The sequence below is a fragment of the Mustela putorius genome, unplaced genomic scaffold (assembly GCF_011764305.1).
Source record: "Mustela putorius furo isolate JIRA1106 unplaced genomic scaffold, ASM1176430v1.1 tig00000585_pilon_pilon_pilon, whole genome shotgun sequence".
NCBI classification, from domain to species: domain Eukaryota; kingdom Metazoa; phylum Chordata; class Mammalia; order Carnivora; family Mustelidae; genus Mustela; species Mustela putorius.
Genome location: NW_025421424.1, coordinates 5,440,956 through 5,511,674, shown reverse-complemented (window position 1 = coordinate 5,511,674; position 70,719 = coordinate 5,440,956). Strand labels below are relative to the sequence as shown.

Genomic DNA, 70,719 nt, shown 5'->3' with positions numbered 1-70,719 from the left:
TATTCTCTGACCCCTTCCCCCATCCTCATGGTGAGGATTTCAACATCTTTAAACCTTTCTCTCTCCCTCCCCTTCCATGCCCCAAACACTGTCTCTTCTTCTTGTCATCATGTCTCTTCTGTCCCTGACTCTCCTGCCTCCCTGTTATAAAGATCTTTATGATTACATTTGGCCAACCTGGATAATCCAGGATAATCTCCTCATCTCAAAATCTTTTACTTAATCACATCTGCAGAATTAATTTTGCTGTGTATATGGCTGTTTGCATGATATATCTTTTGGGTTTACTTTTGATGTTCAAATATAGAGTAGTGTGTGCTATTTCCTCTTATCCTTCTCTCCAGATGAACTGTTCCAGTGACCATTAACCATTCTTGGATGACATGGTATTAGATTTTTTTTTGTCATCCTGGGCTTCCCACTCTGTGTGCCTTAAAGATATTGGGATAATAATCACTGTAAATCAGTAGTAAATACTTATCCATGCTTACTCTGTGCCAATGGCTACACCACCCTCTTTACAGAATTGTTTCATTGACCCTTACAACAAAACTACGAGACTGATATTATTATCGGCACTGGGTGTAATTGAAAGGCTGAGGTGTAGAGAGGTTCAAGAACTTGCCAGGGTCTTGTAGGCAGCAAGGGACAGAGCCAGAATATGAACCCAAGTAGTCTGATTCAAGAGCTTCCTTTCTTACTCATCTCTTAGAAATATTATACCTATTTCACTAACGTCGAGCAAAATCTGACTTAATGATTGAACTGATAGAAACAGCATATACAGTATGATACTATCGTGCTAAATTATTTCTCTCCCTTTACTTGTCTATAGCTTCTTCTGATTGTCCATGTTTATAAAGAGACAACTAGAATGCTGCTCCCCAAGTGCTGACCATGGTTATTTTCAGGTGATAGAATTTGTAAGATCTTTGTTGGTTTACATTTTTTGTTACTGGCTTTTGTTTTCTTCTCTGAACTTTATATGCTCCTTGAGTTTTGATGATGAGCATGTGTTATTGTTTTTGTCTTTCTCAATGGCTCTATTGAGAGATCATTTATATACAGTGTTCACTCATTTCAAGCATAGACCTTGGGGCATTTTAGGATATTGACAGAACTGGACAACCATCACAACAATCTAACTTTAGGACATTTCCTTCATCCTGAAAAGAAACTCTGAACCCATTTCTAGTCATTCCCCATTTCTACCTTCAGCCCTATGCAAGCACTAATCTACTCTGTTTCTTTATATTTTCATATTATGAATGATTTGTATAAATTAAAATCATATAATATATGGTATATGGCATCTAGTTTCTTTCACTGAACGTGATGTTCTTCAGCCTTATCCATGTTGTACCATGTACTGGTACTTTGGTCCCTTTTATTGACAAGTCGTATTCCAGAGTATGAACATATGGCATAGTCTTTACCCCTGCATCAGGTTTTTTTAAATTAATTTTTTCAGCATCATCGAGGTAAAACCAATACATAAAATAGTATGCAATTAAAGTGTAACGACGTGATGATTTGACACACATATACTCTATAAATGATTATCACAATCAAGTTAATTAGTACATCTGTCAACTCACATACTTACCCTTTCTCACCCTTACTCACCACCTGATGGCCACTGGGCCATTTCCATCTTTTGAATATTGCAGATAATATCTTTATATATATCTGTAAGCCAATTTTTGGGTGGACATATATTTTCATTTCTCTTGGATAAATACTGGGAGTAGAATTGCTGGGTCCTATGATGTTTATGTTATGTCATTTTTATGTTATGTTATGCTCTGTTTATGTTATGTTTAACATTTTAAGGAGCTGCCAAACTCTTTTCCTAGAGTAATTGTACCACTTTACATTTCCACCAGCAATTTATGAGTGTTCCCATTTGTCCGCATTCTTGCCAACACTTGTTACTGTCATCATCTTTTTTATAGCTATTCCAGTAGGCGTGGAGTGGTATTTCATTATGGTTTTGATTTGCATCTCCCAATAACTAAGGATATCTAACACCTTCTCAGTGAGTGCTCATATTGGTCATTTATATATATTTTTGGCAACCTGTGTCATTTTTATAATAAATGAAGGTATCTTTTAGAAAATTTCAATATCTAGCATTGGATATAATCATCCATTTGACATCTGACCAGCACAGACTACAGTAAGTACAGTTGTCTGTAACTTGTACTCTATACTTGTACTAACGCAGGCAAAATGTTGGGCTAACTTTTTCCGCAGACGCATTACGCAGTAGCCTCAAATTAAGCCTCTGGTCCATGGCAATGTCCCAGATCCTGTTCTCATTGATTATTATAGAGCTCAGTTTTTCCCATTCTCTCTTTGGGCAATTGATTTTATTGAGCCTAAATGCTGGAGCTACCGTTTATCCATGTTGAATTTTAACTTGTCAGTTGAGACGCAATATTGCCGCCTATACAAATAATACTTTATCTTAAGTCTGTCACCTCGCTTCACCTCCCTGGCAACCCTATCTTGATGTCAAAATACCCAAGAAGGTAGTTGTTTTTTTTTTTTCTAACCGTTATGATTTTTGTTTTTTTGGAATCAAAATGAATTCAGACATTTATATAGGCAATATGGAGCCTCAATTACAATGTGTGAAATTTGTTTTAAAAAAAAGTAAGCCCCTCAAAAGTAAAGTAATATGGCACCTGGGGTGCTCACATGGTTAAGTGTCTGCCTTCATCTCGGGTCATGATCTCCAAGTCTTGAGATTGAGTCCCACATTGGGCTCCCAGATCCTTGGGGAGTCTGCTTCTCCCTCTCCTTCTACCTCTCTCCCTGCCTGTGCTCTTTCTCTCTCTTTCTCAAATGAATAAATGAAATCTTTAAATATATATATTTCAGTATATATTTAATAATATATAATAAAAAGTTAAATTAATGGAGGAGACCTACAAAACTCCATATTTTTATTTTTCATAATCAATACAGGGACATATCTCTAGTATGCATTCAACTCTGCTTCATAGTAACAGCTACTTTTAATGAATTTAATGTTTTAAAAATGAGATGGATGAGGGGCATCTGGTTGGCTCAGTGGGTTAAGCCTCTGCCTTCAACTCGGGTCATTATCTCAGGGTCCTGGGATTGAGCCCTGAGTCAGGCTCCCTGCTCAGTGGAGAGCCTGTTTCTCTCTCTCCCTCTGCACCTCCCCCTTGCTTGTGCTCTCTCTGTCTCTGTCTCTCTTTCAAATAAATAAAATCTTTTAAAAAATGAGATGGATGAGGGGCACCTGGGTGACTCAGTGGGTTAAGCCGCTGCCTTCGGCTCAGGTCATGATCCCAGGGTCCTGGGATCGAGTCCCGCATCGGGCTCTCTGCTGAGCGGAGAGCCTGCTTTCCTCTCTCTCTCTCTCTCTCTGCCTGCCTCTCTGCCTACTTGTGATCTCTCTCTGTCAAATAAATAAATAAAATCTTTAAAAAAAAAATGAGATGGATGAGAAGGGAAAGTATATACAATGTCATGGAAACACAAACATTTCATATGTAGGGTATTCTATTATGTTTTGAGTCTTTCTAATTATACTCTCAGTGGGAATATTTTCTGGAGATGTTGGAAGTGATGTACTGTCATTTTATGTGCTAATTACTGTACCCAGAACCCCTTCACATCCCACCTCTTCCTTGAAAAATCTTTTGGGTCTTTTCAAACCATGAGGATCTTTCCCCAGCTCCGAAGTTTCTCAGCAGAACAGAATTTCTCATTCTTCTCAGTCCACGGTATGTCCTTCTTAGTTTGCACAGGGTTCCTCCTTGCTCTCTTTTCTCCCTATCACCCTCATGCTCACAGCCTTCCCCCACCCCCGCCCCACTTCCATCCCTTCTCCAATACCCTCTCTGGTGTGTCTAATGTATATTCTTCCAGTCCATCCTGTACATTCATTCAGAGAAATGTGCATCCATTAAAAAGCGTTTATAGGTCTATGGTTTAAAATTACATAAATAATATTGTGCTATAAATTGTTTAATCTTTAATCCCCCATCTTTACGTTTCTGAGAGATATCCATATGCTACATGTTAATCTAGTTTCCATACTTCTACCTGCTGCATACTGTTCTATCAAACACACACAGCAACTGTACATATCCATATATTTCAGGACAAGCCCTCAAGTTGCTGCCAAAACATTTCTGTGAACTTCCATGTAAATTTCCTGTACTTAAACTCTTCTCCGTGCTGGTCAGAGGAACCATCCGTAGAAGGACAGGTGCAGTTTCTTCTTACAGTTTCTCTAAGGTATGTAGATCTCTAAGGGAGATCATTGAGTCATAGGGTCATGAATATATAATTTCAATAGAAATGGCCTGATTGTCCCCTAGGAGAGCTGTAGTCACTTACCTTCCCCCACCAGTTGTGCAACTTTTTGTTCCAACTCATCCTCACCAGCACTTGGTATTGTCAGACTTTACAGTTTTTGTCAATCTGTTGTGAAATACAATCTCAGTGGGGTTGCCTTGGGGTCTTCTCTCACTGCTGATTGGGCTGAACTTGGTCTCCTGACATGATTATCAGCCACTCGGGATTCCCCTTCTATTGAAATGCCTGTGCATAGCCATTGTCCTTTTCTTTCTGTTGCTGTTACCGTCATATTATTGCTGGCTTGCACAATTTCCCTATACATTCCGGCTCATAACATCCTGAAGTTTTAGGTTTTGCAAATACCTTCTAGACTGTCAGCAGACACCTGTCACTATCAACTTTGTGATGTCCTTATCGACACCAAGACTTCCATTGTTTATTATTGTCAATCATCAATTTATCTCGGCATTTTAAGCTGATGAGGTTTCTACCTAATAGTTTCTCTATCACCCAAAGGCAAATAAATATTCCCCAAAGTTTTCTTCGATTAGCTTTATAGTTTTACTTGATCATTTTGAAATTACTGCATTTAGAGGTACTTTGAAGCATCAAGATAGGGATTCAATTTTATTTTTCTCCATTTAAGTAAGACCATCTCCTTCAAAATTTTGTGAATAATCTATCCTTATACTATTCATGATGCTCATGAGTCTGCCCTTATCATCTACTTGCTTCTCACAGCTGCATAGCTTTATTTCATTCTTTCCATTAGCCTATTTGCTGGTTCTGAATGTCAGCCTTCCACTTGTCATTGCTACGTCTTTCTCAAATGACTTAATTTCAAGTAGAATGGTCCCATCCCTTGGTTCTTCTTTTTCAAAGTTGCTCGGTTCCCCAAAAGCCATTGTTTTCCCATATAAAATTTGAAATCAGTTCATCAGAAGCCTAGAAATTCTTGCTGTGATTTTGATTGGACTTGTAATGAACTATATAGCGATCTGGGGAGCAGAATCCCATATAGTACCGAGAGTTATCTGTATTCAAATGCAAACGCTGCACATATGGAAAAGCACAGTTGAAACAAATAGGACTCCCTCTTTTCATTTTGTGATTGTTCACCTTTGTCCCAGGCTAGAAGCTCCACAGGTGCAGGGACACTGTCTGTCTCGTTCATGGGCTGAGCTTGGTACCAGGCACAGAATGAACACCCATAAATGCTTTTCGAATGAATGAAGGGAAGCCAGAGCCATCAGAAACACACATGCCATTAGAAACTCACAACACACATACACATCCACCAGCCTCTGGCAGAAGTCCAGTCCCTGGATGAAACTGACTGTAAAGTGCTTTGATGGTGCAAAGGACTGCCCAGTTCGCGGCCATCTCAAGGAGAGATTTGAATTGATCTGCCTGGAGTTCCAACAGTTAGAAGGATGAATCCACACTGCCCCTGACCTGACTTAACCTCTCAGTTTCAGTGAATCCACACATTCCTGAGTTTATCTTTCTGATGAACGGAGGAACCGGAGATATAGAGCCTATGGCAATGGTCTTGAATGAATGAGTAATGTAACAAGTTACAAAGTTCTTACAGGAAGGTTGAAAGATAGCGCCTCCTTATTCTCTTCGGCTTTCCCAGCCTCTCCATTCATTGTATCTAGTGGGTAGACTTGAGGGGGTAAATTTATATAAAGTAATAACCAGTTGTTCTGTTTTTCTGGGGCTCCTATTCCTCCCACTTTATTTGATGGGAGGGCAGGAACGGAGAGTTTAGGGCTGGAAAGGTGGCAGATTTCTAATGAAATCACAATTCTTTCTTTTTTCCCCCTTTTTTCTTAGGGAAAATGGTAACACTAAAACCATAAGGCAAACCAGTAGGGGGTGTTAAAGATAAAATTACCACTCAGAAGTCAATGGAAATGCAGTTATAGACAATTATTGTATGTTCTCTGTGTCCCTTGTAAGCGAATTGACCTTTAAAAATAAAATTGCTTTTGATTGTTTTTTAAATCTCATTTTCTGTGCTCCTGAGATGGTTTCCAACTGTTAAATCTGTCTATTTTTAAGATCTCCAAATGTACAGTTATAACTAATAGTGATCAAAATTTCTTGGATTATTAACTTTCCCTTATATTTAAAAAATACTCCTCTTGCATATCTGACCATGAATAAGCAAATCACATTTTGCCAGAAAATGGAATATTATGCAGCTATTAAATAGTATTTTAAAGCATCTTAAGATAGCTGGGAATGTTTATTATATAATCTTATATTAAAAAACAAGATACAGACCCACATCTGGACAATGTTCTTTTTTGTATTTTTTAATGTTTAAAGTAATGATTATGGGATATAGGCTGGTTTTATTTTCTTCCTTCCATAACCATTCTCTGTAATTTCCAAATTTTCTTCTGATAAATCCCTCTCTTACAAGCAGGACAAAAAATGATAAAAGTACTCAGATGTCTTTTTTGATACAATTTAATTTGATAGGAAATAGACACCATTTTTCTATTTTAATAGTGGATTACCAAGACATCGTGAAGTGCCCTGTCAGAGATCACATAATTCATGACTAAGAACTGGAATCTGAAAGAGAAACCAACCTCGTGGATTCGGTCCTGGCCCGACTTCCAGAAACCTGGTGAGAGATGCAGAGGGCTGGTCTCTTCTCTGAGCCTCTTGGTGGCTAGCTTTCAAGAGGCAGCCTTCCTCCGTGTACTGACTGAAACTGGAGGAGACCTGAGGAGGGAGCGAGACTTCCCTCCCTGGTCAGCTCTCTGACCAAAGGAAAGGAAGAATCCTTTCTTCCTTTCTTCTGCCAAGGGAAAGGAAGAATCCTGAAACATATCTCTGGATTATTATGATTTCCAAATAACTGGCTCTATCTGATTGAAATCACTTCAGATACAAACGCTGTTGTCAGCAAAGAACAACAGCTCCATGTTCCTAAATTACCAGAAGCCTAACTTCAGATACATTGTGCTCTTCTCTCCTTGAACACTGAAGAACAGAGACTGCGTCTATTCTTTTCCAAAGGCTCCCAGCCAAATTCCCGAAACAGAGACATGACACTTGTCGTGTAATCTTTCTAAATACTCATTAACTCATTAACCATTGGCCTTAGAACATTGTACCTTGAGGGCACTGATTCAGATTCAGCCCTGGTGGACAGCGTATGCAATGTTCAACATCTTATTACCATGTGGGATGACTCATCCTTCAATGTGGGAGCTCTAAATATCCATTGGGAAAGTCAATAAATCTTGTGACTTACTTTCAAGTGGCTCTTTTAATTTTTGGAAGTGCAAATGGTAACTATTTCTTTCTTTTGGTCATGGCTCTTGATAAACAAAAAAATTGATTTCCTGGGCTCACCTATACAGATTTTGCTTCAGCTGATCCCCCGTGGAGCCCAGGCATTGTTTTTTTGTTTGTTTTTTTAATAGCCTTTGATAATTCTAATGCTCAGCCAGGGTTGAGAACTATTAATTTGAACTCTGAATTTTTGACTCTACAACATATTTAGTATCTCTGATTTATTGAATGGCAAGTCTTTGGTCAAGAATGCAACATCCAATTATAACACAGATCCCATGGGTAAGATCAGATTTAGGATTTCCCATGTGGTTCCCAGAAACGGACTGCAGCAACAATCAAGTACTGTTGGACACATTGTTTGTCTATTACCCTCAAAAGAAACACCTAGGAGAAACCCATGTCCTTAAATCTATAGCTCAAACCAGGGAGAATGACTTATTTGCAATATTGTGTCTTCCAAACCACGAATATTCTTTGTTCATGAATTTATTTAGGCCCTTGTCTCAGTTAGGGTCCAATGGGGAGTCAGAAACCAGACCAGTCATTTGAACAAGGAAATTTTAATAGAAAAATTGTGTTACCCAGTACAACCAGGAAAAAGGTGGACATCTATTTAAGAGGGTCAAAGATGGCTCTAAGGGGTACAGAAAGAACAAAAAGTAGGGACTCCCTCTGGATCGTGGGGGATGGTGGGAGAGTGAATAAGTGAAGATACTTGGAAATGTAAAAGGACCCCCTTCCCCACCACCAAGGCTGAGGTCCAGCCCTCCCTGGAGGAGGTGAGGTGGCACGGCCACCATGGGAAGCCGCCATCCACCAGGGATGGAGAAATTGGGGGGGGGGGGGTGAGCTGACCTGCAGCAGTGCCAAGCAGGGTGTGGAGGAAGAAGTTACCTGAGGGCACGGGCTGAGCGGCTAACCTAGCAGGATGGGACTTCTGTGATCGTGGGTAGAAGTGGTGGAAATGGCTATCAGTCACTCATTCCCAAGCTCCAAGGGAACATTTTCAATATTTCACCAGATCTGTTTTCTTCATGTTTTTAGAGCCTGTAGACCACACGAAGGGGAAATGGTGATGCAGCTCTCTGACAAAAATCCAACTCTTTGTTATCAGTGGGATACGACTTACGTTAAGAAGAGCAGCCTTTAAAAACAAAAACGCAGTTACCCAAGAAATCTCTGATCCTATGTTGAAAGGGAAGAATCCCGCTGCTCCAGCCAGCAGCCCTCACCCCCAAAGCCCTGGGGCTCCCAGGTCCATCCAGCCTCCCAGCAACTGGGTCTAGAATAGTGCTTCTCCACTAACCCCCTCCTCTCCCCCAGTGTGGGGACCCGATCTTCGGACCATCATGCGTGAATCCAGATGCGGGAAGACAGAGTCTATTCTGATTCGTTTTCAGAGGAGCTGGGGGCAGAGGCTGTTCAGAGACATAGCAATAGAGAGAGAAACGAAGTGGGTAAAGGGATAAGGAGAGCGGAGACATTGTCCATCTGGCAAGAGAGGGGAGAGTAAAAAGACAATAATGCTTCAGGGGCTGTAAATGATTTATGATTCTAGATCGATATCAATGGAGCCCTCTCCAAAACTAGTTTTGAAGAGGAAATTGGTGAACTTGACTCCTTCGGGACAGGATATTGTGGATAAAATAATCTTAGGGCACTTTTTCAAACGTAGGCAAATGCCACCTTATTGGATTAAGAAAAGAGATCTGAGGCCAAAGGCGCATAAGTGAGCCTGTAGGGAGTTGGAACGGGCTTCTGGAGGCTGTCTGGGCACCCCAAACCACCCACTCTGCCTCCAGTATCTGCTGAACCTTACCCCAGCTCCATACTCGGGCCCTGGCCCCTAGCTACTGTCCTCCATATTCTCTTCAGAACTGTCCTCTTCCAGCAGCTGGCAGAGGGAAAAGTCTGAGAACATTGGAGCCAAGATGGCTGTGAGGCGTTGCTGGGTAACATCAGCCAGTAGCTTGAGGAGACCCCAAACAGGTGTGACATAGGGCCCACGGTTCTGTCCCCGGAGAGAGAAATAGAGGGGGCTCTTCCTGAGCTAAGAACCCTGCATGTGATTTTAATTTAATGTTACCTTGATGCCGTTTTGCAAAGAGCTGGAGAAGCATCCTTACATTCTCTGAAATTCCAAACAGTAGTGTAAATGTGTGTGTTTGTCTACATGTACGCACATGTGTCTATCTCTTTGAGTGTCTGTGTGCCTGTGTGTGTTCAGATACAGCTCCCTGGAAATAAGGATGAATTCTTGAGAGGGACTTTTAAGAGCAACCTATCTGAGTACCCAGGGCATCGTGAAAAACTCTATTTTAAAAGAGCTGTCCCTTTAAATTACATGTTTTGGATAACCCTCTTTTTTTTGGTCAGTTTTTTGTTTGTTTGTTTGGAAGAAAAGCATTTCTGTCCTTCGAGCTGACATTTTTTCTAGTGGTCCTTAGGCTAAGGAAACAGCACAGTCCAGTGGCACGTCAAGAGGCTGGGTCTTGTTCCTTCTGCATCTTGTCCTTGCCAGCCCTGCCCCTTGACACCAGCTCTGTCTATGCATATAAAAAATGGAAGATGCCCTGGGCCCTGGCTGGGAGGTGCGTGTGCAATGCTCCAGATTCCTTTTCTCTTGGTGGGTGTTGGAGGTTGGGGAACAGGACTGCAACTTGATGGTGCCCCCTGGCCCCCGCCACTTTGGGGAACAGGAGTGGCTAGCAAAAGAGAAAGCTGCAGAGAAGGGTAGGGTGTGGCATCTGGCCCATAGACAGACCCTGGGCATTCCTCCCAAACCGCACACCCCTCTCTCCACTGTGTGAGGAGCTGGAAGCAGCCTCCTGAATCCTCTAGGAGAACAAGGTGATTTCAGTCCCACATATTTCTATGACACGGATGTCCAAACAGGAAACCAAAGGGAACTGGTTTTTCAAATCTCGTTTTTTTAAGGCACCAGGTGGCTGGGGATGGACAAAGCCAGCATTACCGTGGTCAGTCCAAATATCTGCAGTCTAAGAAATCCACCAGGCACTGAGGCAACGCGCTGGAAAACAACACGCGATTTTTAGGAAGCGACGTGGCCGCACCGCGCATGGACTGTGTTTAATAAGTCCACACGGGACTTTAGCTGACACATCCATACCTGCCAGGAGTTGCTGATGTGAACCAGGTGGCCTGCTGCAAGCAGGATTCAATTACCCAGATGGCAACTGTTTCTTAATTCAAAACTTTAACATGGCCTTTCTTTTTTTTCTTGTTATGAAAAATGAGAGGGGAAGAAAATATCCAAGCACTCTGGCTGATGAGATTAGAGGTATGGTAGGGCGGTGGATCCCGGGCCTCTGCCAGCTCCCTGCAGCTCTGGTCTGGAGCATAGTGCCTAGTGGCCCCGGCTGCTTTATTCCAGGAGCAGGAGTGATGGTTCTGAAGCCCTGACTTCTTCCCAGGTCTGCTCTTAGGAGGCTATGAGCATGCTCCCTCACTCGTTCCTGATTGCATTAGCAGATGGTATCTTTCTTTTTGTGTTTTGTTCTGTTTTGTTTTGTTTTGTTTTAAGTGAAAAGGAAAAATCAGAAAAGGAAATTGCATTTGGAGACAATGCCTTCTTTTTTCTAAGGAGGCTGTGCTGTATCATAGGTCTCAGCAGTTCAGACCAGCTACTGGGGCTTCTTATTCTGACCCTGCAAATGGCCTTGCTGGGCTGGTGCCACGGTGCGTTAGTGGGCTCATTTGCCTGGTCCCCACCTGCAGATGGGGGATTAGCAGTTCAGATAGGTGGAGAGCTGACCGATCCCCACTCACCCCACTCCTACACTCAGCACTCTGCTTACCGCCACGGCCACGGGCTGGCTGTGTGTCCGCAGGCAGGCCTGCCCTTGGGGAAAGGAGGTTGGTGGAGGAAGAGAAAAGCCAGCATCGAGTAGGTTCTGTGTTCCCTCCCTTCTCCTCTAGACGTTCTTGTGGATGCCTTCCTCCTTCTTGAGATCTTGTTTCTCCCAGACTGAGGACAAAGTTGAAATCAGGAGAATTCCTTAGGCGTTTTGAACAGGTACTCTGTGGCAGACAATGTTTTAATTATTCAAGTGTGTCATGTCACTTGATGGTCCTGGCAGCCTGGTAATCTAGTTACAGATAGAAAGGTTCAAAAGTTTCATGTGAAGAAGGGAAATGCTGTTGCTTGAAAGAGGTATCTGATGGGGGTCCTGTTGGTTGATCAACTCTCTGTCATCATTGCTCCGTCCCTTCTCACCTCCTGCCCCAGCTCCCCCCACCTCTACTGCCACGTCCACTCCAGATGCTAAATGTCAGATGGACAGTGTTGTCCCCCCAAATACAAATAGCTGAGATTTGTTTATACGTGAACATCGTTTCCTTGAACTATCTGGACAATTGAAGCTAAAGTTTTCACTAATTTGGCCTTTTACACTGTTCTCTTTCTTCTCTCTGGTCCCAGTCTTTTCCTGTGGAATTGGGAGCCAGTGGCTTAACTTTTCTTAGTCTGGGGAATTGCCTCAAGAACTGATCTGTGATAGAAAGGGAAGCCAACTGAGTCCTTGGCCTACGTGGAATTCAGGTTTACAAAAACTATTAGGAAAGCGGAGTGAGATGCCCACACCCTCCCAGCTAATTGAGCTGTCTTCCAGGGTCAGCTGGTCATGTGCTGACAGATTGTTAAAATCAGGTTGAAATCCCAGTTTTTCATATCCAGCAATTTTAAAGACTCTGTTTGGGGGAAGTCATGGCCAATGGGAAGGATAATAGGAATGAAGCATGCACGGGTGTGCGTAGAAAAGGAAGAAAATAAAATTAGTGTGCTATCTGAAAGATATATGGGGAGACATAGATGTCTTGGGAAGCTGAATTCAATAATACAGTCCGAAGAGCTTTGATAAATGGACTGATTGTGAAGGCTTACCCCAGTGCTTGGAGACGGTCAGAGAAATCTTTGCAAAGCACAAAGCAGATCGTGCCACTTCCCTGCTCCAAACCTGGCAGCGTCTCCCCAGGGCCAACAGGATAAAGTCCGGGCCCTCAGACTGGCATCCAGGTGCTCCACAATCTGGGCTCTGCTCCCCTCTCCAGGCTGCTCTCCTGCTGTGCTCTCCCTCACTACCCATGCTCTAGCCGTGTGAAACAACTGCCCTCCAACACACGAAGTTCATGTCCCAAAGGGTTTGCCTTCGCTGGCAAAGCCACCAGGCACAGTGCTAGGCTCAAAGGAGATGCCCAAGAAGTGCAGTTCTGGGGTTTCTTAGGGGCATCTCCGTGAGATGGGAGGAAAGAGAAGAAACCTTCCTTATCTGTGGGCTTATCAGTGGAAGTCCACATGGGGAGGTCACCCATCAGCCAAAATGGCAGCCTCTAGAGGAAAACCTAAGCTGTTAAAAATGAATTGAGCTGGTTACTATTTTTGTACCTGACCTACTTTTTGGTTACTTTCTACTGCTGTAGAAAAGCTCTGGGAGTTTTTGTAAATGAACCAAACGCCTTTTCCATGGTTTTGTCTTCTTTCCTTTTCACTCTACCACAAGGAAAATAGGCACAGTCCCTGCAACCCAGGTCTTGTGCCCAACCATCTATGGAAGAGTGATGCTCTCCACAGAACCATCTTCCATGGGACTTCCTCAATTGTTTTTCCATGGAAGACTTAAAGGCCAGGAAGAGCAAATCGATCCACCCCCAATTGTAGCGCTCATTTCCTTAGAGGTCCTGACTATATTCCCCCGAGAACAAGAAGGGTTACACAGCGTTCTCTCCTGCTGCCTCTTCTGGGGCAGGCTTCCCCACGCTGGGTTGGGTTGTAGGCCTGCCGGACGCCAAGTCTCTGCCATCAGAGTGCAGATGGGACTCGGGCAATAGAATATTTTCCCATCTAGATCTTTCCTCTGTTGCCATTTTTGTCTGCAATGCCCCTGTGGATGTTGATTTTGTCGGGATATCGTAACACTCAATAGAGTTTTTATTGCAACGAGGGGATGGATGCACGGCGAGGGGTGAACGGTGGAGTAGAGGAACACATCCCGGCTCTGAATGTCAGGATTCTGCGTCAAAGCCATGGCAGCCAGCTAGCATCTGACTTACACAGACCGCTTCAGAAGAACAACTGATTTGAGGGCCAGTCAGAGGAAAGGGAGGCCGAGGGGAAGACTGAGGATCCAATGCTGTGCAGCTGATAGCAGCTCCTAGGAGGAGCACCAAGGAAATGCTGACTCTTCTGAATTTCCAGAAGCAAAACTTGAGGGCTTCAAAAATCATTAACAGAAGAAGATCTGTTCAAGAGAGTCCTAAAGAGCCTTAAAAGGAAATGAAGAGATGAGCAGAAAACGGAGGCTGGGAGGAAAAGTTGCGGGGGTGGGGGGTCAGCCTTATTTCACCGACAGATTGCCTATGTTGGTGGTGTGCCCAGAACTGTGCTTTAAAAGTAGGAGGTGAGCCATCGGCTGCTGGGCAGGAAAAAGTGGATTTGTAATGGTGGGATAGAAACGGTTTAGGAGGAACTTAGGGACAACGAGAAGTCACAGTGACAGTAGTGGCTAGGTGGTTTTCTGGGGGACCTAGGAAATGGTGAAAGATAAAGATGCGTGTTTACAATTGTTTCCACACCGGCTCCAGCGCAAGCTGGGCCGAAGATCCCTGGCTCACTGATCTCCCCCAGTTCTTGCTCCCTATGGAAAATGCTCATTTGGTATATGCTCCAACTCATGTTCTAAAGCCCTTAATTGCAATGGTGTGTTTATTCAGTTCAGCAAGTGCTTGTTCAAAGCGCTAGCATTCTTGGCTCAAAATACGGGCTTGCATCATATTTTTCATACATCTGCTGACGGTTCACAATGGCTGGGCCAAGCCTCCATGGTTCTGTCAAATCCTCCTCTCCTCTAGGCCACGCACACTTGGCAGTCTTGGGTCTGAGAATGCCCGAGTCTCCGGGCTGATTGTGTCCTGAGTGAGGAGCTTAAAAAGAGCTGATAGGACAAGAGGCAGATACAGTGGAGAGGCAGAACTTGCCCTGCCCTCTCTTCTGGAAGGAGTGTGTATCCCCTGCACTGCTCTGGGAGTTTGAAAATGAACACAAAACTCAGCCCATCTCCTGGGACAGCTGACAACAGTGTCACTTGGTCCCTGGGCCTTGGGTTCTTCATCAGAAAATGAGGGAGTATTCGATCTCTAAGGTTCCATTCAGAACCTCTCCCAAGAGGAAGAAAGAAGGCTTTCCCAAGAAGAGGACCTTCCTCTTTAGTCACTTGCTTCTTGACCACAGTTTTTCCCTTCACCTCTTAAAATTCGCCATTGACTCCTGGCAACAAACTTTACTCCTAAAAACACCCCTGAAGACTGCCCAGAAGTGCCCAGACCATAGCACTTGGGGGAGGTGCTGTTGAGAGAAAGCATCAAATTTATCGGGGTAATAGTAAAGCCCTTTCTGATATGCTGAAATTTTTCATTGAATTATGTTTCTTTCAACAAGACTGCAATGAAAAGTGACACACTATCAAGTACCTTGAAAATGGATTGGGTTTTGCCTCTGGCAGGGGGGATCTAGTGGTTCAGAAGTGGGGTGGAGGGAGTGTGTGTTCATCTACATGAGGCGTTTCTACAAAAATAATGGCTCTCTGCCTAAGATGCCCCACAGCAGACCTTGGAAGAGCGAGGTCAGGGGAGTAAAAGGCTCTAGTGGAGGTATTCTTGATTACAAAAGAGAAGCATGTAGAAAAATGTGAGGACAGCAGGGCTGGAAGCATCTGCTCTTCCTCCACCAGAACTTCCTTGGTGCTGTGCTGAGAACAAACTAGAAGCAGGAAGATGGCTCCCACTAACTGAATGGCTTTCAGGTAAGAAGAAAGTCCCTAAGCCTCCAGTTTCCCACTCTGTAAAATGCAGCTAAAACCCTTTACCCTCCTGACTTATGGTGCCATAAGGGGCTTTTATATGGAAAAGCGCTTTGCAAAGGCAAGGCGACATTAAGATTTTAGTTAACATTTCCTATATTTTTATGCCTTTTCCCCCACGCTGGAATTCAGCTAGAACTTTGAGGTCCTCCTGGAAGGACCTACAGCAATCTTCCAGTGGCCAGATAAACAGCTCTAGAAACAAAGGCAAATGCGTTGATCTGTTGAGATTATAGTCTTGAAAGGAAAAAAAAAAAAAGATAATTTTACTTAGGAAGGGAGAAAAAGGAGATCAGCTGGTAGGAAAAATCTACATCTCTCGGGCTTCTCCTTTCTACATTTTGTTGCCGTTCTTGTTGTACTTTTCCCATTCAGACTGGAGCCCATGGGATGATTAATCTTGAACAGTCTAAGAGATGTTTAGCCAGCAAATGCTTTCTAGGGGTAAGCAGTCATGGGGGCTCTCAGGGCTTGTGAAAGAACCACTTTCTAGAGCCCTGGAGCAGAGCACTGGTAACACACTGTAACTGTCTTCGAATTAGCAGGGTAGGGAACTCTGTTCTGGACTTGAGGGCTCTTTCCCCAACAGTCTTGACTCTGAATCCAGGTCACAATTCCGCTGCTTTTCATGGTCTGGAAGGATGTAACCAAGCCTGATGGTCCCTAGAAGAGATGTTAGCCTTTAACAATGCATTCTTGGGCAAGAGGAAGAGACTCCTGTAAGAAACAGTTATCTTTGAAGAAGTAATAAAAATTACCCTAATGTTTGTACTGATAATACAGTTGCCAATTTTTCCTTTTTTCCTTCCTTCCTTCCTTCTTTATTTCTTTCAAGCTTTACACCTTATTTGTTCATGTTAAATTAATACTTAAGAGTTCAGAGGGTCAGCTTTAACTTGCTTAGGAAGTTAATATTTTCCTTATTTCTTGTAGGAATTCCCAGAGACGCATAGAGACTTTCTCCTGCAAATCTTGTGCTTTCCCAGAGTATATCTGACTCCCTGAACGTATTATTAATAATAATACTTTGTTTTCTCAATGCTGGAGGCCTTCAACCACAGCAGCCTCTCCTAAGAAGCTCTAATGGGAGGGAAGTCCCACAGCACAACCAGGCCCTGCCTCTCTGGGGGTTCTGGAGCTTATCATCACACACCAGGCCCGGAGTCCCTCACAGCACCCAAGGGCGCGCAGGCAAGGGCGCTGCCCTGCCAGGTGGGAGGCACAGAGAGGATCCAGACAGGTCCTAGAACATCTCCCCATCAAAACAGCCCCGTTTGCTAAAGACAAGCATTCCTTTGGGCTTCTTGTTTCTTCCCTAAAAACCGAATCCCCCAAAACGGCAAACGGCTTTCTTTCACACAATATAGTGAAAAACTTCACTGGAAGCCCTTTGGGCGGTCAGTAGGGTCAAGAAGAGAGGCAGGGGGAGGGCGCTTGGGACCCTTTGGCAAGGCCAGCCCAGACCCATTCTTCCTGGGGCCGAGTGGGAAGTGGATCACGCGAGTCCCAGAGCAAAGGAGGCATTTGGGGGGGCAGCGAGAAACTGGGCAGGCCATCTGCAGGTGGGCGCTGGGCTTGGACCGCGAGGGAGGCGGAGTCCCTCAGGCGGGCGCCGGGTGCAATCTCACCCTATCCCCCACCCCCACCCCGACTCGATCCTTAATCCCACAAGAGCTCCCTAAAACACTGCAAAGGCCCCTCTGCGGTTTCATTCCACGGCCCGCGGGGGTTCCGGGAGCCAGTTCCGAAAGCGTACCCGCACCCACTGCGGACCTCGCGTGTCCTGCAAAGCAGGCCGGTGTCACGCAGGACGGCCAGAGGAGGGGCGCGGCAGCCGCACGGCCGCAGAATCCCTGCGGCCCAGCCAGCCAGCGCGCCCCGCAGTGGCGCGACCGCGGCCTCCCGGGACTTGGGCACGCGCGCCCCGGGTCCCGGCGCCCTCCTGCCTGGAGCCCGGAAGGGCGGCAGCCAGCCTGCCCGGGCCCGGGGGCGGAGCCTGGGGCGGGGGCGGAGCCAGGCCGGCGGCCGGTGTCAGGTTGCTCCGGTAACGGTGACGTGCTGCGGCGTGGGCGGGGCAAACACGCAGGTTGCATATTTTAGGAAGTGAGGAGGAGGCGCGGGCTTGAGCTGCGGCGGGGTCTGGAGCGCGGAGCAGCGGCGGGAGGAGGCGGACACGTGGCAGCAGCAGCGGTAGCAGCCCCAGCGGCGGCATCGGCCCGAGCCGCCGGCCGGTCTCCCTCCCTCCCGCCCCGCGGCAGCCCTAGCTCCCTCCTCTCCGCTCCCCCGGCCGTGCTAGCTCGGCCGGGAGCTGCTCTCTTCTTTCCTCTCTGATTCTCCAGCGACAGGACCCGGCGGCGCGCACAGACCTCCGCCACCATGGGGAAAGGGGTGAGTGTGCGGCCCGTCCGGCGAGGGGGCGCCGGGAGGGAGGAGGAGGAAGAAGAAGTCTGGAGGGCGCCCGCCGCAGCAGGAGGCGGCGGAGGAGGAAGCGGCGCGGCGTGGAACGGGCAGGCAGGGCGGCCGGGCTTAAAAGACGACGCACTCTGGAAACGGAGGGAGCGCAGCAATGGGGGCCGGGAGGGCGGGCGGGGGGAGGGAGCGCCGGGGGGACGGCGGGCGGGCGGCGGCGCGGGGCTGGCCGCGGACCCCCGGGTCCCAGCGCGCTGCGGGCCGGGGGCTCCTGGAGGCGGCGCTCGGGAGCCGCGGGGCCCGGAGTAGGAGGAGGGCGGACGGCGCGGGGCCGCCCCGGGAAGGAGCTGGCGGCCGCGGCATCCCCGGAGCCGGCTCCCCTCCCCTCCCCTCCCCCCGCCCGCCCTCACCTCCCGTCTCTTGCCTTCCCTTTTCCTTCCGCCCTCAGTGCCCGGAGGAAAGGCGTGCTCCTCCCCTTCCCCTGGGGCGCGCCGCCGGGGCCCCTCCCGGGCTGCCTTCCCACCGCGGCCCGGGTCCCGGCGCCCGCTGGGGCTTCCGACGCGGGGGCGGCCCTGAGGGGGTGAGGCTCCCACTCTCGGTGGCGCTGGGGCTTAGCCAGTTACCCGGAGAGGCGGCCGCCCTCCCCAAAGAGGGGGGAAAAAACAACAAAAACTGGCTTCCCTTCACTGCGGAGCTGGTCGTGCTGGCTGGTGCCAGAAAGGGTGTGTCTTCACCGCCCTAAGATGGCCTTTAAGGTATACTTTTGAGAGCTTTAATGGGCCGCTTTCCATAAACACTGGATGCGCCCTGGGGCCGCTGGAGTGGTCATTTCCCTGGTGGGTAGGGGTGTGTAGAGTTTTGTTTTATTTTTTGAGGGATGAGCCTGGAAGGAGGACTGGCTGGCTCTTCAGGGCCTTTGGGTATAATAAACCCGAAAAAGGACTGCCGGCGGCGGGCGGGACGAGGTGGTAGGAGCGCAGACCCGAGGGAGAGAGCGGCTCCCGAAGGAACCAGGGGGTCTCCGGGGCAGGGGCGGAGAATCCACGAAGCTCTGGCGAGACCAGAGCCACAGCTCGTTTCTGTGTCTCTGTGCCTCGTAGCTGCGATAACCTGTAGCCACCGCAAAAGACCGAGTATCAGACCCTAACGGAGCCAAAGTCAAGTTGAGAAAAGTTTATACAAGATAACCGCCCCCCACAAAGTATCAATTAATGGTAGAAAATGACCAGGTCGTGAGAACACGGGCAGGAGGACAGGCGCTCCGTTATCTCCAGGGCTTGCAGGATGCGGGCATCTAGTAGGTCTTTGGAGATTTTCAGGGCTCCGCAGGGTGGCGGGAGTGGTGGGGGAAGAGGCCCGGTGTGTTCTTTGGGGATTCTTAATTTTGGGTGTTGAAGGAAGGTGATTAGAAAGCCTTGAACCTGATAGGGAGGGTAGGGAGAAATGGCAGGTACCACCAGTATCTTTTAAAAGCACAGAATGTGGAAGGCTGGCCCTGGTTACAAAGCTGGAGGCAAAGAGCTGAGAACCAGCCAGCATACTCCCCACGATATAAAAGTGGGTTAGTGGTCCGAGGCCACACTGACAAACCCTAGGTCATTCCCATAAACAAGACCTTTTAAGCTCACCCATTTATCTCCCCTCCCTCAAAAAAAGAGAAGAGTTGATATCCTGAGCTGGACATTCCTGCTTGGAGGCGGGGGGAGGTGTAGTGACTGGGGATATGTACTCAAGGCCTAGGAAGGTGAAGTGACTTGTTCAAGGTCAAATGGTTGGTTAGTGACACACCAGCCTGCCTGATTCCTGAACAGCCTGTGGCCTCCCCAGCCTGAACACTCACCCACTTAACGTTGCCTTATATGCAGAACTCCAGTGTTGTTCTTCATTCAGATGAAAGTGGGGTATTTGTGATAATTGAATTAATGTCCCTAAGAGCTGTTTGAATAACTAAGTTCTAGCCACTGTTATCTGTCTCTGATAACCGAACCCATGCACAACAGTGGTGATCCGCACACCTGGGTTGTGGAGGTTCTGAACTCAGGATGTCTTAGGGATCTTAGTATAAAAAGGAAGTGGCTGCAAACACAAAAATGAATTACAGCTGGTTCCCAGGATGATAGGCTCCTTATCTGCTGGGTCATAGTAAGCATTTTGGGGGACTCTGGTAAATTGAATATTAAATAGGGGGGGAGATGTGTGTTTGTTGGTGATTCTCCTGAGATAAAGTCACCCCTTCTGTCCCCAGTGACTTACCGTGATAGATAGTCCAATGTTCAGAAGGATATTTTATGCTGAAATGTTGGGATTTTTCCACATGGGGATTAAAATGTGGGTGGAGTGGTGACTAAAGCCCTCATGATAATTGGTTAACCAGGAAGCCTGTGCTGGCAGCTAATTTTTAAGGTCATTGTTAATTTCTTCCCCTCCTCTTCCCACTGCTTTGGAGGCCTGAGTTTTGATGGTATTTCAGGTGATTTTATTTCTCCTTAAAAATCTAGTTCCTAAGCTCTCGGTAAGAAAATGAAAGATTCAGCTCCTGCTGAATCATTCCTGGATGAAATAGGATTTTATCCCTTTTTTTCATATTGGGTGTTGTTGCCAGTGACTTGGCCTAATGCCACAGTCAGGCCTGCCACCCACAACTAGCTCACCAAAAGGTACACAAAAAAACCTTTCTCTTTTCTCAAGTTTACAGAAGCTGGGGGTGGGAGGGATGTCACCAGGTCCTTCCGTGTGGTTCCCCATTGTTTGAATATTAACTTAGTTACCTGGAAAATAAATCCTAGCTTATGGGTGGTGATTTCAAGAGGAGCCGGGGGAAAAAAGATTTCAGGTGAAGGTTGCACAAGGGATACACATGTCAGCAGAAATCCTATGGTGACATTATCAGCTGCCCTTTGGGAGCTCAACTTGAAAGTGTGACTAAATCCCCTCTGGCCGCTATAAAGCGAGTACTTTAGACTGGAAACCTCGGAAGGCAGAGTCCTCAGAGTGGAAAGTTGCCCAGGCCTGGCCTGGAGCAGGTGGAGAGCAGTTACAGGAGGAACTGTTGACCAGCTGGGGGGGGGGGTAGGGGCGGACCAGAGGGCTGGGACCAGAGTGCCCAGGTTGCATCACACTCTTTTTGTCTCTGAAGTGTTCAGTGTGTGAGTGTGACAGTTCACGGCTCAGGGTTCTTTCTGTACCCTGTTCTGAGGGTGTATCCTCTTTTGGTAACTTACTGTTTGTTAATTTGTAGTGTTCTCTGCCAGTAAGTTTGTAACACTCTAGTGACTCACCTTTGGGTGGGAGGGTAAGGAAGGGGGAGGTCTGCATTGTCAATGAGGAGGCTGAGAGGAGGCTAACCCCTGCAACCTCCCGGCAGGGGGGTTAAAAAATTCAGTAAATGTGCATTCAGATGAGAGCTAAAACTGAAGAAAGGTGTACAATTTGGTATAGAGGGTGACATTCCTCCCCACCCCCACCCAGCTTCTTGTAAACTTCTGGAAGTGTTACCACTAAGTTACATTTAAAAGTAAAAAGTGAACCCAGAATTAGAAAGCACAATAGACTTGGTACCCAAACATGCTCCATTCCAGAACTTTTCCAAGTCCTTGTTTCCTGATTATTTTAGCAACAAATTAACAGTTAAGTGACTTTCTGTTCAAAATCAGGCTGTGTTGTCTTAAAGATAATCCAAACTTAGCAATTAGATAAAGGCTTTAACTGTTTGAAGGATTTTGTAGGCAAAAGTAAGAAAAATCAGTTTGTTCATTTAAAAACGAAAAGGTAAAAACAAAACAAAATATATATATATATAATTTTTTCTTTTTTTTAAAGCTCTCAAGCTTCAGGTTTTCAGCTGACCCTTTAAGTAGGCTCCTGGCCCCCAGGACGGAATGCAGTCATCTCTGTTCTGTCCAAAGTGAGTGCAGTGTAGGCACATATCACAGCTATGGTCAGGCTTACCAAGGATTTGGCATGGAGAGAAGATCAGATCTTTATAAACTATAGGTTTCCTGTTCATCGGTTAGTCTTAAGGCCTCCAAAGCCAGACAAGAATTTTTCTTTCACCTGAAAAACATATTAAGGATGGAAGATAATAGGAACTACTATTAATTACCCTCCAAAGGAAAGCCAAGTGGAAGTATCCCTTGACATTGCTGACCTCCTAATTTAACAGCATCTTAGAGCTTTCGTCTACTTTCACTTTTCAAGCAAGGAACTTGACTTTTTTTTTTTTTTTTAAGTCTTTGTAAGGCTTGAAAGAAAAAAGGGGGGTGGGTGGGAGGGCTTGCTTTTTCAACCCTCTGTGATGGGAAGGGAGTGTGAACATTTGTGCTACGGTGCCTTCTAGCTGCCCAGGGCTCTCTGCCAGCTAGCAGGCCAGAAGAAGAAACACGAGTGTCAGATCAGATGGGCTCACAGTAATCAGAGTAGCTGCGTTTGGACAGCATGACGCTGGGCAGAATGTTTCCCCATCCCTGCCAGAGCTGTCCAGTTCTGGGTTACTCTGAAAATACATGGCCAGTAAGCGATAATGCGAAGCAAAGAGAATTTGAAAACCCACTGGCTATTTTTTTTTAATTTTTATTTTATTTTATTTTATTTTTACGCTCTCCTTCGTTTCTGTATTTTTGGAAGAGGAGACCTAACCAAGTCAGGTTTGAACTTTCTCACGTTGCTATGAATTGAGTGTATGAGAGGAAGTGTATTCTTTGGCTGGAATCTCAGAGAGACTGTTCTTTGCATATGACTCACCTCATTAGTTGTGCTGAAATCTGTTGTCAGGAATCCACAAGAAGTTCTTCACATTTATTTGACTGATGTTTGGGTAGCAAATTTGATCAACGAGAAGAGAGCCCCCATCCATCCACCCGCCCTGCAGTTTTTCTCTCGGGTTTCATTTGCATCCTGAGCCTTGGGAATTGGGGCCAGTACACCTCATTCCTTACTTCCTTTGTGACTCTACAATGAATTATATCTGAACATTAATTATCTCTGAATCTGGTTTTATCCAAACTCTACTGAGTAACAACTGTTCAGTGTTTTCTAGTAGTGACCCAAAGCCTTGGTTCGTGGTGGCTGGTGCTTTGTCTTTGGGGCTTGTCTTGTTGGGGAGAAAGTGGAGAGTGCCAGTTGTGGGGATCAGTGGGTCTTGGTGTCGGATTTATCTTTCCAGCTGTCATCGTGGCCAGGGCCCTTGGGCACTTTGGGGCGATACCCTTTTCTGTTTTTCTTAACATCTTCCACATGACCCTTCCGTGGGGCCATATTGGTTTTATTGTTTCAGTTCGGGTGACCTGTGTCTGGAGCCTTGTGCTGCCTTTGTCCTCTTCAGCCTGCCAGCTGGTTTACTTCGTACCCTACGCTTCGTGTACCAACTGAGGAATGATGACTGGGAATTTATTCAGTCCCCTTGGACCACTGGTGCCAGCTAGTAATCCTTGTCTCTCAAACTGACAGCATCTTTTGAGTAGCACTAGCCAAAGAGTGCTCTGTAAAATGGGAAAAGGGGTGAGGTGGGCAGCGGATAGAAGGAACAGGCAGAAAGTTTTAACTCTTCATAACCCAGTGCCTAATGATGGAGGTTAACTGAGTTAATTAACCCCAGAGAAAAAAGTCTTGGGTTTTGTTTTGTTTTCTTTTCAATCACTGAAGGAACTAAGAATATTAGAACTAAGAATTTTAAAAGAGGTAAATCTAAGAGTAAATCTAAAGTATATAGATCGTTTAGACATTCTACAATATTTTTTTGATTATGGGTGTACACTGTTGCAGGGCTGGCGGGCCGGCAAGCTCCTTAAGAATTTCCTTAAGAAACTGGGGAGGAAGGTTATGCCTAGTTTGTTTGGGCGGCTGAGGGAGCCTGCTGGCTAGAGCTGGAGCTGGGTTCTCCCCCACGCCCAGCTGGGTGGGCTGTAGTCCAAGTATGGGGGTCCTGAGCTGGTCTCCTGAAGGGACCCATTGCTCTGACTTTGCTTCATGACCTTCTCCAGCCTGCTGCATGTTCAGGTGAGTGACGAGGAATATGAAGGCGTGGCGTGGTGGTCCCCTGGGTCACCTCCTGCAGAAGAAGGCAATTCATTCTTTAACTGCCCTAAATGCTGCTCCAGGCACAGAGCAGCTGCAGTATTCAGGCTGTGTGTGTCCTCCCTCAACCCCAGCCACGGCCACCTCGGAGCCCTGGGTCCCCAGCTAGAAAATTCCTTGCACGTAAACTAAACCACTTAGTCATTTAGGCACAACTGAGGGTTGTAATGAACTGGGCTTGATCATTTCTGATACTTTAAGTTTTAACTGATGAGATTTTAAAAAATACCCCGAATGGGTTGTTTTTTTAAGGTTGAAAGGGGTTTTCATAGGAGGTGAGGAATGGCAGTAATTTATATGTTAATTAAAACCCAGTTCTGTAATAACCATGGTCCTGTGCTTGCAGAGTACCTCTAAGTACACCGTTGTGTTTGAGCATGATTTAATCATGCACGATCCTGGGAAGATGGGAAGAGCCCATGCCCCCCCCTTCCCCCCCACGTGAAGGAAGGCATAGCGCCCCTTCTGGCCCCTCTTGCTGGTCGAAAGCTTTATTAGTTTGTGTGTAGGCTTGGGTTTTAGGTGTTTTGTTTTCAGGCTTGACAGCAGCCCCTTGATGAATCAGACGGTCAGAATGCCTTCTAGACTCTTCAGTCATCACACCAAATGTTACTGCCCTCCGGAGGGACAGGCAGCTGAGGCTGACTGTTGAGGGTCCCGCAGCCATCCAGGATGGCGGTGGGGGGGGGGGGGACGACTTACCTCAACCATGACAGCCATGCCAGCTAAAAGGGCATGGATGTCCAGAGCTTCCCAGTAGCCCGGAGGCAGCTTCAGCAGTTCTAGAAGTCTGAAGCTCATGGAACTCCCTGCTGCCCCCAGGGCCATCTGTTGCTGTGGTAGGACGGGTCCCCTCTTTAGGCTTTTTGTTACTGACAGAGACAAAGGAGCACATCTAGGGGGTGGTCCGTGTTTTTACATGAGTGAACCTCATTACTTGTGTTCACCTTGGTTTCTCTTGTCGGGAGTTTTCTCTTCCCATGTCCTGGGTACCTTTTCCCACTGCCCAGATCCAACAGTAGCAGAAGTCCTTAGGGCATCTTTGGGAGAATGGAATCCCTGGGAAGCACAGGATGAAGTAAGGACCCATTTTCAGCCGTGTCACACTGGGCACGCCCCTGCCCTCCTTGTGACCTCCTGCTTCCTAAATTAGCAATGGAAAAACACACACACACAAACCAGAACCTAACTCACTTCATCATTTTTTCACTAGTCAGTGTCCCATTGATGTGGGGCCTCATGGGAACCTTGAGCTTCCCATTGTATCCTCCCTCAGAGACCTTGGGGTGTGTGTGGGGGGGGTGCCATTGCAGGGAGCATGGTGGGTGTAGGAGAAGTGATCTGAGTTTTTTAATTGAAGAAGTAAGAATGTGTGCCCACTGCTCAGAACCTGCAGGAAAGGCTCTTGTAGTCAATTGGGGAAACCATGTTTCTCTCATTTTTCCCAAATGTTTTTAAAGGAAATAATAAAGAAAATGCTGTCTCACCCAGTTTTTAGCATTGTTCCCCATCCTACCCTACACTCCCTCTACCCCAAACACATAAACACACATATTTTTCTGCTTCAAATCCATGATAATTGAGTCTTAATGGAGACTTAAGAAATAATTCGTTTCTGTCACAATAAGCAGATATTAACTCATTGTTTTACTTGTAGGGAAGAACTGAATTGTAAATGACGTCTGGTCTTCTGGACAAACATTGCCCATTGAGAAAATCAAGATCTTAAAGGAGGAGAAATTCCACATATTAATACTTGCCATGTCTCTCTCACAGATGTCCTCATTTAAAACTCGGCCTTATATAGCATGAATTGATGAGGGAGGATGCGAGCTATTAGGAAGTCAAACTCCCAGCCAACTTAACCACTGATAACGGAGTCTGCAGGCAGGATCCTTTTCTGTAAACGGGGATACAACTTTGGAACCTGTCCAGGGCCTCTCGCTCTTAATCATTCTCTCCCCCTTTTTTGGAGTGGAAAATACTGAAAGTCTGAGCATCAAGCATATAGGGGGTGAGGCAGAGGGATTTTTTAAATCTGGTTTTCACATATTTAAATTGAACTTGAATTAATGATATCTTGCTTAAAAGAGAAATTGTGAACTCTGTTTTAAAAGTCAATACAAACTGACCACATAGTCTTTTAGAGATTCCCTAGTCAATGCCTTTAAAACGATTTTTAAGTGATGTGCTTTCCCATTAAATACGGGAAAGAAATCCACTTCAGACTGTGGTTCTTGTCTGGTGGAAGCCCTGTCCTTTCTTTCTGTTTTATTTGTGTGTTTGCTTTCAGTGTGTGATTATTTTCCATTTTAACACTGGCACGGAGGGCTCTCTGCAAAGAGGCACTTACAAATGTGGTTGCTCCACAGTGGAGAGAATTTCAAGAATGTTGACTATCTTTAGACCTGCTTCATTCTTAACAGATAAGATAGAAACAAAAGAACTCCACTCTGGTGGGAGAAGTTAGTCAAGGAACACTGCAGAAGGAACCACAGGAGTTGAACAGCATGAATAATAAAAATGTCTCTGCTTGTGGGCCGCACCAACTCATTTGGGGCAGGATTTCTTTTTAGAGTCTTAAGAGAGGTTGTTTTCCAAAGTCAAGTGAGTGTTGTATTTTATTTGCAGCCGTCTTGGCTGTGACTGAGATACACCTGTGTCCTTTTTGTTGTTGTTTTCTTTTTTTTTTTTTTTATAAGCACAGTAAAATTTTGATCTGGACACAGGTTCTCAATTAATTGCTTTCATAGCTAGCAGTGTACTTCTGCTAGTTGGAAGTGAGTAAGGGAGAGCTATAAGATAATGCAGCAGTAGCACGACAGAGCATCCATTTTAAGAAAAATGATGCTCTCTCCTTCCCCTGCTCCCTCTAAGGTGACAGTTACGGGAGGCAGTTTGTGGAGTGGGGGTGTCTGGAGAGAAGGCCTCTTCTGGGCTGACCAAGCTCTGAAGCACCAAGTTCAGGCTTTGTCTAGATAAGCTCCAGCATTTTAAACGGAGTGGGGGGGAGGGGTATGTGGAACACTCTAAATTTAAACTATAGAATCACCATTTTCTCTAAAAATTGTTCCAGTTTTCACGAGGGCGTAGGTGGATCCTGTGAATTGTGTGATAATGCACATGCTTTCCTCCACCCTGCTTATGTCAAAACATTTCCAGGGACTTTTCCTTTGGGGGCTTTATTTTCAGGATGTAGACTGGGGAGAGGACTTTTTTTTTCTCTCTCTCTCTCTCTTTTTTTTATTTAAATAACTTTAAGTATTCTTAGGCTAACTTCTTTTTATATATATAAGAAAAGATGAACAGGTCACTATTCTTATGTAAGGCCTAAAATAATTAAATTGGATCTTTAATGGCTTCTTGGCAAAGCTGAGAATTTAAACATAATGATAAAAGTGACTTGCATCTAAGGGTTTTGTTTAATTGGTTCTCCCAGAAAACGCTACGTGGAGGTAGGCACAGTGATTCTCTCCATGCTGGGGAGGAAAAAGCAGAAGCCTGAGAGTCAGGGACTCACCTGAGGATAGAGAGCAGGAGTCTACCTTGAACTTGGCTGGTTCAGAACGCAGAGGCATCAGCACCCCAGTTACTAATGTCAAGATGGTTACATTCTTTCAGTGGGGTGGATGGAAGGGGGAGGTGCAGAGATTTCGGCTGCACCACCCTCTCCCTGTTCACCACAAATGGAAGTACCTGGCGGGACCCTTCTGTTGGCTCCCGTGACTTCTCCCCTGGTCTTAATGCCCTTGGGCGCAGAAGGTGTGTCGTGCATGCGCAGTACTTAAATCGTAGTCGCTCTTGTTTAGTTTGTGGTTTGTGCACCTACATTCCCGTGCGTTTCCACGAGTACTGTCTTGTTGGCCGTCCTAAAACCTGTTGAAATCCCCTGCTCCAGAATCTCCCGTGTGTTCATCATACACAGCCTCACCTCTCCCACATCTCCTGTAGGTCGGACGTGATAAATATGAACCCGCAGCCGTTTCAGAGCATGGCGACAAGAAGAAGGCCAAGAAAGAGCGGGATATGGATGAACTGAAGAAAGAAGTTTCTATGGTGAGTATTAGGAGGCAGGTTGCTTTCTGTTTTCCTTGTAAGTTAATTGAATCCTATCTGTTGGGTGTTCGATATCCACCCCCTCCCCCCCACCGCCCCCTGAATCCTTCAGTCAGAGGCTTTATTTGAAAAGTGAAGCCATTACTGTGGTTGTTTCTACAGACCTTACCAAGCCATAGAGGTCAATATGGAAAATTTTCACTTTCCAGGCTGTTGGAGCATTGGGAAGGTTATCCACCGCCCTGGCATAACCAAAGGTCCACAGAAGGAACTGTGGTTGATATCAGGGGGGCCTCCACTTTTCTCTGTTTCTGGATGATAGCAGATAGAGGGGAGACCTCGAGCCCCTCCAGCTTGTGGAGGCTTCCGCCGACACAGCCTGTCTAGAACATGCTGGTCATCGAGAAGGCCGGCGAGGTTTCCGTCCAGTGCCGAGACTCCTGGGCCTTCCTGAAGCCGAGGAGGGTCGCAGGGGGCTTGTCCCACAGCTTCCACCATCCTCCAGGGTGGGCTCTCAGCACGGGGCTGTGCGGCTGCTGAGCCACTGGGATCGGTGAGAGGTCTCCCGCATTGCAAGGGAAGGAAAGCCTGTTAGCTGAGCTGAGTCAGTACCTGCCAAGAGTGACATTAATGCTTTCCTCCGACCTTTTTTTTTTTTCGTGGAACAGTGTTTAATTCTTTCATTTTCTGTTTCCCCTTAGGATGACCATAAACTTAGCCTTGACGAACTTCATCGCAAATACGGAACAGACCTGAGTCGAGTATGTTGTCCTGTCTCGCTTTTATGGGATCATTCCCTGGGGCCTCTCTCCCATGTCACAGACCTAAGCCTGGAGCCTCTGGGAGGAGGAGGGCAACAGGCGCCCTCTGAGTATCCCTTGTGCCTCAGGTGAAGCTCCGGCTTTTGGATTCTTCTTTAGTATTTTCTTGGCTCCTGACACTTTGAAAGTGGACATTATTGTCCCCGTTTTATAACAGGTGAGATCTAACCAGGGGAAGCATCTGGATTTGAAATGGAGTGGCTCCACAGCGGCGCTCCTTCCCTGACCTTTCGATTAGAGATCTTTGTCTCTGTTCTTCCGCGTTCGTGACATGAAGTTGAATGTTTGAGTGAGATGAATCTTCAGCACTTCAGTTTTTGCACTTTTGCCATCTAGCTCCATTGCTCCAGAACCTTGGTTATTCTAGTATTCATCCAAAACTTGTCTTTTTACCCCATTGAAAGTAATCTTTCCGCAAAGCCTGTGTTGGGGGTCCTTGTTACCTGGTATTAAATTTGCCGCACGAATGACATAAAAGTAAACAGTCAGGGAAGGGTGCAGTTTGTTATTTCTGTGCAAAATGTAAAAACTCTGGGGACTCACATGGGTGCCAGCCACCGTGCCCCCATTATTTCAACACATCCTCAAGAAGTTGTCAGCGGCGCTGCTGGCATGGGTGTCCTGCGCTCGGAGGGGAGGCCTGACTCCCAGACAGAGCTGCTGCTCACTGTTGGGCGGCTGAGCACGTGTTCTCCCTTGTAGTGACGCCTGGGAAGGGGGCCTCAGGAGAGTGAGGGTAGCCCCGACCTCCGTGCCCGGCACGCACGGAGCGCTTGGATGGTGGGTGTCCGTTACTCTGCCCTGGGGTTCCACCAGGAACTTGAGGGAGGGTCCCAGCCAAGTCTCACTTTCTCTTAACTGCCTGGCTTTCATCTCCCTGTTCTTCATACTCCCTAGGTAACTCCCAATATTTAAAATATCATGAATATGAATTCTTTATTAATAGATACTTTGGGCAGACATAGGTTTTGTCTTCTCCCCCCCACCCCACCCCACTTGGGTATTTTGATAATACGAAAGTAATCGCATTTTCTTCCCCTTGTCATAGGAGCCTTGTATCTACTGTGTGCCATCCACGTATCTTGGTTTTAAGGCCCATTTAGAGCAGCACGAGGCTTTAGTACAGTGAGATTTTTTTCAGTGAATACTTTGAAGCTGGCAGGTTCCTGGGGGTGGGCTGGAATGTGCACCTGTGTGAACCCTCCCAGCCAGACGTCCTTGTAGTTCCCATTCACAGGATAGACTTCTATACTGAAAACTTAGCTATTAAACCATTCACAGGTTGGATTCCTACAGAGAAGGTTTTTCTCTTTTTTTGATGCTTACAGAGGGTTTCTTTCTTCCCGTCCCTGACAGATTGAGTATGCAAAAGAACTCAAAGCTCTTAATTTGCAAAACTGAATCAATGAGTTAACACTGCTGTATCTTTTTGGTAAAAATACCATTTGGCCTGTGTCCCTTACCTAACTTAGATCAGACTGAATGCAGATCTATCCATGGATCAATGTAAAATGAGTCTGGGTATTGTAGGATCTTCAGGAAGTTTGGACAGCTGTGTGCCTGGACCAGGAGAGGGTCCTTATCAAAACTTGCCAGGTTTTTAGGTTCTCTAGCTTGGGGGGTTTTGTTTCTTCCCAAACCCACTACTGGGGCTCTCAAGCTACCAGGTAGATAAATGCGCTTGTACGTTCTGGGGCAGTGTGTCTAACTTCCATTCCTCTGCTTCTCAGGGCTTGACAACTGCTCGAGCTGCAGAGATCCTGGCTCGAGATGGCCCCAATGCTCTCACCCCACCTCCCACCACTCCCGAATGGGTCAAGTTCTGTCGGCAGCTCTTTGGGGGTTTCTCGATGTTACTGTGGATCGGAGCAATTCTTTGTTTCTTAGCTTACGGCATCCTGGCTGCCACGGAAGAGGAACTTCAAAATGATAACGTGAGTTCTGTAGCTCCTCATTTAGATTACTAAGTGCGCATGAGGTATCCTTCTCCTCCTTGCCACTCCCTTGTTTTCCACTGGTTACCACTGGTTAGCTGATCATCTTAAACAGGAGGGAGAGGGCCACCTGGGTGGCTCAGTTGGTTGAGCATCCACCCGACTCCTGATTTCCACTTAAGTCATGATCTCAGGGCCATGAGATCATGTACTGGGATCCATGTTCAGCAAGGAGTCTGCTTAGGATTCTCTCCCTCTCTCACAGAAGTCTTTAGAAGCAAACAAACACGAGGGAAAGCAGTGTTAGCAACTATGGCCTTCAAGGCCCATCCATTCTTTCTTCTTCGTTTCCAGTTTGTCTCTCCATCTCCCACTTCTAGATGCTCTTCCAAGCTGGACATCACTGCACATGTGGCTGCAGTGAACAGACAGCTCTCTGTAGGTCTTGGCCCAGGGCCAGCTGCCATGCACACCGCAGAGCACGGTTTTTATTGTTGGCCCGTAACGCACATCCTGAAGCGTTTGGTAGCCCCTCTTCGGATGTCACAAGTTGTTTTGAAAAGATCTTTATTTTATTTATATTGGTTTTTTTTTCTTTTTTTTACTTGTTTATTTATTTGACAGAGATCACAAGTAGGCAGAGAGGCAAGCAGGTGAGGGCGGGTGCAGGCTCCCTGCTGAGCAGAGAGCCCAACGTCGGACTTGATCCAGGACCCTGAGATCATGACCTGAGCCGAAGGCAGAGGCTTAACCTACTGAGCCATCCAGGCACCTCAAAAGATCTTTATTTTAATAAGGTGGGAGAAACTGAAACATTTCAAAAGTAGGTCAAGGTGTCATAACCAAGTGTCTCTGGGACTCCCGTTTCTGACCTGCCTGTACTCAGTCTCTAGGAAGATAAATCTGAAGACACGAGCTCTGTATTTGTTTCTGAAGCCTTGGCCTGTTCAAAATTTGGTTTTTATTTGGCCAAAAGTGAATGGTCCCAGCTCCTTCCTACAAGCCTGCGGCTCTAACTTGTTTGTTCCCTTCCAGCTTTATCTTGGTGTGGTACTATCAGCTGTCGTCATCATAACTGGTTGTTTCTCCTACTATCAAGAAGCTAAAAGTTCCAAGATCATGGAATCCTTCAAAAACATGGTCCCCCAGGTACCGATTGCTTTGCCCTCTGCATTGAGGCCCCTGGGGATGAGAGCTAGTGTGGAGCTAAGGTTTCTGAGCTGATGGGAACAGGAGGGCCACCTTGCAGATAACCCAACAAGCTTTTGTAACTTGTATAAATAGATCAATAATCTCCTGGTCGTGTACTTGTATAATTCATATTAGAGATCCCTTTGGAGTTTGGCTTTCTTGTTTCAACACTGTCCAGCCCTTGTTGGCAGCCTCTTTTCTCGGATTGAATAGTGTAAACTGTTCTCTCCCAAAGCAAGCCCTGGTGATTCGAAATGGTGAAAAAATGAGCATTAACGCGGAGGAAGTTGTAGTTGGGGATCTGGTGGAAGTGAAAGGAGGGGACCGAATTCCTGCTGACCTCAGAATCATCTCTGCCAACGGCTGCAAGGTGGGTTCAGCGGGGTCCCCAGGGCTCAGGCGGAGTGCGCAGGGCGGCCCGGCGTGTGTTCACACAGCCCTCTTACTTGTCTCACGGACAGGTGGACAACTCCTCACTCACTGGTGAATCAGAGCCCCAGACTAGGTCTCCAGACTTCACAAATGAAAACCCCCTGGAAACGAGGAACATTGCCTTCTTTTCAACCAACTGTGTGGAAGGTAGACAGACCATTTTAAGGCGCTGTTGTGTTCACAGCGTGCTGTTTATCTTGGGCATTAATAACAACAACAAAAACCAGAAACGCAATTCCTGTTCTGGTTTTGTTGGCCTCTTGTCTGACTGCTGTGGTCAAGCACAGCAGATGCGGTTCAGTCATTGGCAGGAAGGCTCTGGAAGCCTGGGGGCTGGTTGGCCGGCTGTCCTCACCCCCCACCTCCCACACGCCTCTACCGTTGGGCGTGCTAACCTGGCAGTGGCCTTGGGAGCTGCTGTCCTGCTCCTGGATATAATGCCCTTCGCCAGAGTCTCCGTGGTGTGAAACTGCATTTGCATTAACCCACCAAAGAGCTGGCCCTTAGAAACGTGTAGTTTTGTCTCTTTTAACTGCGACAGGTAATCGTCCAAAAGCTGTGACTTCTGTGATGAAACATGGTACAATTCCCCCTCCCTCCTTTTTTAAGGCACCGCGTGTGGCATTGTCGTGTACACCGGGGATCGCACCGTGATGGGAAGAATTGCCACACTTGCTTCCGGGCTGGAAGGAGGACAGACTCCCATTGCTGCTGAAATTGAGCATTTTATCCACATCATCACGGGTGTGGCCGTGTTCCTAGGTGTGTCCTTCTTCATCCTTTCTCTTATCCTTGAGTACACCTGGCTCGAGGCCGTCCTCTTTCTCATCGGCATCATCGTAGCCAACGTGCCCGAAGGTCTGCTGGCCACTGTCACGGTAAGCAGCTCCGGGAAAACCGCGCACCCTCTTCCATCAGCTGACACCTGAGAACCGCCCCCTCCCCCCAAGCGGCCGCCGATTCGGGGTTGATCACCACGTGCTTGTGCGTGGTAGGGTTAGATAGCAGGGAGGCGTGGGGTGTTTCTTACGTGGAAGATAGTAACCCCAAAGCCTAAATAGGTCTAAATCTTGATCTTACTTGATCACATGATCCACAGCAGTAAAACAAAGGAGGACAATTAGGGGGTGAGCAGGGGCACTATAATTCAGTAAATCCTGGCTATTTTCACTTTTCTTAATCTGTTGCTTTATGGGAAGAGGGGAGCCCTCTATACATGTTCCCATTATTATTCAGACTTCAGAGGATGGCCAGAGAGGTTTAATTTTAGACCAGCATCTTCCATATTAGGAAGTACCCACAGTTTCTATAGAATTCCATTCTTGTTGAGATTGAAATAATCTGGTTCCTAATGGTTTTTAGGTATGTCTGACCCTTACTGCCAAACGCATGGCAAGGAAAAACTGCTTAGTGAAGAACTTAGAAGCCGTGGAGACCTTGGGGTCCACATCTACCATCTGCTCGGATAAAACTGGAACTCTGACTCAGAACCGGATGACAGTGGCCCACATGTGGTTCGACAATCAAATCCATGAAGCCGACACGACAGAGAATCAGAGTGGTAAGTAAGGCCCAGGCCCACCCCACACCATAGCCTCACTTCATGTGGCTTTTTTTTTTTTTTTTTTAAGTTCTTGTTTTTGTTTTTTATCATTTGGTAAGGAGTTAAGGGAATGGGTTTGAGATTTCTCTTGACTTTGCCCTGAAACCTGACTAGTTTCATTAGTTGGGAAATGAGATGAAACATTTACCTTTTTATGGGATGTTAACACAAAGGTAATGCATTATTTTTCTTTTTGTTTTTTTTCCTGCCCCGGCCAGGTGTCTCATTTGACAAGAGTTCAGCCACCTGGCTCGCTTTGTCCAGAATTGCGGGTCTCTGTAACAGGGCGGTGTTTCAGGCAAACCAGGAAAATCTACCTATCCTTAAGGTATGCTCAGGAGTTCCTGTTTACTGTTAGGCCACCGTGTGGGAGTGTAGGTACCCCACAAGAACCACCACCTGGGTGTTTCCTTCAGAAAGCATGTGCCCTCTGGGTTCTGTAAGGGGATTGCTCCTCATGGGACACCCTCCTTGTGAAGTGTTGTCTGGGGATCCCAAAGCCCTGAGGGTTACCTTCAGTCTGCAGAGGTTCAAGAAGAGGGACTCTGCTCTAAGAACTGATCAGAAGTGGGAAGCAGTCTTTACTGTGAGAAACCGAATGAGTAAAACCCAGTTTTGCCACTCTGAGTATGATATCTGCTAACCTAGAGACAGTGAGGGCTGCTTTTGTGACTCGATAATCGTATTTGCATATTAGGATACAGTAGATTCCAGTAAATCCCTTAAGCCATTTATTTTCTTAAAATAGCCCAGCTATTTCTCTTATCTTATTTGTTCTCCGCTTGCTTACTAATGATGCAAAAATAAGCTCAGGCTCATGGAATTCATGTGAAATGCGAAATGACTGAGGTTTCACTGTGCTGCCTGTGGAGACAATCTTGGAAAGGTCATAGCTGCACAGGGTTGTTGAGGCTGCGGAAGATGTGTGAGGAGGCCCTCTGGGCTCCTGTTCTCAGCAGGGCTGCTGGGGGTGGTTCTGGGTAGAGACCAGGCTGTCCGAGAGCAGGCAGGCGTACTTAGATGGAACTGAGAGGGCTTCTCCTTAGGAAGATGGGACCCCTGTATCCTTTGAAGGAGGCATTCTTGGCATTGAATTAATGTTGATTAGAGGAAGATATTGTTTATCCTGGGATTTCCTCAAAGTGGAAATCTTCTAGGTTTTCAGTATAGGATGTAATAGGTTTTAGATCTTTCCCCACTTAAAAGTGCCAGAGAGGGAGCATGGCCTGTATTTGACTATTTCAGGGGATGGGGCCAAGTCAGTGGCATTATTACTGTCCCTCCTCCACAGCCCCCCCCCCCCCCCCGCCAACAAAAGGCATGCCGCTCTATTGTGCTTTAATAACTGGCCTTTGTTAAAAATGATCCCACTGATTCCACATTTCTTAACAAACCTAGCCACCTTTCTTATTAAATGGGGCTACTGTGTTTGTGAGCATTAATCTTTTCATCTGCCTGTGCAGTCTTAAAGCAGTTGGAGTTCTCAAGTGTTTATATAAAAGTTGACTACACCTAAAAATGTTCTTAGTGGGTCCCAGTATATCACACAAAAGAGAAGTATGTGTTACCTCGAGTGTGGGCTTTAACTTAAAATGTTAGCTGATTATATGACTGTTGGAGCTAATAATAGCTTTCCATTCACACCATTCAGGCCAAGATAATTTTGCACAGTTGAATAATGTTTAAAGCCCTCTATTTTGCCCTTGACACAAACCGTATGCCCTCAGTCCTGGGAACTGAAGGGATTTTCTTCTAAGTTGTAGGTGCTCCAAATATTTGGACTCTCGCTTGGTATTTTCAGGTTCACAACCAGGAGTACATCCTTCGGAATAGTGTTGGCTTTTGAGACCTTGCAACAGGGGAAGATTTTTAAAAGATAAAACAAACAAACAAAAAACAGGCTAAAGTAGGTTAGAAGAGTGTGTTATGCTCCTCTCAAGGGTGGGTAACCCCTTCAGACACCCCTCTTCTCCTGGAAGCTGGAACTGGGGTGGGGCAGGAGGGCCGATAGGAGAAGGCTGGGGTGTGTCTGAGCAGAGGGAGGCTGGTCCCTGCCGCCACCACTGCTTCCCCCTCGCCTGCCCTGTCCTCCACCTCGAACAAGCTCGGAGTACATCCGCAGAACTCTCGGTGTTCAGTGGTGCACTGCAGACTTACTCACGGGTGACTTCTCTGTTCACAGCGGGCAGTGGCAGGCGACGCCTCGGAGTCCGCGCTCTTGAAATGCATCGAGCTGTGCTGTGGCTCTGTGAAGGAGATGAGAGAGCGATACGCCAAGATCGTGGAGATCCCCTTCAACTCCACCAACAAGTACCAGGTGGCCGAGCAGTGGCACAGGCAGCCCAGGGGGCAGGCAGGGAGGGCCAGAAGCCAGAAGGAGAGCTGTTGGCCCATTTGAAATGTTACAAGCTTAAATGGCTTCAAAAAATGAATTCTCCCAGCTTTCTGTGAGCTTTTACATTTGACCCTGAATTAGGTATAGAATTTGTGTTTCGGTAGGAAAAACCAACCCTCTCCTAACATGTTGGGGCCCTCTGGTGTATTTAGGTTTGGAGAGGGGTTGTGGGGAGGGGGCGAGGCATCCACGTACGGGCTGTCCTTCCCCAGTTTCCCTTCAGGAAAGGTTTCTGTAGGAACACGGGCCAGGGATTTAGGGCGACATCGCCGTTCTGGTTTTTCGGGTAGCATTCGAAGTGTGCTACAAGGTGTGGGACACCAAAGTTAAGAAGTACGGGACCTGGGTAGGTTGTCCTGACACTCTCCAGCAGTAGGTGAGCTGAGCTCCCTGCACCCACCAGTGTTCACGTCTCCACCATCCTTTACAGCTGTCCATCCACAAGAACCCCAACACGTCTGAGCCCCGACACCTGTTGGTGATGAAGGGTGCCCCGGAAAGGATCTTGGACCGCTGCAGCTCCATCCTCCTGCACGGCAAAGAGCAGCCCCTGGATGAGGAGCTGAAGGATGCCTTCCAGAACGCCTACCTGGAGCTCGGCGGCCTCGGAGAGCGTGTGCTAGGTACGGACGTGGACGGCCAGCCGCACGGCTATTGGTCTGGTCCGCCTCTGCAGTGTCCTGACCTCCCTTGAGCCTTTCCAGAAGATTCCTCCTTCTCCTCGATCTGTTCCGCTATTCTGAAAATAGGAAGGGCTGGAGAGATGTTTGGTGTGTTGGGGGCCTTGGAGCAACAAAACCCTGTTGGTTTGCTTCTGATTCATACTTAGACCTTTGGTCTCAGGCTGGTCAGTTCTGTTTGCCTGGGAAAAGATCAAAAGGGAAGAGCTTTATTATCAAACCTTTGTTGCTAGGACTATGACCTACAAACTTAATGAAATTAAAATTAATGCCTAGAGTAAAATCATTTCCTGACTGGCCCAACAGTTGTGAATTTACACTGGACCATACGTGTCTGCTCACAAATGATGTTGGCAGCAAACTTTTCATCTAGAGAGCCACCTGTCCTTTCCGAGTAGGTCAGCAAGGGCAGATGAGAAGTATGGTATACTCATTATACAATGTAATTGAGAAAGAGACGTTTGCACTCTTTTGGGGGTGGACAGGTACAAAGCCATCATTAATGTATTCCTGTTCCGCTTAGCTTAGTAACTCAGAATTGATTGCCTGGGCCTGTCCTCTGGTTCCCTCATCCGATCTGAGGTATCTCTCTTACAAGTCTCTCTTCACTGAAAAATCACTATCCAGTGTTGTTTCTCCATTCCCGTGTCTGCGGGCCCAGAGTAGAAGCGTTCTCTCTTCCTCGAACCTACTTGCCACCTCCCACCACTTTAAGGAACATTGTAACCTTCATACCACATTGCGGGAGCCTCTGGAATGTCCTGATCTTGCAGCAGTGATACTGTGTGATAAGCACCTCGGGCAGAATGTGTCTGCTGCGTATTTATCCTCAGCTTGGCTGGCAGGCTGGACCTTGCTGGTGGGCAGTGGTGTATTGTGGTTAGATGAACAGCAAGCAGAGATGGGAGCTCAATTTTTCTAAAGAAAGAAGCAGAGACCAATAATTACATGATTTGCCCAATCCAGGCACCTGAGTGGTAGGTCTAGAACCCTGCAGTCCCAGTGCCCACCAGTCCTGTCCTTGTACGTCTTCTCTGTGCTGGACAGGGTGCTTCCGCTGAGGTTTGGTCATGGCCTCTGTCATTTGCATGGTTTTTCTGACTCCATAGCATCTGTACCTGTTAAATAAAACCTCACGGCTTTAAAACTCGAAACAATATTCTGAACTCAGCTTGGATCCAGAGGTAGACCATCCGAATGACCGGTGGCTACTGTCCTGGGCTGTTGGCTGCAGTGAGGTTCTCACAGACACCCCCCCCCACCCCACCCCACCCTCCTTGTAGGTTTCTGCCACCTGTTTCTGCCCGATGAACAATTTCCTGAAGGGTTCCAGTTTGACACAGATGATGTGAACTTCCCTGTTGAGAACCTCTGCTTTGTGGGCCTCATCTCCATGATTGACCCTCCGCGGGCTGCTGTCCCTGACGCTGTGGGCAAATGTCGCAGTGCTGGCATTAAGGTAAGTGTGTAGTGTGCTTCCTTGACATCACTGTCTTGCCTCGGGGCTCCCTGCTTAGTCACGTGGCCCCACAGGAGCCAAGTGGCCAGCTCGTTTTCTCACTGGAGGGATGAGCTTCTTACCTCTAAAGCTTTGGTTACCTCTAGAAAAGGCCAAATGATATTAAAATAAAATGTTGGTGTAGACAGCAGATGAGGGATTCGAAATTAAAAAAACACATATTTGGGGGGAAACAAACGGAAGCCTGAAAATCATTGAAAAGAGCAAAAAAATTTGGCGTTTAAGGTCTTAAATTTGAAATACTCCCGTTCTAAATTGATCTACTTCATGTAGCAAACAGGAGATCTTCTCCGTTTTCAGTTAACTGGTTTTTTAATGAATGTTTGGTGTCCTCTGTATCTGTCTCTCTAAGTCACGGAACATTGTTCAAGTGCACCGATAACGGGTGGTTTTTTGAGCCTGCCTTGGTGCTGGCTGTCTGATTTGTTTCCACTCTCTCATTCTTGTTGGTAATACCACCCTGAAAAGCTTTGTAAAAAATAACTCCCCCACCACTTTGACTATACTTGTAAGTGTAGTCTTCTGAATATAATCATCAGGTCAGAAAAGCAGTAACAAGATTTGAATTCTTTCTACATATTTATGTTCTCTCCCCAAACTGAGCCACTTTGGGGATGCTCCCCAGGCAGTATCTGGCACTCTTGCCCTACGGTCCTATCAGCATCAGATTTTTTGGTGGGGGGGGGGGGGGGCTCGTTTTAGTACATTTGAGTTTTCTTGTGACTGTGTAATAAAAGGAAAAACAGACGTTACACATCTTGTCATATACCAAGATAGGATCTGGATGTTGCTTTGTGTTTTCATAAACAGGTGCATGTTTGTATTTTTGGTTAACGTTTACCCATTTTAGATTTGCGTTCCTGCTTTCTTGATATTCTTAAGATGAAGCATCCTTAATATTTCTTCTTGCCAGCTTAGGCAGTTGCATTCAAATAAATTGCCCTGTTTCTTGTTCCAGGTCATCATGGTCACTGGAGACCATCCAATCACAGCCAAAGCCATCGCCAAAGGTGTGGGCATCATCTCAGAAGGCAATGAGACCGTGGAAGACATTGCCGCCCGCCTCAACATCCCAGTGAGCCAGGTGAACCCCAGGTAAGGCAGGAAACTCAGAGTCTGCTCTGCCTTGAATGTGCAGATGATGGTGGTTGGGGATCATCAGCTTGGTTCCATGATGGTGTGCTTCTGGGCTTGCTCTGAATAGGAAAGGCCCCTGCAGTTCCAGAAGGCAACCTGTCCTTCCAGGGGAAGGTTTCGGTGAGAGCATGTCATTGTAGCCAACACTTGGGTGGTGCTTCCATATTCTTAGCACTGACGCAGTAACCTATGAAGGTGGGCATCAGTCCCACGCTGCAGAGCAGGGAAGCTGAAGCTTTGTCATATGGTATACTCTGTAGTCGAGCCTTCATTTCAGAGCATGCAACCCAACACCTCACACCCAAGTCCATTTTCCGGGCCACGCCAACTTGTCCAGGTAGTTCAGGCCAAAAAGGATTTTGGACAGTATAGTACAGAAGGCAACAGAGACAAAGCAGTATTGTTCTGGTGTTTCGTTGGAGTGTGGGGTCCCCTTCCCCCAGCATTGGGCTACGAGAGGGTTTGGTCTCCTGTCTAGAACTTGGTCCTATCATTTCAACATGTCCTCTATAAGGAAGGTGAAGGCAGGTTGCCCCACAGGTGGTGGTGAGTCTTGAACGAGATCTAGTATGTAGGAACATGCTTGTAACCTGCGGACTACTGCCCAGATGGTAGCTCTAACACGATGGGGAAGATCGCGTCTAACCCTGGGCTGTCGTATAAAGCCTCCCGTGTAGTAGAACATCCTTTGTGGTGAGGAGCATCACACGGGTGACGCGGTGGGGGACCTTTCTTCCCATCCCAATCCTAGAGATGCCAAGGCCTGCGTGGTGCATGGAAGCGACCTGAAGGACATGACCTCTGAGCAGCTGGATGACATTCTGAAGTACCACACAGAGATCGTGTTTGCCAGGACTTCTCCTCAGCAGAAGCTTATCATCGTGGAAGGCTGCCAGAGACAGGTTAGCAGGCAGCCAGGGCCAGGCTCTTTCAGGCCCTGTTGACCTCCGTGATCACAGTGCCAGGGCCGGAAACCTGGCCCAGCTTTTCTTAGACTCACTGCCTGTGTGCCGGAAAGAGGCTGCGGGCGCCTTCAGGGCAGGGGAACCTGATAACGACCCAACAGAGCCCTGTACTTGGCCACACACGTCTTCACTGTGGCCCAGAGTCAGGCTCCACACTTGGCCTAGGAGACCTGTCCCATCCCCTGAGAAGTCCTTAAGCCCTTGTTGGTCTGGGGAGGGGATCCGATCGTTAGCACTCCTTAACTCTGTGGTTGGCTGGTGGCTGGGTGGCATCTTGGCTAAGCTGGTTCTGAGCCTGCTGAGGGTCTCCGAGGAAAGGGGCGGGGTCGTAGCAAGGAGAGGCAAGTTGAGGTGTGTGCCTGGTGTGCCTCCATCCCTGGACCTCGGGGCTCTTACCCACCCCCCTTCTTCTGGCAGGGGGCTATCGTGGCTGTAACTGGCGATGGCGTGAACGACTCTCCAGCCCTGAAGAAGGCAGACATTGGGGTTGCTATGGGGATCGCTGGCTCCGATGTGTCCAAGCAAGCTGCCGACATGATTCTTCTGGATGACAACTTTGCATCAATTGTAACTGGAGTAGAAGAAGGTGAGAGAGAGCACTGTGTTTAAAGGTGTTCACCAAAACCTCATCGCAGTACTGCCCTTCTGTGTCTACTCCTAGCCTGCCCATTCCTTTATCCTCTATAGTAAAAAATAAAAAAGCCAAACTCTTGCTTTCCCAGGTCGTCTGATCTTTGATAACTTGAAGAAATCTATTGCCTACACCCTGACCAGTAACATTCCGGAGATCACCCCCTTCCTGATATTTATTATTGCAAACATTCCACTACCACTGGGGACCGTCACCATCCTCTGCATTGACTTGGGCACGGACATGGTAAGTGCCTGGTGTGGCAGCTTCAGGCCCTCGCTCACCCGGTGCTGCAACACCCAATCAGGCTGGGCGTATGGGCACCCGGCGTGTGTCATGGCCTCAGCCCCCAGGAAGCAGCATTTCCCAGTCCTCGAGGCAGCTGGCAACACCCGACTATCAGATAGCAACATTATATGAAAGGGAAGTTTTGTTTTGTTTTGTTTTGTTTTATAATAGGACTGGTTATAGCATCTCATGGTATGAAAACCAGTTTTAAAGGGGAGGGTGGCAAGGACTTTATAATAAAACGTTCATGCTGTCAGCTTTCTGGTATCTGACAACTTTGATACTTCTCCCCCAGGTTCCTGCCATCTCCCTGGCTTACGAGCAAGCGGAGAGCGACATCATGAAGAGACAGCCCAGAAACCCCAAAACGGACAAGCTTGTGAATGAGCGGCTGATCAGCATGGCCTACGGGCAGATCGGTGAGCCGCCGCACCCCCGGTCCTGAGAGGGGAGCATGGGGGGAGGCCTCAGATGGGCTTGGTTTCTCATGCCAGGCACAGTCCACTCAGAGGCCGTGTTTCCTGGGGATAGAGTGTCGGTCACTAATTTGGGTAGAGAGTTAGGCTTTGAAGAAATTGCACGAGCTTGAAGGTCTGGCGGGCGGGTCACCACCAAAGGGCCTTGCACCCCCATCTCCCCACCCCAAGACTTGATTCCCACGGTACCTGAAGCATGACCAGCTAACAGGTGGTCTTCATGGGATGGGCGGTGAAAATGCCCTTTGATCCACCGTGTTCTGCCGAGTGGCCTTCAGGAGAAACCAGTGAGGCCACCAGGAGCAGCCCAGGCCTTTGGATCAATGGGTTACATCACTGAACTTATGTGAAGCGGAACAGAGGAGTTTCTGGTGGAAATACGGCAGAGACTGGTTAACAGCTGCTGACAAGGAGTTGGCTAATGGCCAGGAAGACCTAACTCTAAGGGGGACAAGGGCCAGAGCATAGGATGAAACCTGGCCCTGAGGAACTCAGGGTGGTATGGTGGGATCAGATGCCAGGGGAGAAGGGTCCTGAAGGGGGTGTGGGGGGCGGTTGGTCAGAAGGTGCCACATTGACTATCAGGAATGTGAAAACAGAGATGGGAAAAGTCACATTGTAGCAGAAATTTTAAAAATAGGGAAGCCTTTTTCCCCTAAAGAGACTCTGCCCTGGTAGATACATGATCATATGACAGCAGTGGGTGTTTCAGAGCAAGGCCTGTGTGTCTTCCCCTTTTAATTAAAGTTTTTAAACAGTGATTCAAAAACAAGAAGAAGCTGCTGGGTAAGGGCTGTGTCCCTGGGGTCCTCCATCTTCCCACTCCTCCCCCAACCAGTACGAAAGACAGCCCCTAATACGTTCCATCCCGGGCCTGCTGTGGCGGTCAGACCAGTGTGCGGGTGCCCTGGAACCAGGTTAGAATGGTTTCCCACACTTGTAGGTATGATCCAGGCCCTGGGCGGCTTCTTCACATACTTTGTGATTTTGGCTGAGAACGGCTTCCTCCCGACCCACCTGCTGGGCATCCGCGTGGACTGGGATGACCGCTGGATCAACGACGTGGAGGACAGCTACGGGCAGCAGTGGGTAAGTGAGGGCCTAACCAATGGGGGGCTCCTCGGGCCACCAGCCATGAGGGCCACGAGCCGGGCTCCTCTGTCTGCCTTCTGTGTTTCAGACTTACGAACAGAGGAAGATCGTGGAGTTCACTTGCCACACAGCCTTCTTTGTCAGTATCGTCGTGGTGCAGTGGGCTGATTTGGTCATCTGTAAGACCAGGAGGAACTCTGTCTTCCAACAGGGGATGAAGTGAGTAGAGGACAGTTGGGGCCCTCGGACCCGGGCTCTGGTGATCTCTCAGCGCTTTGTAAGATCCAGGTCCGAGGCACATGGCAGCTTCTGGAATCTCCCCTTTGGCACAAATTTAGGAGCCAGTGTCATTTTCCAGCCTTTGTTTTCATCTGCCCTCCAGTTCCTAAGTGCAACGAATACATAAAGACATTGATCTGCTGCTGAACAGTGTTAGAACATAAACTTCCGTTTGTATTCTTAAGCTTTCTGTCTTCTTGATTTTAGGAACAAGATCTTAATATTTGGCCTCTTTGAAGAGACGGCCCTTGCTGCTTTCCTCTCCTACTGCCCTGGAATGGGTGTTGCCCTGAGGATGTACCCCCTCAAGTAAGTCGCTCCTCGCCCAGCTCCCCAAAGCGTGAAACAGAAGTGGGACTTCCCTCGTGACATGCACTAGTAGCTGGTGTTTTTAGGAGTTTGGGGTGGCCTGTATGAGAATTCCTCTGCACTGGAAATTAGGAAGGACTGACCAGGGTGCTTGGGATTTGGCTGAGATCAGGCCCGACAGGCTCTGGTACCTTGGGATGGCTCACCAGCTGTGTGAGTGCTCGGGTCCCTCATAGCAACAGTCCCACTTGTCATTGGTATTCTGAGGTTTGGGGACGGGGTTCACATCTTGATTTACTTACCTAGCCCCTGTGTGTGCTGTCAGGCCCCCACCTCTGTGGGCCCCTGAATCCTCTGTTCTCAAAGGAGGCGGGAGAAGCAGGCTGGAGGTGGGTCATGGGTAAAGTAGACCAAAGGAAACCCACCAGCCCGGAGCAGTGAGGGACTTGGTGGTAAACCCTGTAGGTGAAAAACAATGGTTTATCAGAAGCGTGAATTGCAGTAACCTGACCCCATCCCCGAAGGAGCCAAGCCCCATGGGCCTTACCAGCATCTTGCTGGGCCTATACAGACATCCCTTCTGTGCAAGGGTGGCCTGACGTCCAGGGTTCTGTCTGCTACTGTCCAGCCTGTCTTTTCAGCCTTCTCTTGTAGCCATCCAAGCTTCTGTTAGAATTCAGGATTCTTTCTCCCTGCATGGGTTCTTGGTAAGGATGCTCCTTCCCACCCCTGACACCAGAGAGTCCCTGAGGGCCTAGCTCCTGGAGCTAGCCCTGTGTGATCTTGCCCTCTTGGACATGTACATCTGCACCCTTCTTTGCTATTACTTGTTATTTCTGCTCCCCACTAGGTTGTAATCTTTTAAGGCATGGTTTATGGGATCTTTGTTGCAGCACCTTACAAAGAGCTGGCGTACACTAGGAGGATGCAACTTAGACAAGGCTTGCCCCATCAGCTTGAGCCATTGTTTGTTGAGAAGAGGGTAGGAGAACCCAGTTCTCCAAAAGGCTGAGATGGAAAGTCACTGAAATGGAGTAGTGCCTCAGGCCATGTTTTGTTCTGACTAGGGAGCTTGTTCCTGAACAGGTTCTGTTCAGTTCGAAAGGTGGGTTAGTAACTCTGTGGCTAAGTCACAGGAGGTCCTCTCCTAGCTGGGGAGGTCCTAGGATGCCTAGCACCAGGAAGAAGGAGAGTGCCAGGTCTCTGTCTTGGGACAGCCTCCCTCATGCACTGACTGTAGGAGCTGGTCGTCAGGAAAGCACAGCCTTCGGACGAGGCTGCCCCAGCCGCCTTGTCTCCAGGCTAGGGACTGTGGCTGTGGCCCGCCAGGCTCCCAAAGGCCTCTGCTCTCTCTTAAGAGCTCAGCTGTTTTCGTTCCCCAACACAGGGATTCAACACACAGCTGACTGAATACAAGGGATAGAGAAACTGGTTTTGACCCACATTGGTAGTCTTGATCTTCACATAGACCAGGACATAGACAAAGGTCACTCTCGGGCTTCTTAAACTTTGGAAAGGGAGGAAAGAAAATGTGCCTTTGCTGTGGGATGGTAAACAAAAAATCTCAACTCCTCCTACAAACCAAATTACAAAAACCAGATTTGAAGGTGGGAAGGGGACTTAGGAAGAAAGTCCGTGGTTGGCTTTGCCCTGCCTCTCTTTAGGCCCTGGGCACAGAGAGCAGCATTCTGTTCCTAAGACCCTCCTGTGTGGTCCACACTAAGGGCTTAGTGGTTAGTTGTGACCGTGCTTGGCTCCTTCCAGACTATTCCACTGTCACTGTGATATACCTTCTCTTGCCTTTGAATTGTGTTCATGGGTTAAACTGGTACCTGCTTCTCCTTCCAGACCTACCTGGTGGTTCTGTGCCTTCCCCTACTCTCTTCTCATCTTCGTGTACGATGAAGTCCGAAAACTCATCATCAGGCGACGCCCTGGAGGTAATGCCAGACCTTTTAGCTTCAGCAGGGGTGTGGGGGAGGCTGTCGTTCCGTGGCTTCTGTTGCATCAGTCGGGTGGGCTAAGGCAACCCAGACTGCCTACAGCCACAGTACCATCCCCAAGGGCTTTCAGAAGCAATCCTATTTTGAATGGAACTCAAACCCAATATGATAGAGTGGAAAGCTGGTCCGAAATTGGAGCCGTCTTCCCAATTAACAAGTCCTTTCTAGAAGCATTTGCAATAAGAACAGTTGAAGCCCGGTATTGAATTTGGGTGACCCCCACCCCCGGTCGCTCCCTGTCGTTCCCACTGTGCTAGAGCTGGGAGGCCTCACTGCCATGTGTCTGTCTGTCTGTCTGTGCTGCCCCCAGGCTGGGTAGAGAAGGAGACCTACTACTAGACCCTGTGTCCTGCACGCCGCGGAGCATCGCGCCACACACTTCGCACCCACCCCCACCCCCTTTGTGTACTTCAGTCTTGGAATTCGGAACTCTACCCTGGTAGGAAAGCACCGAAGCATGTGGGGGAGCGAGACGTCCCGGAATGAAGCATGTAGCTCTATGGGGGGGAGGGGGGAGGGCTGCCTGAAAAACCTCGTCTATGGGAATGACAGCGGGGATGGTTTTTATGTGCCTTTTTGTTTTTGTAAAAAGGAAAACTTGGAAAGACTGAAAGAATACATTTTATATCTGGATTTTTACAAATAAAGATGGCTATTATAACGGAATCTGTCTCGTGCCCTCCTCCCTTTTGGGGCCTGGACATCTAGTGCCACTCTCCGAGCACACAGCCCGGTCCCAGCAGCTTCCTCAGCTCTCTAGGCAATTTGGAGTCCCGGTCACCGTGCAGAACCACTGTTCAGGGGAAACTTTTTGCCCAGGCTCCGTCTCATTGTGAGGAAATGGCTTTACCCAACCTGTTCTCTCCTGTAGGGGCCACGTTAGGGCAGGGGTGGGGGGGGCTGGGGGTGCTGTAACTCCAGCTGCTGCCGATCCTCTGCTTCTTGGTGGAAAAACATGCCCTGTGAAAGATGAAGTCACTTGGTGTAATAACACTCCTGCCAGCCTGGTCCCAGCCCTCAGCCCACCTGCCATCTCTCGGGTCCCGGCCACAACGCCTCAAGCATTGTGAGGCCTCGGTGGGTCTGAGCGGCAGAAGCCCCCATGCACACTGTCTCAGCAGCATGTGTGTCTCTACACGTGCTTCCTTTTTCACATAGCATGTTCCCAGTGTGGCAGCAAACGGCTCCATTTCAGAAAGCCCTTATGTGCCAGAAGGCACTTAAGGAAAAAAGGTAAGAGATCTGTTTACTTTGGAGTCAAGTCTGAGAAGGCCTGCTTTCAAAGAGGGAGCAGAAAAACGCCCTCCTCGGTCTCCTGGCTCCGTACTCCAGCCCGAGTGCTATTCACTAGCCCTGCTCCGAGACTGTCCTTGCTTCAAGCAGGTAATAGTCCAGAGTCCTTAACCACTGGCCCCAGATTGATCACGCTCTGCATGTGATCAGAGAAGTTGTTCAAGTATTTTTTCTCCTCTGAAGTTTAATCCATTGCTCATGCCTCTTGCCTGCGATTCACTTCTAAGCTGCGCAGTTGGGTGGGGAAGGGAGATAGACCATTCCCACATACTGGCTGTCAACTGTCCCTATCCCCTCCAGTCGGAGGGACTGGGAGGGCTGGGTAGTCTGCCCTTAACCCAGCAGCTCTTCCTTTCTCGGGGCCCCTTCCCCTGGGATGAGCTCTGCACCTGTAAGCCAGCCATCTTTAAAGAGAGCCATCTGCTCAGCCTGACATAAGGAAACCAGGAGGAAGCTACAGAGAGAGTTGTCAGGATTACTGGACCGTGAGACAGGTAGTAACTAGCTGCTGGAGGACATGCTGGGCTTCACTGCCGTGATGGCGGCAGGAGACCCCTGCCATGTGCTTAAACCCATACAGCCCTGGCAGGTTTGCTATCCTCGCCCCTAATCACCACGTGTCTGCTTTCTGGCATCCCCGAGAACTGAGCAGGGAACACACACTACTATGATGAAGGTCAGTGACCTGACATAGTCAAGGCTGGGGGTGACCCCAGGTGGCCTCCAGGCTGGGGCTTCTCACTGCTCTAAGCGGCCCTAGGCTTTGAGACACCCGGAGGGAGGGTGGAACAGAGCAGGACAAGGGGAGGCTCTGAACCTCCTGTCCCCTTCCCACCAGAGTATTTCTACCTTCGGACAATCCTCTGAATAAAAAGTTTTGTAGCCCAAAGTTTGCTCTGGGGGAAGCAGCTAAGGGATAGGTAAAACTAGGACCCAAATCAGCCCTCCTAAGAGGCCCGATCTTTCTAAGCTTTCTAAAAGCAAGACAACACTTGGGCTCGTTTCTATGTTGCACTTGGTTTCTCCCTTAAGCCCTGTTCATAGTCACTAAGGAAGGCTCCAGAACAGTGACAGAAACGGCTCCTGAATACTGACCCCAACTCCTGTTCAGACCTATAAATCCGCAATAGAACCATCTCGACTGGCCTCTTCCCGCGACTTGCTCACCTCCTAATCATCCCTCCGCCACCTCCTGCCTCCATTAACCTGTCCCCTGAAAGTGGCCTGCTTGAGGTCACTGACCTGCTTATTACATCCAGCAGCACATCCCAGTCCTTGCCTGACCTCGACAGCAGCACTGCTTCCATCACACACTTCGAGAAACTACCATCAACATCACTGCCCAGCCCTTAGCTTTCAGCCCCCTTTTTGCCTGCTCCTTGGCTGTTCATTTCCTCAGGGAGGGCCCCATACTTTCCCTCTGCCTACCTCCTATTCCTGGGGCTTCCCAACACCATGTCACCCACATGATGCTTTCCAGCCCCTCAGTCTGGTCCTTTCTCCCGAGTCCCCAGACTCTTGCATCCACTTGTCTATCGGACATCTGAACTTATTCAGAAAGCATAACACGCCAGTCCTAACCCCAAAGGCAAGCCCGAGTTTGAGGTCTCCCAAATTGAACCTGCTCTAGGCAATCAGGTCTACCACCCTGTTGCCCAAACAGAAAGCTGGAAGTCCCATGAAGTTTCTGTCTCCCTTGTGGCCCCTGCCACCACGCTGTCAGTCACCACTTGTCCATTCCAGTGTGGCTGGGAACAGGCTTTGTGTCTTAATCTAGACACAGTCACTGACTAACTGGCCATGGGCACAGATTTTTGCCTCTGTGCTTCCTTTCCTCTAGAATAAGGATGACATCTCAGGACTGTGATAATATGTAAAAAGATGAGCACAGTGGCTGCCAATAAATCCTTTAAATAAATCCCAATAAACCCTTTCTCTCCAGGTGCCTCCCTTCACTCCTAGCCAGTCCCCTCACTCTTGGCCTTCCTCTAACCCAGTGCTTCTCTGCATGTTGTCTCTGGACAAGTATCACCCAGGAACTTTGTGGAAATGCATCTTCTCCTCCAGACTGACTGAAACTGGAGGTGGGATGCAGCAATCTGTTTCAATAAGCCTCCCAGGTGACTCTGATGCATGGCTCTGTCCCACCTTCCACGCTCCGCTTGGCTGCCTCTCTGGCCGTCCATGTCTTCACCCTCGACTCTAGCACATATGCACATCTCTGCTCCCCCATTTAGGCTCCCGGGAAGTCCCTCGGCTATACAACACTGCCCCCAGCATCCTGCAAGTCCCCTTAGCAACCCCCATCCCCGTGTTGGCCCACCCTGCATTCTGCTGGCTAATCAACTCAACTTTCTGGATGCCATTCAGGCCCAATTCTTTCTTCAGGAAGGCTCACTGGGCCCTTGTTTTTTGCACACCTGGCACTTATGCCTATGTATTAGTGTGTTCCTTGGTATACTACAAGTTCATAATTGTACAGTCCAGGCCATACCCTCCCCAACATCTGGCACGTTCCGTACTTGTTGAGTGAATGAATGTTCATTACCAGACTTCACCCCCACCCCCATATTTTTAACATTTTACCCTGACCTTGAATCTGTTTCTTAAATCAGGGCTGACACTTCACCCAAGAGAAATCCATGCCCAGGTCTACCAGCAATCTATGAGTTAGGGCCTCTGCCTCTCCTAAAACTTTAGAATTGGAAATTAAGAAGATTCAGAAGAGGACATGCATAGAATCAAGATGTCAAGAAGCGGTGGGAGACCACGGCCAGTGATGGTAGAAGGCAAAGAGACACCAAGGACACAGGTCCTTGGACATGCCTGCGTCCCAGAGCATGTGAATTCCTGTCCTGGGCCTGAAATGATCTCCAAAACCCCCCAGCCCTCACCCCAACTAGGTCACTATCTCCTATTAGATAATTGGTTAGTACTCTATTCCTTCACAGAACTCACAGTGCTGTTCTATTGGGTAATTATTAATTTCATATCCACTTTCCCCTGCTAACCTGTAAGTTCTGTGAGGTCCAGGCACCTACCTTTTCTGTTTCATCCTGCACGCTCAGCTCAGTGCCTTAAAAAGAAGCTGGCATTTAGCACGGTGGCCAGTACTCCCTATTTAAGGAGAAAAGCAGATTTCAGTTCAAGATGGTGTCACAGGAAGATCCTGAACTCACCTCCCTCCACAGACACGTGAAATCTACAGCTGCATTTGAACAGTTTCCTCTGGAAAAACAACCCTAAAAGCTAAAGTAAGGCCTACACATATCAGGCAAACAAGAAAACCCCACACTGATGCAGCTATGGGAGGCTGAAACACAATCTGGCCATTAACCCCACCCCTGGCAGGAGCACTCACAAAGGCAGATACTCAAAACCCAGAGCTTTTCCTGAGAAGCAAATGTTTTGTGCTCTACACTGGGCAATTCCAGCTTCTAAGACACAAGCCCCCAAAACACTGAACATTGAAAATAATGGGTTTCTGTTCATGAGACCCTTAGGGCTATAGAGCAAACTTGTAAAACTGATCTTCAAAAGCCTGTGCCCAGACTTAGTTGCCCCAGGACCAGCACGGAACAGCCGATTCAGAGGCACCCAGGCTTTCAGGGAAAGAGGCTTGTTTGCTGATCTTAAATCATCAGCCTGAGGGGCCAGCTTCTAATTAAGCCACAGTTAACGCCCTAGTGTCATCCTTTCCAGAGACCTCAGCAGCTGGTGCTGACTTCTCACTTCCCTCCACCCCCACCACACTCCAGAGTGCCAGTACCTCCTGGAGAGGAGCTTGTCCATGTGTCTGGTGCTCCAGCTTTTATGGCTGTCACCCAGGGGAAGCCCCTCAATCACTGAGCACTTGGTGACCCACAGGGCATGTGTTCCTGGATCCCATGGGACCCTTAACAATTCGGGGGACGGTTCCTGTCTGGCTGTCACCACCAGGGCACTGCACAGACAGCAAACCGAAAGACACACCAGGTCTCTCTGTGACAGAACCATTTGCTCGTTCAGGAGCTTCAGCCTGAGGGGCAGACCTCTAGTTTGGTACATATCTAGGGGTCTACTAAGATGCGCTGTGGGGATAGAGGCCAGTGGACACATCATCTAAGCACGGTCCCCCTGCCTTGCTCCAAACTGTCAGTATCTCCCAGAGAGGAACTCATACATTTGTCTGGCACCCTAATGTCTGGGACTACTACCCAGAGGACACCTCAAGATTGCCTGGCCCTGGTGCCCTGGTGTCCTCCTGGTGCCCAGAGGGACTTAAGCTTGCAGTTCCACAGAACCATATGTATCTACATTCTTTAAAAGCTGCTGCCTAAGGGTCTAGCTTCCAATCAGCCTGAACCTAGGTGCTGACTGAACTCCTCCCCTTTGGATACTGGCAGACCTTGGCTCACCCTCAATTACTGGGAGCCACCAAAAATAATGCTTAGACAGTCACAAAGGTCTGAGATAATCCAAGGCTCGGGCAGGGTTGAACTCTAAGGTTCATTTCTTCCATGAGGCCACTCCTTAAAGATGGGAAGACAGGGTTGTTTTATCTAATGTGTTTCATTTATCAAACAAAACAAGATAAAGCCTTGAGAAAGTACTTAATGAAACAGAAATAAATGATTTATTCAATAAAGAGTTCAAAGTAATGGTCAAGAAACAGCCTCACCAAACTCAGGAAAAGAATGAATGAACACAGTGAGAACTTCACAAGAGATAGAAAATATAAGAAAGTACCAAAAATATAAGAATATAAATCTCATTGGTAAAGGTAATTATATAGTACAATTTAGAATAATCTAATGTAAAGATGGTGGATCAATTTAAAGCTAGTATGGAGGTTAAAAGACTACGATGTTTAACAGATGCATAAGATAAACAGACATAAAACATGACATTAAAAACCTAAAACGTGGGGGTGGGGAGGGGAGTAAAACTATAGAGCCTTAGGATGCATTCTCAAACTTAAGTTGTTATCAACTTAAAATAAACTGTTATAAATACCAGTTGTTATGTGTAAACTTCACGGTAGCCACAAAGCAAAAACTTGCAGAAAAGCCACCATTGACAAAGAAATCTAAGCATACCACTAAACAGACTCATCAGATCACAAATGAAAATAGCAAAAACAAAACAGCCAGAAAACAATGAACAAAATGGCAGTAAGTATATACCTTTCTATAATTACTTTAAATGTAAATGGACTAGCTTCTCCAATTGAAGACAGAGTGGCTGAAACAATTTAAAAAAAAAAAAAAAAAAAGACCGATCTATTGCTGCTTATAAGAGACTCACTTTAAACAGGACACACACAGACCGAAGTGAAAGGATGGAAAAGATATTTGATATTCCATGCAAATGGAAACCCAAAGAAAGCTGGTATAGCTATACTCACAGCTGACTTTGAAACAAAGACTGTAGTAAGAGACAAAGAAGGGCATTATATAATGGGAAGGGGCCAATCCAACAAGATGACTTAACAGTTGTAAATATTTATGCATCCAGTGTAGGAGCACCTAAATATATAAAGGAAATATTAACAGACCTAAAGAGAGACACAGACAGTAATATAGTAACAGTAGGGAAATACAATATTGTACTTTCATCAATGGACAGATCATCCAGACAGAAAATCAATAAGGAAACATCAGTCTCATATGGCATATATGTATCTGTTAAAATTCATCTGATCTAGAGAATATATGATCTCAAAGCAGCAGAATACATATTCTTCTCAAGTGCACATGGAACATTCTCCAGAACAGATCATATGTTAGGCCAAAAACAAGTCTTAAAAAAATGAAAGACTGGAATCACATCAAGTATCTTTTCTGACCAAAATGGTAGAAAACTAGAAATTAAGTATAAGATGAAGGCTTGGGGGGGAACCTGGGTGGCTCAGTGGGTTAAAGCTTCTGCCTTCGGCTCAGGTCATGATCCCAAAGTCCTGAGATCAAGCTCCACAATGGGCTCTCTGCTCCCTGGGGAGCCTGCTTCCTCCTCTCTCTCTGCCTGCCTCTCTGCCTACTTGTGATCTCTGTCAAATAAATAAATAAAATCTTAAAAAAGAAAAAAAAGATGAAGGTTGGGAAAATCACAAATAGGTGGAGATTAAACAACATGGTACTTAAAACATCAAGAAAAAAAACAGGAGAAATCAAAAAGTACTGTGCACTTACCATAAAGAACACTGAGTAATGTATGGAATTGCTCAATCACTATATTGTACATCTGAAACTAATATAGCACTTTATGTCAACTATAGTGGAATTAAAATAAAAAACTTAACAAATGAAAAAAAGTTACCTTGAGACAAATGAGAATGGAAATACAACATACCAAAACTTATAATGTTGCATAAGTAGTTCCAAGAAGGAAGTTCATACCAATAAATACCTACCTCAAGAAACAAACAAAAAAATCTCAAACAATGTAACTTTACCTCGAGGGACATAATTCAAAGTTAGCAGAAGGAAGGAAATGACAAAGATCAGAGCAGAAATTAAAAAGACAACAGAAAAGATCAATGAAACCAACAGCTGGTTCTTTGAAATGATAAACAAAATTGATAAAACTTTACCTACACTCACCAAGAAAAACAAGAGAGAAAGAGGTCTCAAAATCAGAAATGAAAGAAGGAACATTACAACTGATACCACAGAAATAGATGAGATCATAAGAGACTACTATAAACAATCATATGCCAATAAATTTGACAATGTAGGATAAACGGATAAATTCCTTAGAAACATACAAACTACCAAGATTGAATCATAAAAATCTGAACAGACTAATTACTAATAAGGAGATTGAATCAGTAATCAAAAACCTCCCCAAAAACAAAGCCCAGGACCCAAAGGCTTCACTGATGAACTCTACCCAACATTAAAGAATTAACACGAATCCTTCTCAAACATTTCCAAAAAACAGAAAGGGAGAGTACACTTCCAAATCTATTTTATGAGGCCGGCAGTACCCCGACACCTAAACCAGACAGGGATGCCACAAGAACAATTTACAAGTCAATATTCCTGATGAATACAGAAGTAAAAATCCTCAATAAAATATTAGCAAAAAAATAAATATACATTACGTACATTAACTATGATGTATTACATTAAATACATTAAAGGATCCTATGCCATGACCAAATGGGGTTTATTCCATGGATACAAAGCTGGTTTAACACCTACAGATCAGTCAACATGATATACCACATTAATAAATAAAAGATAAAAACCACATGACCACCTCAATAGATGCAGAAAGGCATTTGACAAAATTCAACATTCAGTTATTATTTTATTTTTATGCATTTATATATTTTTAAGATTTTATTTATTTATTTTACAGAGGCAGATCACAAGTAGGCAGAGACGCAGGCAAAGAGAAAGGGGGAAGCAGGGTCCCCACTAGAGCAGAGAGCCCAATATGGGACTCGATCCCAGGACCCTGAGATCATGACCTGAGCCAAAGGCAGAGGCTTAATCCACTGAGCCACCCAGGCGCCCTCATTTATGATTTTTAAAAAAACCTCTTGACAAAGTGGGTACAGAGAGAACATACCCGAGCATGATAAAGGCCATATATCACAAACCCAATAGCTGAAAGACAAGGATTCCCACGCTCACCATTTACTCAACATAGTACTGGAAGTCCTGGCCAGAGCAATTAGGTAAGAAAAAGAAACAAGACTGGTTCTGGTCCAAAATGGTGACAAATAAGGTCCAGAAGTCACCTCCTCCACAGACACAACAAATCTAGACCATCTTATAGAACAATTCCCCCTGAAAAAGAACTGAGGGCTGGCTGAACAGCTTCTGCACAACAATCAAAAGCCCACATAGAGAATGACAAGAGAGATGGAAACATGGTAACAAAAGGAACTTTTAGCCCTACCACCATGAATTATAGCGGGGGAGGGATAACACAGAGGGACCATGAGCAGATCTGTCTACTCTGGGGCACAAAAAAAGCCATGGTTTAAAAGTGCAACCAGAATATAAAGAAACTAGCCTAGCAGCCCAAAAATGACAGGGCTGCTGCTGGTAATCTCTCTGGGTCAGAGGGATATATCCTCTTCTACCTTGATAACATGGACAGGAGCAGAATCCAACACCTTAGCTGGCCTGCTGCTCATTTTTTTTTTTAAAGATTTTATTTATTTGAGGGGCCCCTGGGTAGCTCGGTGGGTTAATAAGCCTCTGCCTTCAGCTCAGGTCATGATCCCAGGGTCCTGGGATCGAGCCCCGCATCAGGCTCTCTGCTCAGCAGGGAGCCTGCTTCCTCCTCTCTCTCTGCCTGCCTCTCTGCCTACTTGTGATCTCTGTCAAATAAATAAATAAAAATCTTTTTTTTAAAAAAAAGGTTTTATTTATTTGACAGGGAGAGAGAGCAAGAGAGCACAAGCAGGAGAGCAGCAGAGGGAGAGGGAGCAGGCTCCCCGCTGGGCGAGGAGCGCAAGTTGGGGCTCAATCTCAAAACCCTGAGACCATGACCTAAACTGAAGGCAGATGTCTAACAACTGAGCCACCCAGGCGCCCCAGGCCTGCCACTTTAGTGAGCCTCAGCCCCTAGCCCACGGGAGCCCCAGGTATCCCACCAATGTGGTCCCAGTGTAGTACACATGAGGATATCCCTGTCAGAGCTCATTACAGCTTCAGCTATCTCCTCAAGGTGACACAGGCAGAAAGCACCCTGAAACACTCTAGGCCTGCACCACTTCAGCTCCAGATGACTTGCCAGAGCACCCCCAGCATGGAGTACCTCAGCAAATCTTGGTTCACACCTGCCTCAGATCCAACTGCCCTATCAGTGTGCCCCTGTGAGGAGTGCCCCAGGGCCCTCTAGCTTTCACTCACTTCAGCTTCAGCTATTCTGCCAGGATACCCTCTTTCCAAAGAGCCCTGAAACTTCCCTGGCCCAGGCCCACTTCAGCTCTAGCCATCCCACCAGGGCAGTTCCAGCATGGAGTGCCCTAGGACCCTCAACCAATGTCAGCCACATCTCCAAGCAGCCACCCAGCCAAAGTTGCCATGGACACACAGTTCATACAGGGGATGACCACACATAGGAGCTCAAATTTAGAAGTAGCTGTTCCATCTAATTCATAGAAACAAACACAGAAAGTCAACCAAAATGAGGAGACAGAGGACTGTGCTCCAAATAAAAGAACAAGATGAAACCTCAGAAAAAGAACTAAATGAAATGAACTCTAACAGAGTTCAAAGTAATAGTCATAAAGATGCTCACCAAAGGGCTGCCTGAGTGGCTCAGTGGGTTAAAGCCTCTGCCTTCAGCTCAGGTCATGATCCTGGGGTCCTGGGATTGAGTCCCACATCGGGCTCTCTTCTCAACGAGGAGCCTGCTTCCCTTCCCCTCTCTCTGCCTGCCACTCTGCCTACTTGTGATCTCTGTCTGTCAAATAAATGAATAAAATCTTTAAAAAAAAAAAAAAAAGATGTTCACCAGACTGGAGAAAAGAGTGGATGAACTCAGAACTTCAAGAAAGTGATAGAGAATATAAAAAAGAACCAATCAGAGTTGAAGAATACAACAACCAAAATGAAAAATATACTAGAAGGAAGCAACCGTAGATTATAGAATGCAGAAGAATGAGTAAGTGATCTGGAAAACAAGAACAGAAAGCACCAAATTGAACACCAAAAAGAAAAAAGAATTTTTTAAAAAATGAGGATAGCTTAAGGGATCACTTGGATAATATCAAGCAAGCAAACATTCACATTATAGAAGTTCCAGAAGGAGAAGAAAGAGATAAAGGTACAGAAAACTTACTTGAAGAAATAATAGTTGAAAAATTTCCCTAACCTGGAGAAGGAAACAGATATCCAGGTTTAGCAAGTACAGAGAGTTCCAACCAAGATGAACTTAAAGAGATCCATACCATAACACATAATAATTAAAATGTAAAAAAAAAAAAAAATTTTTTTTAAAGCAGCAAGAGAAAGGCAAGTGGTTACATACAAGGGAAATGCCATAAGGCTATCAGCTGATTTTCTATCAGAAACTTTGCAAGCCAGAAGAGAATGGCATGATATACTTGAAGTACTGAAAGGGGAGAGGGGAAATCCCACAAACAAGAATACTCTACCTGGCAAAGTTATCATTCAGAATTGAAGGAGAGACAAAGAATTATCCCAAACAAACCTCTAAAAAGTTCATCACCATTAAACTGGCCTTGTAAGAAATGTTAAAGGTACTTTTTTTTAAGTGGAAAAGGCCATAATTAGAAGTACATTAGAGTGACACCTGGGTGGCTCAGTCGGTTAAGCAGCTGCCTTCGGCTCAGGTCATGATCCCAGCATCCTGGGATTGAGTCCCGAATGGGGCTCCTTGCTCATCAGGGAGCCTGCTTCTCCCTCTGCCTCTGCCTGCCACTCTGCTGGCCTGTGCACGCACTCACTCTCTCTCTCTCTCTCTCTGACAAAGAAATAAATTAAAAAACCTTTAAAAAGAAAATAAGTACATTAGAAAGGAAAACATTTCATGAGTAAAAGCAAACATACAGTAAAGATAGCAGAGCAATCACTTATAAGGTTAGTATAAAGATTTTTTAAAGTAATAAAAATCAATTATATCTAAAAATTTAAACTCACGCAATAAGATGTAAAATATGACAATATGCACACAAAATGTAGAGGAAGGAGTAAAAATAAAGTTCTTCTAGAATATGCTCTAACTTAAGTGACAATTAATATAGACTACTATATACTTAGGCTGTTATATAGGAATCTCAGGGCAATCACAAACCTATAATAGATACCCAAAAAATAAAGAGAAAGAAAGTCAAGCACAGCCAAACATAACCTTAAAGTCACAAGGAAAGAGAATAAGAGAAGAAAGGAACAGAGAAGAACTACCAAAACAACCAGAAAACACCTAACAAAATGGCAGTAAGTAAACCCTATTAATTACTTTACAAGTAAATGGTCTAAATGTTCCAATTAGAAGACACAGGGTGATGGAATGGGAGGAAAAAAAGCCCAAGAGCCCTCTATACTGCCATATATACAGAATGATCAAAGGATCAATACAACTAAAGGAGATAGCAACTGTAAATATGTATGGACCCAATACTGGAGCACCTAAACACATAAAGTAAACATTAGCAGATATAAAGGGAGAACCTGACAGTAGTACAACATTAAGTGACTTTACTACCCCACTTACATTAGTAGATCAATTATCCAGGTACAAAGTCTATAAGGAAACAGTGTCTTTGAATGATACATTAGATCAGGTGGACTTCACGGATACATACATAATACTCCATCATCCAAAAACAGAAGCATACATATTCTTTTTAAGTACACATGGAGCATTCTTTAGGATAGATCACAGGTTAAACCACAAAAGAAACATTCTTTAGGACAGATCACACATTAAGCCACAAAACAAAAAATAAATTTAAGAAGACTGGAATCATATTAAGCATCTTTTCCAATCACAGCAATATAAAACCAGAAATCAATTACAAGAAGAAAAAACTGGAAAAAACACAAACAAATGGAAGCTAAACAGCATACTACTAAACAACCAATGGGTCAACAAAGAAATCAAACAGGAAATATACACAGCAAAGGCAGTTCTATGAGGGAAATGTATAGTGATTCAGGCCTACCTCAAGAACTGAGAAAAAATCTCAAACAGTCTGATCATACAACTAAAGGAATTAGAAAAAGAAGAACAAAGCCCAAAGAAAGTAGGAAAAAAGGAAATAATCAAGATCATGGTAGAAATAAATGAAATAGAGACTTAAAAAAAATAGAAAACATAAATTAACCCCAGAGGTTGTTCTTTGAAAAGATAAAGAAAATGGATAAACATTTAGCCAGACTTATCAAGAAAAAATAAAAGAGCACTCAAATAAATAAAATCAGAAATTAAAAAGAACAATCAACATCATAGGAACACAAGGATTAGAAGAGACTACTATGATAGATTATATGCCAACAAATTGGGCAACACAGAAGAAATGGATAATTATTAGAAATATATAACCTCCCAAAACTGAATCAGGAAGAAACAGAAAATCTGAACAGACGAATTACCAGCAATGAAATTGAATCAGTAATCAAAAGACTCCCAAGAAACAAAAGTCAGGATGAAAAGGATTCGGAGATGAATTCTACCAAACATTTAAAGGAGATTTAATGCCTAATCTCCTCAAACCATTCCAAAAAATACAAGAGGATGGAAAGCTTCCAAATACATTCCGTAGACAGCATTATCCGATACCAAAACCAAAGACGTTACAAAGAAGTAAAAATACAGTCCAATATCCTTTATGAACATAGATTCAAAACTGTTCAACAGAATATTATCAAACTGCATTTAAACCTACATTAAAAGGATCCGTTCACCAGGATCCAGTGGGATTTATTCTGGGGATGCAAGGATGGTTCAATATCCACAAATCAATCAATACAATACACCACATAAGTAAAATGAAGGATAAAAACAAATGATCATTTCGATAGATGCAAAAAAAAAAAAAGCATTTGACAAAACTCAACATCTGTTCATGATAAAAAAAAAAAAAACTCTCAACAAAGTGGGTTGAGAGGGAACATACACCTCAACATGATAAAGGCCATATATGAAAAACTCACATCTAACAACATCCTTAATGGTGAAAATCTGAAAGCTGTTCCTCTAAGATCAGGAATAAGAGTGTCCATTTTTACCACTTTTATTTATGTTGGTACTGAAAGTCTTGGCCACAGCAATCAGACAATAAAAAGGAATGAAAGGCCTTCAAACTGCTAAGGAAGAAGTAAAACTGTCGCTGTTTGAAAATGACATAATACTATACATAGAAACCCTTAAAGGTTCCTGGAGTAAACTATCAGAATCAATGAATTCAGTAAAGTTTCAGGATGTAAAATTAATATACAGAAATCAGCTGCATTTCTTCTACATACTAATGATGAAGTAGCAGAAAGAGAGATTAAGACAAAAATCCCATTTACAACTGCACCAAAAAGAATAAAATATCTGAGGATAAGCTTAACCAAGGAGGTAAAAGACGTGTGCTCTGAAAACTATAAAGCCCTGATGAAAGAAATTTAAAATGACACAAACAATTGGAAAGATATTCCATGCTCACAGATTGGAAGAATATCATTAAAATGTTCCTACTACCAAAAGCAATCTACACATTCAACACAATCCCAATCAAAATATCAATAACGTTCCTCACAGAATTAGAACAAAAATCCTAAAATTTCTATGGAACCACAAAAGACCCTAAATAGCCAAAGCAATCCTGACAAAGAAGAACAAAGCTAAAGAAGCTAGAACTACCCTGAGATCCAGCAGGCCCACTTCTGGGTATTTACCCACATGATATGAAAACACTAACTCCAAAAGCGTTCTCTGCCCCCATGTCATTGCAGCATTATTTCTAATAGCCAAAATATGGAAGCAACCTGTGTCCATCAAACGGTTGAATGAATAAAGATGATGTGGTATATTCTGGAATATTATTCAGTCATAAAAGGAATGAGATCTTGCCATTTGAGACTCAGTAAATGGAATTTGAGGGCATTATTGCATGAGATAAATCAGAGAGAGAAAAATACCATATGATCTCACTTACATTGATTCTAAATCAAATAAAAATCCCAAGCTCGCAGATACACAGAATATCTTGGTGGTTGCTTGAAGCAGGGGTGGAGGAGGGGTGGGCGAAATGGCTAAAGGAGTTCAAAAGGTACAAGCTTCCCATTATAAAATAAATAAGCCCTAGGGATATAATATACAAGCATGGTGACTACAGTTAATAATACTGTATTGTACATTTGAGAGGATCAGAGAATACATCTTGAAAGTTATCATCAGGAAAAAATGTGTAACTATGCATGGTGACAGAGGTCGACAAGACTTCTTGTGATCATTTTGAAATATATACAAAAACTGTACATCTGAAATGAATATGGGTTTCGATTATACCTCAATTTAAAAATTACAATAAAATCATTGTATAAAAAACATAAACAGAAGGGGAAAGAGGCATAGGGACTTGTCCACAACCTCATGTGGCTTCCGAAGGCAAGGCTCTAGCTGGTGGGCTCTGGTTTCCTGCCCTCCTGGAGGCCGACCTGCTGTGTACAGTTTCAGAGGCTTATAGGGTAGAGAGCCTCCTGGCTGGGCTCAGGCTTGCTTATTTCATGTACAGGGTCCATGTCCGCTCCTCCTGCCCCTGACCCCGTGTGCCTAGAGCGGAGTGGCCTCGGCAGTGGTCAGAAAAGCCTGCTTCCTCAGTTTAATAGGTAGGCAATCTGGGCAAGGCATTTATATTCCCCGAGCCTCTGCCATTCCTCCCTAATGGGGTGCTGTGAAGAGTAAGGTGAAGTAACTCGTGGAAAGGGCTTGGCACAGCGCCTGGCTCTTCATCAGAATTCATTAACGGGTGACCTACTTCCTAAGCCCCCACCTCCCCGATCTTTCCACACATCTCAACGGCAGCTGTGCTCCAAGTGCCCCCTGAAGATAAAATCTAGGAGCGCCTACCCGGTGTTCCCCAGTCCCATAAACAGTGACTTGTGCCAGGCAATGTCCTAAACTGCCAGTGTTTACCAAACAAGAAAAGTGAGCCTCGGACAAGTGGGGTGACTTGCCTGAAGTCACACAGCTAAAAAGTGGCAGAAGTAGGGGAATCTGCGTCAGACCCAGACAGCGGAGCTCGGAGTCCGGCCTCCTAAAACTTCGCAGCTGGTACCTTATAAGCAAACACTAGGCAGGCAGAAGGCTGGTGCTGGGGCCAAGGACCAGAGAAAGGCAGTGGCTTTATGAAAAAGAACAGGGAAGGTCAGAGTCGGTGTTAAAACATAAGATCATGGAAAGTTTCTTGGAAATTAAGCATAGGCTGTTGAATTCAAGTGGATTTGCCCCCAGGCATTGCCGGGTGACCAACCCCACAGCTTGTGGAACTGGGAAGCGTGAGGGCAGGTGGCTCTCATCCCAGGCCAGCTATGCAGCCACAGATCTGTTTCCCAGGAGGTGGCAGGGCTGTGAGCTGGAGGGTAGCAAGTCCCTTACCTCCTGCAACCTCGGTGTTATGCCCGCTCTTCAGTGGTTCCAACATTGTCCTTCCTGGCCCTGCCTTCTCTAGGGATCAAGGATCCCCGCCCTTCCCACATTCAGGGCTGCCTTGGTGTAATTTATGCATTGGAAAGCATTACGGTTTATAAAGAAGTAGTTCAGTAACGTCAAGAACCTTTCTTTAATACAGATCATTCCTCCATTTAAAACTGGCTGCAAGGTCTTAAAGTCTTCCTAAAATGAAACATCCCAGGATGTTTGTGCCAACTGAACGTCATCCCAGAAACATATGCTACAATGAGAGTCGCCTGTGGGTGGGTTCCTCCTCTCCCGGAGAACAGAGCAGAACCCTGAAAGCCAGCTAGCCCTTCCACAGCACACTCAGCTCTCCACACATGCGCCAGGAGGGAAGCCCAGAGTCTTTGCAGGTCATCTGCCCCTGTGCCCTGAGCTCTGGTGCCAACGCAACAGTATCTTCTAAGGGTGGGCACTGAGCAGATCTCGGAGGCGTGTCTTTCCCTATTCCCTGGCCCATGCTCCAAGGGAGGCAAGTCTTCTCAGCCTCTCAGATGGAACACCAAAGATCTTCTCTATTTTCTTTTGTCTTTTATTTGCCAGAACCACCTTTCACTGTGTTCTTCTGCACTATGGGTACCCTTTTAATGTGCAGCTTTTTGTTTGAATGTGTTGTTTCAAGCTTTTGTCATGAAGAATCTCTAAGGTACACACAAGTAGAGACAATGTAGTAACGTTCCATGTAGCCATCACCAGGCCTGAACAATTACCCACATTCCTCAGTTTTGTTCCCTCTGATCTCCCTTCCCCATGCTCTCACTTTATTCTTTCAGTATTTTAACACAAATTCCAGACATCGTGTCACTTCACCCAGAAAAATCCAGTACATGTCTCCCACTTCAAAAAAAAAAAAATGACCTTTAAAAATTTCATGACCAGATTCTTTAAACAACAACAACAACAACAACAAACTTCATTTTTAAGATCCATCCATGTTGCCATGGATATGTCTAATCCATCCCCCCTAAGTGATGCATAGTACCTTATTGGTGTGCCCACCTGACCTTTTCTTTCTCAGGGATGGATGGCAGAATTGTGGAAAAATCCCCTCCACCACAGATAAGGCATCAGGGAACATCGTCACACACATCCCCAGTGGCCTCTGTCAGAATTTCCCTGGGAGCAGAACTGCTGGTCATATACTATACACATTTACATCACTTGACGAGAAGACCAGACTACCTCTCAGGATGGCTGCATCCGTCCACACTCCCGCCAGCAGTGTGTTTGGGTTGCCAACAACTGGAGTTACCCAGCTTTCTAACTATTAACCTAATGGTGTACAACCTCATTTAAATATATACTTCTTTGGTGATTAATGAGGACTGGGTATCTTGTCTTGTTTGTTAGCTTTTAGGGTTAATTCGTATATGAAAATTGCCTATCTTTTGACTCCTTTTCTGCGGGGGTTGCTCTCTTTTTCCTAACTTGCAGGAATTTCTCGTGTATTCTAGGCCTCAGTCACTTGTCAGTTTGAAACACTGAAAGTACCTTCTCCCATTCTGCCTTCTAGCACCTGGTCAGAACCCTCTTTCTGATCAGATATGCCTCCTTCCCTCCTGGTTCCAGATCCAGAAGGCCTCCTGCTCAGGCTCTTCTATTCATGGGAGTCATGCCCTCCTTGCCAGTGGCAGGTCTAAGACCAGAGCTGTGACTGATTCTCCACCAACAGAGAGACAGTAGCCAGAAGGCGTCTAGGGAGGATGCCCTCACTCTGCAGAGACACAAGGACAGCCAGACACAGCGCTTCTGCAAATCTTGCTGGTCGCATGGTAGAGCCTGTATCAATAACCCCAGGGCCTACTCCATCTCTAAACATCCTTTTTAGTGATATAATAAACACTCTTCTTGCCTAAACTAGGTTGAGCAAGGGTTTCTGATGTTGTAGTAAGAAGGATATCAACATAGATAGCTTCTTAACCAGAGGCTTTCCTTTTTTTTTTTTTTAACTATCATCACCAGTAAGAATTAATTTTATACATATACCTGAAATAACATGATCTTTATTATGTCTGACGTGCTTGGATAGCTCACTTTATTGTTCATCTTCTTCTTCTTTCTTTTTTAATGCTGGGTGTGAGCCACTACTAACAGTCATGACCCAGAGTCTGAAAAATGCAGCTCGAGGTCTCAGACCTCAGAACTGAAGTCTTGAAAGAAAAATAAGCTCTAGTCAAGCACGACAGAGGGCAGGGAGGGTGGTGAGGAAAGTTCTCTACAAGGCAAGGGGCCAATCGGATACCTCCCTCCCGCAAAGATGACCAGAGCGAGCCTCTGATAAGCCCTTGCTGATCGGCTGTCCCCTCCCACAGCTCTCCTCTCTCAACAATGCCTTTCTGGAGCCATATTCTGGGACTAGATGAGGCTAGAGCTCTTATCTCACCTCTGCCTGGCCCTAAAGATGCTTGGGCCCCAAAGCCTGCTAATTAGAGATGGCTGGGAGGATTACGAGGGCTCTGCTCTGGCAGCGCTGCCCAGCTCTAAATTCAATAGCCAGTGCCCCAAAGAGTAAGGTCTCACCTTGATAAACCCCCAAGACAAAGCAGGGAGACAGACAGGGCTTGTTCTCAACAGAGCACCCGCTCTCTGAATACAGTTTTTGTTTAAGCCCTGAGGCTGGGAACATTCCATGGCCTGGCGAACTCCCGGTCTTCTCAAGGTCAGTCCTTCCTCAGCATTCCTCTTTGGAAACATCTCCCACGGCTGGCCCTGCTCCTGCCCCCTGGCTTTGGGGGCAGTTATGTAACTCTTAGGAAGACCTAGAAATGCAAGCATATGGTGTCCTCAATTCCCGGCACTGACAGGCAGCTTCACATTTTTAGCTGGTGCTGAGAGACTGGCTTCACACACAGGCGAGCACACGTACACATCCCTGACTCATAACCACATTACTGCTGCAGAATTTTTGTTAATTAAATCCAACATCTGAAGCCACATAAAGGTGAAAGCATAGGACGTTTTGTCCCAAGAACTTGTGGGGAAGGGCAAGTGCATTGCTTAGAACAGGTGGATGGAAAGCATCTGAGGCAGGACCCAAGGAGGCCATATCATAATGTGACTGCTGCTGCACAGCCAAGGTCTCTGAACGCCTGGATTTCATTCTGAGGGTCTGGCTGGGCAACAAGTGGCTTGCAGCTGAATTTTCTAAGCAAAGTCGGCTAAGCCCAGTGCTGAGCTCACAAACTCAGCCCACATTTATTACATGTTTGCAGTGAATAAAAGGTTAGTGAAGGGAGCCTGGATGGGAGAACTTAGAAAACCTGCTCTGAAAAACGCTTCATTACAGGCCCTGAAAATTAAGGTTCAGAAAGCATTTTGTTTAAAGCAGAAAGTATGGGTAGATCTCTAGAGTAGTGTAGCTGTTACGAGCATATGGGTTAAGAGTCAAGATCAGCCCAGATTCGCATTCTGGATCTGCTCCTCTCTGGCTATGACCTTCAACATGCCTCTTAAACGGAGTCTTAGCTTCGCAACATGTAAAGCGGACAGAACACTGTGAGGTTGGCTGCCTGGATTAAGTGAGATTACAGAGCACTCAGTACAATGGGTGCAAAGAGAAAGGGCTAAACATAGCTGGTACAATGCACTTTCAGTGCAAGTGAAACACCCTCACTTGAACGACGAAGAAAGGTCAACCTGCTTCTCTGTAGTACTGGAGAAGGCCGGGCTTACCGAGGAGCAGAGGGTGGACTGAGCCAGGCGGGCCCCGGACTTGGCTATTTGCAGGAAGCTGCCTCACAGCGCCTCACTCAACCTGGAGGCTGCGCGGCCAACCCCAGCGAGCTGTTAGGGATACTACTAGGAGTCCCAGCTAGCTGTTAGGGATACTACTAGGAGTGTGTGCGGCACCCGCTCGGCTCAGGCGGGACAAGCTGTACTTGTGCTCCTGGCCTCGGAGTCCGGCTGTGGGAACTGAAGGGCACAGCACGTGCAAACCCCGGGCAGGGCCTAGAGCAGACACGCTGCCCCAGGGTCGGGGCGGGGGGTGCGCAGTCGTGTCCGGCGGGTGCTGCTGCCTGCCTGGGCGCCGCGGGCCGGCTCCCCTCTGGCTCGCTCTGGCAAATGCCTTCTCCCAGCCCACCTGCACTCTTACAAGCAGCAGACGCTACGGGCGTGTGCTTCCACAGGTGCAGCGTGTAGATCACCGTACTTCAGGAGGAATGTCTACCGCTTCCCAAGTCCTAACTAGAAGCAGTTTCTTTGTGGTTACTTTTCTCACTGAATTCTCACGACGCAGCTAAGAACGCCTCCTCGGGCTGGTGGCCCACCCACCAGGGGAACGCGCACCGTGGTAAGTGCTTTATCACCGCTTACGCACGCCTCACTCAGTCCTCACACGCCCGGTGGGCCAGGAGCCCATCTTACAAGCGAGGAAGCCACGCTCCTCGCGCTCTGAGGATGCTCCCCGCGGCCTCCGGCGGTTGCCACCGCGCAATAGGCGCCGCGCAGGGGGACCCGCGGAGTACGCGCTGAGCTACGGCGGCCGCCGAGGGTCCTTCTGCAGAGCCGGGCACTTCGCGGCGGGTCCTCCCGCGGGGTCGGCGGGAAGTCGCTCTAGGCCTTCTGAGCCATCCCAGCCTCCAGCCTTCAGGAAAAGGTGGAGATATTCCGGGTGGAGGGAGCGGACTCTGGTCCTAAAGCTAGAGTCCTGCTGAGAACGCGCGGGTCTGGAGATTCAGGCGACCTGCATGCACCGTGCTTAAAACTTGACCCAGTGCCTTACTGAGGTCCTACAGAGCCCGCGCAAGGTTTTGAAAATCCTGAGGACGATGCCATGATTTTAAGAACTACTCTAGTTTTACCACCAAGCATATCACTCTTGTTAATTGCCTATATTTGGTTTCATTCCTTTTGTATGCATACAGATTTATTTTGACAGAGCTGCGATGAAACGCACATAAAAATGTGAATGCACAGTCATTTTCACCCTTGTAACACAAAACTTTCCGTCCTATCATTTTTAATGACAGGGTAGTTTTTCATTGGGCACATATGCTAGTATTGACCTGAGCATTTTCAAATGTTTTAGCATTCACGTGGTTCCTATGGAATCGAATGAAAAGAAACTTTTTATTAAAGCGGAGTGGGGAGGGGCGCCTGTGTGGCTCAGTCGGTTAGGCGGCTGCCTTTGGCTCAGCTTATGAACCCCAAATCCTGGGATTGGCCTCCCTGATGAGCAGGGAGAGGGAGAGACATCTTCTCTCTCTGCCTGCTGCTCCCCCTTTTAGCTTCCCCCCTTCCCATCTCCAACTCCACTTTATCTTTTTTTTTTTTTTTCAAGATTTTATGTATTTATTTGTCAGAATGCGAAAGAGAGAGAGCACAAGCAGGGAGAGCTGGTACCATAAAGGTCAATTACAGGAAGGCCTGTCAAACAAACTCCCACAGAAGAATCCTTGGAGGTAAGAGTCATCCATTACAGGTCCCAACAGGGAAAGCTGTAGGCTGCATCTCTGTAGGAGTTAGACTACCCTGAAACCCAGCCAATGAGAAACTGTCATCACCCTGGGCTTGGGCTTTCCTCCAGGGGACTTTGCTTCAAAACAACCCCTCCCAACTTCCTCCTTCTTCTCCATAAAATAACTGTTCCTTTCCTTTGTTTGTTCAACTTGCCTATGGTTTTATCATAGCATGCATGTCCTGGATTGCAATTCTCTTATTCCTGAATAAGTTCATTTTTGCTGGTAAAATGATGTTTAAGGTTAACATTCCCAATTTACATCATTATAAATTATTCTGTGATAAACATCTTCTTTTTTTGAAGATTTTATTTATTTATTTGACAGAAATCACAAGTAGGCAGAGAGGCAGACAGAGAGAGAGGAGGAAGCAGGCCCCCTGCCGAGCAGAGAGCCAGATGGGGGACTCAATCCCAGGACCCTGGGATCATGACCTGAGCTGAAGGCAGAGGCCTTAACCCACTGAGCCATCCAGGTGCCCCTGTGATAAACATTCTTGTGTACAAAGACCTCTTGCTATTCAGACCAGTTTCTTGAGGTTTAATGCACAGGGGCAGAATTACTAGATCAAAAGGTGTGAACGTTTGTAAAGGCTTTCAGTATTATTGCCAAATGGCTTTACATGGAAGCTTTTGGGCACTTGGAATGCTACCTCTTACATCCCAGGATTTTCTTTCTGAAGAACTTCTGAAATGTACTTCCACTGAGATGTCATTAACCCTTTTCTGAGGGCATCTAACCCAGCACCAGAGCTTGAAGTCAAAAAGCCTAGTGGTGGGCTTTCAGGCATCCAAAAGCAAGTTAGTCAAGTTCGTTGGGGGTAGGAGAGTTTTTCTGGTGACCTTAAGTGGGTAGCCACCTGTCCTTCATATGCCTAAGGCTAATCTTGACCCACAGCCACTGCACAGAGTGCTGATGAAGGCCAAGGGTCACAAGGCCTATGGGAGACAGTTCACTCTAGGAGAAGTGAAATAATTCACAAATCATACACTACCAATAACCATATCCTTTATCTTACAGATGACAAGGTAACAGAGAGTAATAACCTGGGATCCTGGGATAATGCCCCCAAACAGCCACCATGTACCCCAGCTGCCAAGGCATATAAATACTGCTGAGCTGACCATGCCGTCAGCCTGTGGGTTTCTGGAGTGAGAAATCAAGCCAAAACCCAGACCAGCTTCTTGTTTACACTGTACGAATCTACTCACTGTCCAGAATCTTCAGATCAATGTCACTACCACTTGTTCTATCCATCATTTCCAGCAGAGCTGGAGGTGATGAGCAGACAAGCCATCCCTCGGCGCGGAGAGAGCCTACGGGTCTTGCAGGGATAAGGGTGCAGAAAGGCAACTGAGAAACATCCCTTCTGAATCGACTCTGCCTGGCTGTGACACTCTCCCCATTCTGGGACCCTCCCCTACACCCAAGCCTTGGAGAGTCTCTTCCAGTTCACTGGTAACCATCCCACACTAGAGTCCTCAGTCCAATTGTGGGCAGCTTTGTGAAGTATCACCCCAATTCCCCCCAGAACTAATGCACTTACTCCCCAACTGCTGTGGATAGCCCTAAGCTATCAGTCCCTCTGGGTAGCGAGAGGCCTCATCAAGGTCATGTCATTGGATGTCCCTTTTCCAGGACATCCAATGACTGGTCAACATAAGTTTAAAAGCTGGTGACCCCCCCCCAAAAAAGCTGGTGACCCCGGCTTCAAAGCTCCCAAAAGATTATTTGAGGCCTTTGTTGAGACTGCTTTGCAAACTAACTTCTCTCTCTGCCCAAAACATCTTTTTCACTTCCCTTCCCCTCCAAAGGTGTTGATCCCAAAAGCACTCCAGAATAAATGAATGTGTAGAAATCTCTGTCATCTGGGGGAATCTGACCTGTGACCTCAATCACTCATGAAATACTGGCTTGCTACTCTCTAGGTCCCTTGCATAATATACATTATCAAGCAATAATATGGGGATAAGTCACAACTCAAAATAGGCTGGCTTATGGCTCTGTGGTTACTTTTGTATCAGTTCTCTTTTCTGATTCTCACAAGACCTGTCCCACTATGACACCTATGTCCAGGTGTCATAGACAGAATAATGGCCCCCAAGGAGGTCTGTATCCTAAAACCTGGACACTGTGACTATATAATTACAGGGCAAAGAGGAATTAAGGTTTTTATTCAGGTGATCTAAAAATAGGTAGATTATACTGGATTATCCTAATGGAGTCCATGTCATCACAAGGATCCTCAAAAGTGAAGGAGGAAGCAGAGGAAGAGAATCAGAGCAGTGTGACTATTGAAGAGGAACAGAGAAATGTCATATGAAAGCTACTCATTTTTCCCACAGTTGGCTTTGGAAATGGGGCTATAAGCCAAGGAATACAGGTGGCCCCCAGAAACTGGAAAAGGTAAGGAAACAGATTCTGTCCTACAGCCTCCAGAAAGAGCTGTAGCCCCGCCAACACCTTAATTTTAACCCAGAAAGAACCCAGGTCATATTTCTAGCCTACAAAACTATAAAACAATACATTTATATAGTTCTTAGCCGTTGAATTTATGGTAATTTGTCAACAGCAGCCATTAAGGAAACTCATACACTAGGCAACTCCCCTTCCTTAATGATCCTGAAGGGTCACTTACAAGGGAGGGAGCTCTCATAGGAATGATGAAGAGAAAGGCAGTGGTCCAACTTCTCACACAAATTACCCTTGGTCCTAGTTATAGACTGAGTGGGTCCTCCTAAAACTCTTACGTTCAAAGTCTAACTCTCAATGTGATGGTATTAGGAGTTGGTGTCTTTGGGAGGTAATGAGGCTATCAGGGTGGAGACCTCATGAAGAGGATTAGTGTCCTTTAAAAAGGGACTCCAGAGAGCTCTCTCACCCTCTTTCTGCCATATGAGGATAGAAGTCAGTCTGCGACCCGGAAGGAGATCCTCACCAGATCCCAACCAAGCCGACCCCTCCATCTAGGTGGATTCATTCTCGACAACGGCAGAAATGAATTTTT

At 46.5% G+C, this 70,719-nt stretch overlaps 1 protein-coding gene and 2 long non-coding RNA genes across 5 annotated transcripts; 1 reads left to right on the top strand and 2 right to left on the bottom strand.

The window, feature by feature from the left end:
• Positions 1 to 17,649: 17,649 nt before the first annotated feature.
• Positions 17,650 to 46,494, top strand: ATP1A1 (ATPase Na+/K+ transporting subunit alpha 1). 2 transcript variants are annotated; one of them, XM_045081865.1, is made up of 23 exons: positions 17,650 to 17,924; positions 27,969 to 28,073; positions 28,775 to 28,834; positions 30,625 to 30,828; positions 31,864 to 31,977; positions 32,255 to 32,389; positions 32,481 to 32,598; positions 33,061 to 33,329; positions 33,814 to 34,012; positions 34,273 to 34,382; positions 36,237 to 36,371; positions 36,880 to 37,072; positions 38,413 to 38,588; positions 39,607 to 39,743; positions 40,537 to 40,687; positions 41,168 to 41,336; positions 41,473 to 41,627; positions 41,965 to 42,088; positions 43,089 to 43,234; positions 43,326 to 43,456; positions 43,724 to 43,825; positions 45,674 to 45,765; positions 46,139 to 46,494. In XM_045081865.1, the coding sequence occupies exons 1-23, from the start codon at positions 17,913 to 17,915 to the stop codon at positions 46,165 to 46,167; spliced, it is 3,066 nt and encodes a 1,021-aa protein (XP_044937800.1). In that variant the 5' UTR covers positions 17,650 to 17,912; the 3' UTR covers positions 46,168 to 46,494. The 2 variants fall into 2 exon arrangements, with proteins under 2 accessions (XP_044937800.1, XP_004771136.1); XM_004771079.3 differs by lacking the exon at positions 17,650 to 17,924 and adding an exon at positions 18,674 to 18,700.
• Positions 35,354 to 38,413, bottom strand: LOC123392533. Of its 2 annotated transcripts, none has more exons than XR_006607267.1 (4): positions 38,140 to 38,413; positions 37,865 to 38,047; positions 36,212 to 37,311; positions 35,354 to 35,903 (listed from the first exon to the last, which is right to left on the bottom strand). It is a non-coding gene; the product is annotated as an uncharacterized LOC123392533 (long non-coding RNA). The 2 variants fall into 2 exon arrangements; XR_006607268.1 differs by having other exon boundaries at positions 36,216 to 37,311.
• An 87-nt stretch (positions 46,495 to 46,581) lies between the features above and the next one.
• Positions 46,582 to 65,006, bottom strand: LOC106003639. The gene is made up of 3 exons (XR_001176242.2): positions 64,774 to 65,006; positions 50,163 to 50,238; positions 46,582 to 46,788 (listed from the first exon to the last, which is right to left on the bottom strand). It is a non-coding gene; the product is annotated as an uncharacterized LOC106003639 (long non-coding RNA).
• Positions 65,007 to 70,719: the final 5,713 nt, after the last annotated feature.

What these genes read in the sequence shown, in the direction of transcription:
- ATP1A1 (XM_045081865.1), top strand. An exon ending in GTCTGCTGGCCACTGTCACG is followed by an intron (nt 33,330 to 33,813) that starts GTAAGCAGCTCC and finishes AATGGTTTTTAG; the next exon opens with GTATGTCTGACCCTTACTGC. An exon ending in CATGGCCTACGGGCAGATCG is followed by an intron (nt 42,089 to 43,088) that starts GTGAGCCGCCGC and finishes CCACACTTGTAG; the next exon opens with GTATGATCCAGGCCCTGGGC.